Source organism: Dermacentor andersoni, chromosome 2 (assembly GCF_023375885.2).
Source record: "Dermacentor andersoni chromosome 2, qqDerAnde1_hic_scaffold, whole genome shotgun sequence".
In the NCBI taxonomy this organism is placed as follows: Eukaryota; Metazoa; Arthropoda; class Arachnida; order Ixodida; family Ixodidae; genus Dermacentor; species Dermacentor andersoni.
In genome coordinates this window covers 245,146,594-245,218,682 of record NC_092815.1, presented here as the reverse complement: position 1 = coordinate 245,218,682, position 72,089 = coordinate 245,146,594, and the positions used below count along the sequence as shown (strand labels likewise).

The following is a 72,089-nucleotide window of genomic DNA, read 5'->3' as shown; positions in this document are numbered from 1 at the left end:
CCCCGCCAGCACGATATTATGGAGGCTGAGGTAAAGAAAATGCTACAGCTCGGTGTTATTGAGGCGGGTGAGAGTGATTATACCTCCCCTTTGATTTTAGTTGAGGTACCGGGCAAGGAACCTCGTCCTTGCGTCGACTACCGCAGGCTTAATTCCATCACTAAGGATCAAATTTATCCGATCCCTAACATCGAGGAGCGCCTTGAGAAAGTTAGTAGCGCTCAGTTTATTTCCACCCTAGATCTTGTCAGGGGTTATTGGCAGGTTCCACTTACAGAAGAGGCTAGTAGGTATGCGGCGTTCATTTCACCAATGGGGACATTCCGTCCTAAAGTTTTGAGTTTTGGTTTGAAGAACGCGCCATACTGCTTTTCAAGCCTCATGGATAAAGTGTTGCGGGGACAGCAAGAATTCGCTTTACCGTATTTAGACGACGTAGCGATATTCTCCGCATCCTGGTCTGAGCATATGGCACACTTGCGGGCAGTGCTAACCCGTTTGCGCGAAGCGGGCTTGACAGTCAAGGCTCCCAAGTGCCAGTTAGCACAGGCCGAGGTTGTCTACCTCGGTCACGTGATTGGTCGGGGTCGTCGCCGCCCCTCTGAAATAAAGGTGGCCGCTGTGCGAGACTTCCCGCAACCGCGCACGAAGACCGATATTCGGTCGTTCTTAGGTGTCGCCGGCTACTATCAGAGGTACATCCCCAGGTACTCTGATATCGCGGCTCCCCTGACGGATGTTCTAAGAAAGACAGAGCCGCAAACAGTCGTCTGGGACGAGACAAAGGAAAGAGCTTTTAGCGCTCTAAAGAGCGCCCTAACAAGCCAGCCTGTGCTACGATCGCCCGACTACACAAAAGGGTTCGTTGTTCAGTGCCATGCTAGTGAGCGAGGCATGGGCGTTGTACTGTGCCAACGGGAAAATGGAGAAGTAGAACACCCCGTCCTGTATGCTAGTCGTAAGCTGACCAGTCGTGAGCAGGCGTACAGCGCCACCGAGAAAGAGTGTGCGTGTATCGTGTGGGCCGTTCAGAAATTGTCATGCTACCTAGCCGGCTCGAAGTTTATCATTGAGACGGATCACTGCCCTCTCCAATGGCTGCAGACCATCTCTCCCAAAAATGGCCGCCTCCTGCGCTGGAGCCTCGCTTTGCAACAATATTCCTTTGAGGTGCGTTACAAAAAGGGGAGTCTCAACGGTAACGCCGATGGCTTAAGTCGAAGCCCCTAACGTGGGAATCAGCCTCAAAATTGTTTGTTACTGATGTTTTTCTTCCTGAGGCAGGATTTTTAACATATTGCTTTTGTGTAGTGTTTCAAAGTGATGATGTGCTTTCTAGTGCAATTTTCCGATTTGTGGACGCGTTCTGAATGCTGCTAAACTACTGTAAGGAACTAGGCAGTAGTATAAAAGGGGAAAGAGCCTGGCAGGGCTTAGTGAGGGTTGTTTCGTGCTTGCTGACTGAGCGGTTGAGTTTCGGCGTAGTTCTAACGCTTGCCGGGAACGAGAACAAAAATGTCAACTCTCCCGAAGTCACTTTGCAGTGTCCTGTGTGAACCTGAACGAGAGAACGAGGCCTTCTCTGTGCGCTGCGCTCAAGAAACGCCGAAGGACGACCGACTTCGGTTATGAGCATCATCAAGCGACATCCCTCCGGACAGCGGATGCAGTCCCCTGACCATCGGGATCTCCTTCCCCCGGCGGGGCGGTCTGTTACGTTTCGCCTACGACGCGCGGTATAGCCGGCGCGGATGCAACGGACGCCGGGGCTTCGTTCAAAGCGGCGGACATTTTGGCCCGTTCGGAGCTGCCGCAAAGCCTCCCCGCCAAGCGCGTCCAGGCGTGTTTCAGTGCCACGTGTCTTCGTGTGTGCGTGTGTGTGTGTGTGCCCACGTTTGTCAAAGCGCGGCAGCCGGGGAGAGGAGCTCCCCAAGTGTGAAGCGAGGAGGTCTGACCGGCGCCGGCTTGGCGGATGCGTCACTACACTCGTCTCAACGTGTCTCTCAGCCTGTCCGTGCCCGCCGTCACGTGGTCTCGTCACGAGGCCTTCCTCTTGCCCTCAACTCCGAGAGTATAAGAGCAGCTGCCCGCGGACGCCAAGAGAGAGGCTCCGATTTCTTCCGTTGAGTTACGTGCTCTCCCGTCTCTCCACTTCGGTCGACCTGACCGCCCGCTCTTTTGCGATGTTAAAATAAACAAGTTGTTCTGTTACCAGTCGACTCGTGCTTTGCCGGGACCTTCGGATGCTTCTAGTTGTGCCCCAGGCCGCCAGGCCAACGCTACCCTTGGGGCTTGCGACCCATTTGCAACAACGGGCGTCAGCACTGAGGTTCCAACAGCATTTTCTCTCCATTAGAGCGCCGTTTCTAATGAGAAACTGAGCAAAGCACTGAAATAATTCGCCGTCATTTCCGCACGCAATCGTGCCCCGGGTGTGAGAGAATGGGCTGCTACACAAAACACTAAGCGATAGCCAGGTTTGTGTGCACCCAACACCCCAGTCGTTCGTAAAGCAACCGCAAGAGTCATCCTGGCGCGAGGAATGCCTGCACATCAGTGTGCGGTTGTGGGCTCCTCCCTGATCTGGCTGGAGCGCGGTTGTTGGAAGCGCGGATTTTGAAAGGGAGCTCTGCGCCGGAGAACGGGGTTCTGTGGCAGGTCTTCGGACTGCTTTGGATCTGTCATTGAAATTCAGCATAAGTCATATACAGCGTTACACAACAGGTGCAAGTCATTGGCGAACCGCAGGTTGCTTGGATATTGCTTGTAGATTATCACATTTAATCGTTCCGGACATAACATTTTGAATATTTTTCACGATACGCAGTGAAATGAAGTCCTAGTCTGAATATGCAAAGACACCTTTCCTCATATGCAGTTGAGATTTCCTTGTCTAGCACTGTTGCATTGCGGGAAATAAATCCTAGGATTAGGATGTATGGTATTTCCACTACTTCACTATGCAATGCCTATAGCTGTTAGTACATTTATAAATGGAAGACTTTTCGTAAACAATGAATCACATATACAGAGTTTTATTTCATTAAGCAGACATTTCTGTTAAATTATTTATTTTTCACAGAACTCATCATCTGTTCAACATCTCATTCTAGAATGCTCTCATGTAGCTAAGTGTTATATAGATTGTATTCATAATACCGATTCCATTCGAAGATCTATTTTCGATGTTGGCCTATTACTCATCATTTACTATAACGGCCACTTGAATTCATATATACAGTACTAGAAATTATAATTTATAAGTTTATAAGAACTGTCCCTTCAGTAAAAGCGGCAAAACTAAGTGAAAGAACATTCAACCTGGTACTTTTGAAAAATATTTTTGCACCTTCTAGTGGTCGCTTCAGAGCTCAACGGCAACATTGGGAGTGCCTAGAGCAGCAGAAACCACATTTATTGCAAGAATACGCTCACTCCTTTGTGTAAAATGACAACAAAAAATTGGAGGACGCTTAACCTTCGCCTTCAAGAGTGGAACGCGATAGCGTTATCGCACCCCGTTCGCACCGGCCACTCAAACGATCTACGCGAGCCAAACGTCGCGATCGGCACGGACAGCCAGACCGCGAGGCGCCACGAAGGCGGACGCGATCATGGGGCCAGTGGCGCGCCACGTGTCGGGGCAGCGCCGTACATTGCGAGGAGGGGGTCTTCTGTGTTTGCCGCAAGAAGGCTCTGCGTGTGCGTAGAGCGCCGAAGAACTTCGCTACTTGTGTAACAGACGTACAGACGTACTTCAGACGTACTTCGCTACTCGTGTAACTGCGACTTCTGTAATTTACATGCTCATAATTAACGATATGCACCGCAGTATAACTTTCTACGGCACGTTTCTAAGGCAACACCGCATTCACCAGAGGCGCTTTTGTCCCTCTTTGAACTATCGAAGTCGTGGCTGAGTGGTAGCGTCTCCGTCTCACACTCCGGAGACCCTGGTTCGATTCCAACCCAGCCCATCTTTCAAGTTGTTTTCTATTATTTATAGAGTGCCTTCCCAGATTTATCACTCACGGTCAACGCGCCGACGCCGACACCGACGAAACCGGCTTTTCTGCGACACGAGCTCCATAACGTTGTCGCGTTCAAATATAGCCGTTCACAAAGTTTCCGAAAAAATTGGAGGACGCTTAAGCTTCGTATTCAAGAGTGGAACGCGATAGCGTTATCGCATCCCCTTCGCACAACCCACTCATTCGCTCGGCATGCTCTTGAGTCACACAAAGACGAAACGTGCGTCTGTGCAAGCGGAACGAACTAAAGAACTCCGTGTCTTGGAGGGAGAAACGATCTACGCGAGCCAAACGTCGTGATTGGCCCGGACAGCCGGGCCTCGACGCTCCATGAAGGCGGACGCGATCATGGGGCTGACGCCTCGATGGGATCGGCCTCTATCTCGCTTAGGAGCCCCACGCAGACCATGGAGGAAGGAAACTGAGCAGAGGCCCTACCCCCTCCGCGCGTTAGGAGAAAATTGTGGAGGAAATGACGTTGTATGTTCTCCTTTGTTTTGCTGTTGTTTTTCTTTGCTGTAGTGGCCCCGCCTTTCGGGCCACAATGGCGGCTTTGTTATTATTCTGTGCGCTCACACGTGTTGCTCCGTAGGTTTCGCACCATGGCAAAGGCGCCATGCGGGCAGGTTTGCGTTGGTTTCCGTGTTTTGTTGCGCTGCGTTATCTGGACCGTGCTCTACCGAATGTTGCTGTGGCCAGTTGGGACAGGAGGAACTAAAGTTCGTGAAATGAACGTGCATGCAATGCTGTACGCAATGTACCGCGCCACGGCAATAGCAACGGACGAAGGAATATCCGCGGGAAATTCGGCCCTCTTTGGCGGAATCATGCTAACGTGGTAACGATTGTTTAGTATTGCTGCGGAGCGCGCGGGTCCGAGCAGCACGGTTGCGCGCAACGCGGCGTGGTTTCGCGAGAAATGTAAACAAGAGAGGAAAGCTGGCCCGATAGGCGGAGCAGCGCAATGAGCAACGCCAACTTCCGGTTTCAAGCTTCAATTTCGCTTCACAAAGAATGACGTCAGGGCCTCTCCTGAGTTTCCTTCCTCCGTGACGCAGACGCATGACTCCTCGCAAGCAGCACGGCCCACTTCGCAGCGGACGCTTTGCCACCAGACGCGCTACGGCGCAGCGGTCACGTCAGAGGCGCCCCGCATGCCCCGCATCGAACGCTGCACCATAGAATAAAGAACAACTTTAGAGAAGGGAAACTGTACCTTCCGCAGTGGTTCGAAAATAAGCAGCGGCAGCGCATGGAACTTACCTAGGTGGACGCCAGATGGCGGTGCTAAAACAGGAAGCGGAAATGCACATTTTTTTTAGAGAATTATTCAATATGGCCGCTTTTTGCCGGTCGTGTACGCTTGTATCCGCTCGTACGCGCCGTACGCGCCGTACTCGCCCCGCCGGCTGTGCAGCATGCGCGTAGCCGGTGCGTTCTAATTACCAGGAGACCAAAGAGCCTCTACTGACGCCCATACAAACAAGCCACAAGTGAGTGAACAGAACGTGCGACTTTATTGGCACAAGACAAGCAGTGTGTGTACATTCTCGTGCAATAGCAGAAATAAAATTTGTATGTCGAGATACACTGGAATCTTTGACGCGAGCTCGTAAACGGCTCGCACATGGCGGTCTAGTAACATGCAGATTGGACAGAGTGTCCCGCCTGTTTGCAGCGGCAGTCGCCGTTAAAGATGAGCAACTTGCATTGCGAAACAATCGGGTGACGCAGGCATCTGCTGCTGCAGCCTACACAGCGACATGGACTACCCGGCATTTTAGCGTTGACTCCTTTCCAACCTGCACATTTCTTTTCTTTCGGGGGCCGCTAATGTGTGGCTCACACTTGGTGTCCCACATTGTCTCCATATGGACAAGTCGCTTTCGCGGGCATCACCTTCATCAGCCACTTTTGCCGGCCTTTCCACCCAACTTCATACACGTCGGACCATGTAAGCACGTGTGCTAGTCTCCGTTCGTGCTTAATCACAGCCGGGAAAGGCCACAGGCACAATTTGTCCATGGCTGCAGCAGGAAAGGCTGAACGGGGAGCACGAATCACGGTGTGTGTAAATTGGGAGCCACTATCGCTGTGTGGACTGGAGGAGCAATTGCTTAGTTCAAGAGACTGCTTCCCAATGCAACTGACCTGGCCGGCATATTCGAAAAACATAACACGGCGACCTGAACCAAGTACGATAACAGCGAAATTAAACAGCAATCAATCAATGCATGAGGTTCAGAGAAAACATTATACATTGGCTACGAACCATATCGCAACAGTGAGCATTCACATACACGGGTCTCTTAGGATACATTCAGCCGCCTACTTACAGGCATAATGCTTGCCTTCATTGCATGTAGTGGTCTGGTAACGAGCGACAACCAGCAGTACAAACAGATGGAACAGAGCGTCGCACCGGTTTGAACCGACAGTTGCCGTTGAAGATGAGCAACTTCCATTGCGAAGCAATCAGGTGATGCAGGCATCTGCTGCCGCAACCAACACAGCAAAATGGACTATCCAGCATTTTAGCCTTAACTCCTTTCCAACCTGCATGTTTCTTTTCTGTCGAGGGCTGCTAATGTGTGGCTCAGATTTGGTGTCCCACTTTGTCTCAATATGGACAAGTCGCTTTCGTGGGCATCACTTTAGGCAGCCATTTCTGCGGGCCTTTCCACCCATGTGGCTATGAACTTCAAACATGTTGGACCATGTAAGCACGTATGCTGGTCTCCGTTCGTACTTAATCGCGACTGAGAAAGGCCGCAGGCACAATTTGCACATGGTTGCAGCAGGAAAGGCTGAACGGGATGCGCGAATCATGGTGTGTAAATTGGGAGTCTATGTCGCTGTGCGGACCACAGAAGCAAATGCTTACCTCGAGAGACTGTTTTCCAATGCAACTGACCAGGCCCCCACATCCGATAAGCATAATACGGCGACCGTAACCAAGTGAGATAACAGCAAAATAAACGGCAATAATTAACCACACAGTGTTCAGAGAATACATTATACATTGGCTACAAACCATATGGCAACAGTGAGCATTCACATACACGGGTCTCTTAGGATACATTCAGCCGCCTACTTACAGGCATAATGCTTGCCTTCGTCACATGTGGTGGTCTGGTAACGAGCGACAACCAGCAGTACAAACAGATTGGACAGAGCCTCGCACCTGTTTGCACCGATAGTTACCGTTGAAGATGAGCAACTTCCATTGCGAAGCAATCAGGTGGCGCAGGCATCTGCTGCCGCAACCAACACAGCGAAATGGACTATCCGGCATTTTAATGTTAAGTTCTTTCCAACCTACACGTTTCTTTTCTGTCGAGGGCCGCTAATGTGTGGCTCACATTTGGTGTCCCACTTTGTCTCAATATGGACAATTCATCTAAAAACTTTTTGTGCGCGAACAAACAGGGACGAAGAATAGGGGCAACACAAGGACGAGCGCATGGACAAGTCGCTTTTGTGGGCATCACCTTTGGCAGCCATTTTTGCGGGCATTTCCACCCATACAGCTATCAACTTCATACACTTCGAACCATGTAAGCACATATGCTGGTCTCAGTTTTGAGCAAATCATGGCTGAGGTAGGCCACAAGCACAATTTGCCCATGGCTGCAGCAGGAAAAAACGAACGGGGAGCACCAGTGAAGGTGTGTGTACACTGGGAGTCTATGTCGCTGTGCGGACTGCAGGAGCAAATGCTTACCTCGAGAGACTGCTTACCAATGCAACTGACCAGGCCCCCACATCCGAGAAATGTGACACGGCGACCACAACCAAGTGGGGCAACAAAACCAGATTCTGCAATCTATCATTCAGTGTAGCTTGCACAAAGACCCAGGCTATCGAGGAAGAAGAGCAATCATCAACGAGACTAGGAATATGGAAAATGAGAAAACTTGCATTCAAGAGAGAAGCCACTCTGCTCTGCAAGCATTGAAGGCCAAAAACATCAAAGAAAGTAAAATGGTGCATGGCAAACAGTGCGTAGGTTAATGCAAGACACATGTCGATGTTGCATCAGCTATTTCAGGAGAGGAATTGTGCATGACAACATGCACTAAAAGGTACTGCTACAGATATGTTATGCTACTAGACAGTGACTGGTATTAAGTATCAGCGAAGAATCGGTTGACCTTTATGTTTGGATGAGGATGAATGATCTCTAACAAGAATGGGAAATGAAAAAGCTTGCATTTATAGAAGAAAAATTACACTTGGCACAAATGGAATTGACATGGCTAGGAAGCTGATTAAGGGCAAACTGATGGAACTCGATCTTTTGGCCAGCGTCGTCCGTGCTTGGTCAGATGTTGCAGGTGCATCTGAAGACGAAGAATTTCTAGAAAGTCCTTTTTGAGTTACCTGGATGACTCAGCCAATTTGTCCGTGCTGGTGGAATGGTGGCTGAAGCTCTTTTCAGTCTTGACACAGTGCTCTGCAGACTTGATATCTCATGCAAATTCTTCTGCATGCGCATGGTGTAAAAGCCTTGCAAATTCAGCTCCAGCCCCTTTCTGTTGGTGTGGGTAGGAGCTCCTGTGATGACCAAGGTATGCTTGGCATGGAATCTGTTGGGGCAGAACGGTGACACATGACATACAGCACAGATTAGCCAAACTCATGTGTGTTTTCTTTTATGTTCGAACCAATTATACTGAACCATAAGCATGAACAAACATTCATTTCTGCTGCAAACAAATGACATGTATCTCAAGACTAGCAAGCCAATACAGCATATATCAGGCATATTTATTTCTGAACCACATGTTGTTTACCTTGTAGTAGCGGCCAATGTCCACACAATGGCCTTGGTGTAGCAGGCAGCAGCTTTTGTTTAGTGCGTGGAGTGTGTTGCTTTATAGTGGTGCCATCCTCATTACTGCATGTCTGGAACAGAAATTTTGACTGAATCGGAAATTGAAAAAGCACAATTTTGCAATATGAAATGCAAAATTGTGTGACATATATATTGTAATGGTTTGCGACTACAGAACACATGCAAATGTACCCTGTCTGTTCAAGGGCGCTTAAGCAGCACGTTAAATAAATATTGCTATTGTCCATAAATTTATGTCTGCCTAACTATACGATGCATGTAAACAGTTTAAGTATTATTAAGATCACAAATGAGAACATTTATGCGTTCATTTATACACTGGAAGAGATCACACTGCTGGTTCCACAAGCAAATGCATGAAAGTCATGAAGCTATTAGAACTGATGCATTATTTTTCTGCACGAACGTGATGTACTGCTGCACTGCTGCAAAAATAATTGCCCTACGGTAAACCAAACTGAACAGCAAGAACATCTGGAACCAACAAGTACGAAATATGAGTGAATTATCACGCTTGCAACTGTTTAATACATTAAATTCTGTACTTTCACATCATTTTACCAAAGGATTATTCGGTTTTGTGGACCAAAGTAGTTGCCGGCGGACTCGAAAAAAAAGTTTTATATGTATATTGTTAAGGCTACCCAGTCACCTATGGCCACGGCTACAATAAGATGAAAAATGAGGCGCGCGTTCCGATATCGCTCTTTCTTTCCCGATTGTGTGTGTATAGCGACAGCCTCGCAATAACGGTTTATTTAGGAAACAGCAACGGAGGATCCCGACTGCCATATGTTGTGCAGGATCTAGTTCGTTAACTTGTCTCCGCCTGTAAGTTAATGAGAGGAATATTATATAACGATTCAAGCAGCGGTGTTAAACGACTCACCTTTATTGCCGTTGTCAGCCGCACCAGAATCCAGCTCCCGTTTCGATGCATACGTGTTCCGAATGGTTCACGACCGATACCCAACTTTCGGGCTTACATGTCCGTTTGCAAACACGTCACTTCACCCCAGGTTAAATAACGCGAGACATCGAAGCGCCATAAACTAGTTTTAGCAAAAAAGAAGCAACCAGTCTGAGTGCACGAACGAATGAATCCGTGCCGCCAGCACTCGAAAATACCGGTAAAAATTTTAAATCTAGGCCAGAGGTCACGTGAAAGATCGATGATGCTGAATGCTATTTGCGTTTATAATGACAAAGAAACAATAAACTTACTTACAAAGAAAACAATATCAAATTAGCCATGATAATTTTGCCCTCTTTTTCATGTAATAAACGTGCTTCGGTAATTGTAGGAGAAAGTTTGCAAGAAAAAATTGCGCTTATTACGGCGCCTCCAGCGGAAAATGTCCAAACTAACGTAAGCATCCCGAAGTGATTCTACTCTGCTGGTTTTGTTAGCAGCAGCGCGCGGTCGATTTTTTCGCCCTCTGTGGCCATTTGTTGAACTTGAGAGTGTGTGGGGCCTGGCTGCACCTAGGAATCGCGCCGTGAGCGGAAAGTGGAGCCGCGTCGCGTGGGCGAGTGGTGCGCCACCTCTAGGGGCAGCACCGTACATTGCGAGGAGGGGGTCTTGCGTGTCGCCGCAAGATGGCTCTGCGTGCGCGGCAAGCGCAGAAGAAATATGGCGGAAACTTACTTCGCTACGCATTTAACTGCGATTTCTGTAATTTACATGCTCATAATTAGCGATATATCCCGCAGAATAACTTTCTACGGAACGTTTCTAAGGCAACACCGCATTCACTGGAGGCGCTTTTGTCCCACTTTGAAGCATCGAACTCTCATCATGCAAAGACAAAGCTATGTAACCTTTATTGCTTCATTTTCCATGTCACGCTCAATTCTTGTACTTATATAAATCTGCCGCTCTGATACCGCTGTCCACTGAGTGGTATTGGAAATTAGAGAACCAGCCAGCCGTCGATAACTAGCCACTCCGCTCTTAGCAGTCGCTCATAAAGTCCTGATGAGCATGCGCCTAGTATAACATACTCCTGGTAGATCGCGTAATATAGGCGCCAGTTCGGCGAAACTCTCCGTGTATAATAAAGGAGTCTGTTTTGTGTGTGTATGCGTGTGAAAAACCACGACGCATCGCATGTCGTAATGTCAGCTACGCATTGCAACAGTGCACAAAAGCGGTCAAGATGCACCATACAACATCTCGCAAAATAGCTTCGCCCGACCAACGTGCTAGAATATGTTTCTAACTTTTCTCTCGTTTTGCTTTAGCACATGGACAACAGGCGTGTGCTGCAGCCGAAGTAAGCAATTCGAGAATCTATGTTTAACGTTATTTTTGTAGGCGTTGTTACTGCAAATTAAATAAAGTCAGTTCGATGGCCTCCCTCTCTTGGGCAGCACGTTTTCAATTACCGCAATATTGTTCCCGCCTCTGTCGCGGTTGCCATGACGACCTGTTAGCGGGTGGCTGTGAGCACAGCAGGAAGCGACAGGCCATCCGCTCAAATTAAGTTGCCTCGGCGAAAACATATCGTTGCAGAGAGTGCGCTGATGCGCCTCGTGTAGTGTTGCGCACAACAGCACAACCTAGCCTGTGCTAGGCACGCGCTTTTCGTACGCCGGAGGTGTGGCTTCACTCTGTGCACGAGCAACTTGGGTTAGCGCTGCGCACGGCAGCCTCAGGAAAAAAGGAAAGATAACCAGAAAATCAGTGCCTTTCGACTCTGCGAAGAATGATGACTGGCGAAGCTGTATATGTGGACCCCTTAATAGCGAACTACACCACCGCCGCGGGTCGACCCAGCATTGCGCTATCTTTGGAACGGTCCTTGTAAGGAGAGTGTGTCTACACACGGACACGATCCTGTGGGAACTAGTCCTGAACAGCTTTGCTGCAAAATTGTTTACGTCTATGCGTTTCTGAATTATTAATTAAATTATTCATATAATTATTAATTAGCAATTTAACAATAATCTGATCTATTATTTACTTAATTAATAATTACTTCTTCGAAAGCTAATGTGTTATTTGATTAGTTATTGACTACGATTAACGCCGGAGCAATGGCACGAGCACGTTGCGTGGTAACGCCGAGAGACAGAAAACACTTCATTCTATTATAAAACAAATGCATCGATGCCCGCAGTCCAGGGCGTCGCTTTAGGCATGCTTCAGCGCTAGGTCGACAAAGCCCGCAAGGAATCACTGGTCGTGAAGGGTGGTTGCGGTGGTCAGGCACTCGGCGGAAGGGATTAGATGGCGAGGGGCGCCAATGAGTCAGCCGTGGAAGAAGACGACGACACCGGAGCCATCGTGGTGATGTTTTGGTTAACACACGGATACTATCCTGCGGAAAGTATCTATTAACAGCATCGCTGTCAAAATAATAATTCAGGGTACACTGCACTATTGTGTTATAAACGTTACTTAAGGAGGAATAAATTGCCTCAGGGGGACAGCGCTACGTTTCGATAGGATGACCTGTATATATGAAAGGCGTCCTTGTGATACAAAGCAGGTTAGCTTTAACTGCTTGATTGGGTGACGCCACGTGCGGTCGTTGTCGGCGGTGGCTGGCTTTAAAGGACGAGCCTGAAAGAAAATGAGAGCTGTCATTTCGTCGTTCTAAGGATCGTTTCGTGGATGACATGGTTGGAAGACGACGTGAAGAGAGCGACAAAATGGGGAGGCGAAAGAAAATAAGAAGCCAGAGAGAGCAGACCGAGGGGGGATGTTGGGGAGCGAGAGGATGGGAAGCCTTCGGAGAATTGTGACAGAAACCGTAGCTATAATAGGCGGCGTGCGTTTGTCGGTTTTGAAGAATGGTCCGGTGAACCGGCAAGCGAAGGGACAACAAAGGGACATGAGATGAAAGAATGACCTGAGTGGCCCAGCAGCAGTGCGCCGGGAAATTGTTGAAGGATTTAAGATGGCGCAACATGGGTTTTCTGAGGGAAAAACGAGAGTAGTTGGGACAGGAATGGACTGCTCTTGCAAGGAACGTCAACGTCGGTAGATAGGCGTAGGTGTCGCCACGGCGCTATACAGATGTGGCTCGACATTGTGTGATGGAGGCGCCGAAAAAGATTTGCTGACGTTTGGGACTTTGGGACATCTGGGGTGCGATTTTGTAGGAATTCTATTACTTTTTCCATGCCTTTTGCCGCCATCACTGAGCAGCCATTGGTCGAAAATGACCGGGCCGCGCCCATTTTGTCTGTCAATCACGCGACGTCAGGAACCCGCAAAAACTGTAATCGTCATCGTGACGTTGACGCACTCATTATGCGGAGCATAAGGCACGGATTTTTGGCACGGCCAGAGGCAGGGTCGTTTCCGAAGGCATGAAAAAAATGGCCGCCCCTCTGATCGCTATGGCCGTGGCTCTTCGCCGTCGCCGACGTGAACAGGGAGAGCCAGACGACGCGTTTGACATGCCGGATGACCATTTTCGACGGCGTTTTCGCCTCTCGAAGGGAACGGTGCGGTTGTTGTGCGAAGAACTGGCGGGGGAACTAGAAGCTGAGCGAGCGACGGGACTGTAGGTAGAGCGGAAAGTGTTGTGTGCGCTGCGCTTCTTTACTACCGGGAGCTTCCAAGCGTCCGTTGGGAGCGAGGAGACGATCCGTGTGTCGCAGTCGACGGTGAGCGAGTGCGTGCGACGTGTGGCAGAGGCTGTCGTGAACGCAGGGGCCCGCAACAAGTGGGTCCATTTTCCAAAGACAGCCGAGGAAAAGGCAGCCGTGAAGGAGGGTTTCCTTCGGCGCGGCGTTATTCCCGGCGTCATCGGATGCGTAGACGGCAGCCTCATAGCCATTATCGCACCCAAGGGTGAGCGCAAGGCTGTGTTCATGTGCCGCAAGGGATACTACGCCCTCAACTGCATGTTCGTAAGTAAAACTCACGTTTTCTGCGATCCTTTTTGAAAGTTACGTTGCTCTTGCCAACGGGCACTTTCTCTGGTTTACGTTTTACCTCAGATCTGCGACGCGGACATGAAAATCTTGGCCTTGGACCCTATGCGACCGGGGTCGGACCACGACGCTTTTGTCTGGCGGACGACATGGTTGCGCCGGCGGTTCCAAGCGGGGCGCATTGTGAATGCCGGGGAATACCTCCTCGGTGAGAAAAAAACATTTTTTTTGGCGCAGTCACGCTGCAGCAGCGCAGAACGCCGTGTCCGCTCCAACCCAAACCTTTAACCAAACCACAAGAACATGAGTAATTCCGGAGTAAAAACAGAAAATTAAGACATTGACTGCCACCATTGGCAATGTTCGAAGTGTTAAGTTACAAGCACATTATGTGTCTGCGAGGAGCGGACGAAAGCAACACGTATTAGTGCTTTCTGCACCCAGTGACTGCCAGAAGCAGAAGAAATGAACACACATTACTGCTGCTACTGTCATTGATAGCACCAACAAGTGTTGATTTCTTGTTTGTGGCAGGCACCGAGTAGTGCACTTGTAAATTGGTTAAGAGTTTGTGTCGGGTATGGACATGCTCAACTCATGCTTTTATTTGGGACTTGCAACCCTGAAGTCTACCTTTGTTGAATGATGCTGTAGCTTTCCTCAGTTGACAACTTGCCTCTCGTCAGCGGAGTACTCAATGTACTATTTCCATCTTTGTGCAGGTGACAGTGGCTACCCCTTGGAGCCGTGGCTCCTGACCCCGGTTCCTGGCCAGCCTCCAGTGCACACAGCCGAGGGGCAGTACAACACAGCACATGCCGCCATGCGTTCCGTAGTGGAGAGGTGCATTGGGCTCTTAAAGAGCCGTTTCCGCTGTCTTCAGCGATATCGCACCCTCCTCTACGAGCCGGAACGTGCAGCCAACATTGTCGCGGCATGTGCTGTGTTGCACAACCTTCGCCTTTCTGAAGGCGACGAGTCAGGCGATGACAGTGATGACGACAGCAGCAGCGGCAGTGAGCTTGACAATAACGGCGACCCCATGCCACACAGTCTGCCCCGTAACACGGGCTCTAGAATGCACTACTTGAGAGGGCGGGCTGTTCGCGACAATGTCATTGGCGTGTTTGGCACAACCCGTGCGCAGCACATGCGTTATTTGGGGAGCGTGCGGCGGCAGCTGCGACGTCAACAGCAGCGTCAGCATCGCTAGGTGCATGCACACAGTTTTAAGTAATTGCATTGTGCATTTCATGCTGTGAAATTGCAGTTGATGTCTGCGTAATGCAAAGAATTCATGATTTGTTGAGAAATGTAAGAGTTGTTAAATTATGGGGTTTTACGTGCCAAAACCACTTTCCGATTATGAGGCACGCCGTAGTGGAGGGCTCCGGAAATTTTGACCACCTAGGGTTCTTTGACGTGCACCTAAATCTAAGTACACGGGTGTTTTCGCATTTCTCCCCCATCGAAATGTGGCCGCCGTGGCCGGGATTCGATCCCTCGTGCTCAGCAGCCTAACACCATAGCCACTGAGCAACCACGGTGGGTACATAAAAGTTGAGTAGTGAAGGGTTATGTAAAGCCTGCACTTATAGTAAGTAAAACAGTATCGTTAGAGGTGACATACGAGATTGAAAGCAAGCTAAAAATAAGTGCATAATCAAAGTGTCTGCCACAATTTGCTTGTTGCTGCTGTCGTCATCTAGGTGCATGTAGCCTGATTCTTACTCGTATCCCCTTACGCATTGATGGACATAAGCGCCTGTCTCCTCACTTTCTACTAGCACAGAGAAGCTCACAGAAGCCAAGATGTACAGTGCACGTCACACCTTCCGCTCCATGGAACGTGCTGTTGCACGCGCAGCTTCTAGGTCCTCCACCATTTTGTCTCGCAGCAACGGCAAAGTTCCTTTCGAGTGACGAAAATGCCGTCCAACTGGTCATCCGACATGTCAAACGCTGTGGCTCCCGCGAAGTGTGTGCACGCACGAGCAGTTGATAGATTTCAACAAAGTGACCTCACTTGTATATAGCAGAACTCAGCAATGTTAAATAGTAATATTTGTACAGTGCAAGCTAGCACTAGAAATGTGGTTGCGATGTGTAAATAAAAGCACTAGAGGAAAACTGCACCTTTCTGTATTTCAGACTTCAACATACACTTGTTTATGCACACATCACATGCGACAGTCTCTACATTGAAGAAGTGTGAGAATCATGAGTACTCAGTAGTAGAGACATTATGCAACATATCACAGACACGTTGGAATAAATATTGGATCACATTGTTCTTGCATCATAATATATCACAGGTAACGGCATGCATCGTTTAAGAAAACTGTTGTACACTGCACAAGTACACAGTAATAACAACTGGCTTAAACTGCACCAGGAACAGAAATGAGCAGGTGCTTAAATCACATGCCAACCGAATATTTATCACAGCGAAATGTATAGGTACATCACTACATGTGAAAGGAACATGCTGTTGTGGCGTTCTGAAATTGAAAGAGCCATAGCGCCATATTATGATATTCAGTAAGACAAACTGCATAAATATTACACACAAATTGCACCACAAGGGCTAAAATACAATGTATCACAACCTGAAAGATTACTGAATGACAACAAAATGTTTGATAATGAGACAGATGTGCAAGAAAAGAGACATTCCAGCTCAGTAGGTGGTGACACAAACAAATATGCAACAAACAAAAAATAAACATTACAAATGAAAAGAAGGAGCATAGGCAAGGAATTTTCATAACTTTTTTCTTTTTTGCTGTGTATATTGACAGGTTGCTTTCGACATTATAGTAAGGCCTGAAAATTTCACCATTCGATGACAAGGATTAAATTGTAGAACACTTGCAGTGTGGCGTCGTGCTTAAATTGACATGACAATAACTAGGCACCTCAAAATTGCAGCGCCACAGTCGGAATGCCCGCACACACCAGGCCTACAGGCACTTTTGCAGGTGAGCCTGATGGTGTGCACGCTCTTATGGCTGAAGTAAACCTTGAAGAAAAAAATTCATGCTGCAACGGCTATGCTACTTATGGTTGCATTAAAGGGTGACTTCAGCAATTATTTATTTGCAACCTAGCAATATTTGCCCTTCATATCATTAATACATCAGCAAATTTTAAGATAAGTTACAAATTCCTTGCCTATGCTACCTTTGCATCCTTTAATTATGTGGGGCCTGAGAGGGGGGAGGGGCTTGGCTGCCACCATGCCCCAGTGCAACCAGCAGCAGCTGAAGCAGGCGCTCGTTGGTCTCGTGCGGCCGACGCGCCACTTCGAGGCGTTGCCGCTGCACTTCGAGGCGCTGCGACTGCACTTCCCGCATTCCCGCCACCTCCTCCCCGAGGTGCCGCAGGCTCTCCATGTGGGCCTCGTGGTGCTGCCGCAGGCTCTGCAGGTGGGCCTCGTGGTGCTGTTAGCGAAGATGTGTAATTAGTTTAATTACAGAAGCTCAGTAACAAGGCCTTCGTGTGTTGCATTCATCCCCATTTGCAGGCTATTGTCTTGTCATTGTATATTCAAACACTGGAAATATCTTTCTGGCCCATCAAACTTGTGCCGTCGCATTCCATTAAGATGTGTTACATTGCTATACCTGCTTCCTTGAATTCAACGCCACTTTCTTCTTTTTGCCACATAATTGCGTAGATATTTACACGTTATATCACGCGAATGTGTACAAGATATCACCACAGGACTACACGTATACGTTATGCTTGTTCACTGATTAATATAATGTTTAGAGAGGTCATATGCTCATCAATTTCATACGCAGAAAAATATACATCTGTGGCCTTACACATACCTGCCGGTTTTGCTCCAGCAGTTGTTGGCGGAAGCGGGTGTCCTCTTGAACTCTGGCTTCCTCCAACTGGCTCTGGCGAACGTATGCGGCAGTAGCCGTCATCACAGCACCATCAAGTTCCTGCTGCCTGGGCTGTCTACGGGGTGCCCGTGGCTCTCGAAGGGTAGGCTGCAGCACCTGGGGGGTAGGCTGCGCCACCTGCGGGGTAGGCTGCGGCACCTGCGGGGTTGGCTGCAGCACCTGGGGGGTAGGCTGCGCCACCTGCGGGGTAGGCTGCGGCACCTGCGGGGTTGGCCGCGGCACCTGCGGGGTTGGCTGCGGCACCTGCGGGGTTGGCTGAGGCACCTGGGTGGTAGGCGGTGGCTCTTCATGCAAGGCAAAAGCAAAGACTGCTCATTCACTGTTATCCGACCTACACAGATTGATTGTCCTAACCAGTCACTTTGAAATGTCATTATAGCTGCATAGCTACAATAATGATACAAAAAACAGGTAGTTAGAGCAAAAGATGCCACAGAAAGTTGCTGGTAGCAGCAACCCTTAAGAAGCACAAGGAATCTCTATTACAACATCATGTCATTTGTAGTCTTGCATTTCTCCTCCATGAATAAGAGCTGGATGTTGGACACAAAGGTAATAACAGCACAGTGACGTACTTTACTTTGTAGCAAGATCATACAGCAACTGCAAACAACAATGCTACTACAAAAGCTAGGTCACTGCCTTACGTGTAAGGCCACTTGGCCCAGCAACAGCTGCAGGGCCCGACACCACGAAAGCAGTTGTCGCTGGTGGATGTCTGCGGGAACCGCTGGGCCCTGCAGCTTCCTCTGAACTTGCCTCGTCCTGCAATCAGAGTAGTGTTCAGACATTGCGAGCAGTGTGTGCAATGCGCATCATGTACACAAGTTGCTGCTCAGAGTACATAACCTATATTGTCATTTGCACAAAAATAAGGCTTAAAAATTTTGCAATATTGTGTTACAATGTAATGCTGAAAATTTGTGAGGTCACAGCAGGTCACACAAACAACATTTTTTTAAATCCAATGTACGCACCTCGCTATCGGGGAAGTACTCAGGGGGGGAAACAAGGACCCCTCCTTCCTCATAAGGACGTCGAGGACGCGGCCGTCCACGCCACCAATATGCCACCTCCAGTAGCCCTGCAAACACGGCAACAACGACAACGTGAAACTACGTTACTGTCAGCATCATTAGAAGCTCACCTCTTCTCGCTCGCGGCCCTGGCCGCTTCTTTTTTCGCTTTATGGGCCATCTTGGCGCAATGGTTGCGCCAACGGCTGGTGGCCTTTACGGCTGGCCCCTGTGCGTTAAGCACCGCCGCCACCTCCTCCCACAGTTCGTTTTTTCGAGCAGCAGTCATACGTGGCGAGAACTCTGTAGAACCTCTCGCCAGGTATGGGTGCTGCTCGATGAACTGCACGAGAATAGCCGCCGGCTCTTTCGACACCCGCGGCCCTTTTGCTGCCATTTTCTCTTTGTCAACTTGGGAATTTCAGCCGGCCCGCAGCACAGTAAGAAATTTAGAGGCAAACATTCTGTGCAAGCTAAGCGCCTGCATAAAGTGCTCACTACGACTTATTTCTGCCTTTTTATACCATTAATGTAAAAAAAGGTGAAGTCACTACTCACATTTAATGTTGTAGCAGCTTTTTTCTCGCAGCGTATCAGTGCAGGAAGTATTACCGATGCAGCGATAACATTGACGAAGCTATCGTTATGTCATGGCGGTGCCCTATGGAAAATGCCTTGACAGTTCTCGATCCACTATGTTGGAAAGTTTCACCTCGGGGGCTACGGATAATTCTTCTTGGCCCTTCCTAAAGGAGAAATTATCACACGTCAGACATGCAGCGAAAACCACACGACAATGCAAGCACTACACGAGCAATAGTTACTCACCTCAATCGGTATCTGACGGGGGCGGGGCGCAATTACGGGCACGCAAGCGGCTGTCAGCTGTTCAGACAGACACGCTAGGGGCTGTCAGCTGTTCACAGGTAAACAAAGGCTGCCATTTTGCGAGCGCTCAACGGCATGGATTGGATGCACATCCGACTACTATGTGGCTACGACTTCAAAAATAGAGCACTTGCGTTTGCATTTCTTTGGACTGCGGCAGCTTTTGCGTTGTAATGTAACAAAATGAATTTGCTTTACGCAGCATGGAAGTCCGCTTTTATTAAGTGCCGTTTTACAAAACAATTTTACTATACAGTCCCGGAAAAAGAGAAGAGAATACGAAAGAAACATCCGGCCAATGAAGGGAGCTTCTGATTGGACGATCCAAGAAAACGTCGTGCCTACGTATACACAATTTCCAAAATCGGTGACGTCACGCGACAAGGCATTGGCATGAAAAAAGTCATTTCTACAAAATCGCACCCCTGGGTAACGGGTGGATATGTGGGTGGAACTGGTGCTGGTTTCAAATAAAACGCAAAAAGGAAAATGAGAAGACAAGGAAAAACAAAACATAAGGAGCGCAAGGGGGCAGATGTACATGGAAAAAGTCTCGTAAAGCTCATATATGCGGAAAAACGTGAAAGAAAACATTGAATTGAGTGGTAGGGGAAGAGTAGGAAACTGCTGGTAACGGTGAAATAGGCGAGCTTAAGAATCGAGGTTACCTGGTGGAATAACAAGTCTTTGTGCTGTGTTATTGATACGAAACTTTCAGGAGTTAAGTTACAGCTTTTAGTGATTCTAAGTGGCCAAGAGCCTGATTGATTGCCGTAAGGAGTGCACGCATTTTAACCTATGTATGATATTCGATTTCGTTTATTTGCTCTACAGTGGTGAATGTAAATTTGTTTGCGGAGTGTAGAGCCTTTCTTCCTTGAACATATGACTGTGTTTGTTGAAGTGGCTCGCTACTCCTTTAGGTGAACTGTGTATGAGCACCAGACCACCATGACTGCTGCATGCTCTCTCGTACCTGCAAATGATGACAGGGAGTCCCTTACCGAACTAATACGGCAGATTGTTCGAGAAGAACGGCGGGTCTTATGCATTGGCTCCGGTACCTCCGATTGCCGTTGCCCTTACGGACGTCATTCGGGAGGAGATCGGCAAAGTGGCTCATCCCTCGCCACCAACGGGAGCTGATTACTCGGTTATGAGTGCGTCACTGGCCATTCGGCTATGCAAGGTGCTGACACCGTGGGATGGCCCACATATGATTACGGTTGGAGGACACCTCGTGTCACCCATTGGACGATACACCGCCAAACTTACAATTTCTACTCCGACTTTCGTAGCGTCTTTCCTTGTGCTGCCAAAGTGTTCTCCTCTAGTTATGCTGGGCATGGATTTTCTCCAGGAATATGGGGCGATCATTAACCTGCGTGACTTGTTCGTGACTTTTTCTCAGTAAGTTTCTTCGGATTCGGGTGTGTAGGATGAACATCACCGCACGGCTTTACGCGTGGTCGATGACTGCGTGACGTTACCGCCTCGAAGTAGCATCTTCGTCCTCATTGAATGCCCCCAAGACCAACTAGGAATTGGCATCCCCGAAGGTAACCATTTGCTTACCATTTTGCTAGATCGAGAAGTCGGCGTTGTTACGTTTCGCCTACGACGCGCGGTATAGCCGGCGCGGATGCAACGGACGCCGGGGCTTCGTTCAAAGCGGCGGACATTTTGGCCCGTTCAGCGCCGCCGATACGCCTCCCCGCCAAGCGCGTCCAGGTATGTTTCAATGCCACGTGTCTTCAAGTGTGCGTGTGTGTGTGTGTGCATGTTGGTGCCCACGCTTGTCAAAGCGCGGCAGCCGTGGAGGGGAGCTCCCCAAGTGTGAAGCGAGGAGGTCTGACCTGCGCCGGCCCGGCGGATGCGTCACTACACTCGTCCCAACGTGTCTCTCAGCGTGTCCGTGCCCCGCAGTCACGTGGCCTCATTCCGAGACGTTCCTTCTTGCCCTCAACTCCGAGAGTATAAGAGCAGCTGCCCCCGGACGCCAAGGGATAGGCTCCGATTTCTTCCGTTGAGTTACGTGCTCTCCCGTCTCTCCACTTCGGTCGACCTGACCGTCCGCTCTTTTGCGATGCTAGAATAAACAAGTTGTTCTGTTACCAGTCGACTCATGCTTTGCCGGGACCTTCGGATGCTTCCAGTTGTGCCCCAGGCCGCCAGGCCAACGCTACCGTTGGGGCTTGCGACCCATTTGCAACAACGGGTGTCAGCGCTGAGGTTCCAACAGCGTCACACGAGGTCTCGTAGAGCTCCAAAATAGGGAAACCACGATCCTAGTTACCAACTTCAGTAGAGAATACAAGCCCTTTGCGAGGCATACCACCCTGGCCTACTTTGAAATAGTCCAGCGACTGTACTTCGTTAACGACAATCTCGATTCTGGAACCCAGCGATGTGGATTTGACCAGTCACATCAACGTCAACCCACAGCTAGACCAACCCGAAAAGGAGAGGCGCCTCACTATGCTATCGTCATTTAGCGACTTTTTCGCTACCATGTCTAAGGTCAAACAGACTCCTTTAACAAAACACAGAATCATCACTGAACCGACCATCCAACCTGTTCGCCAACACGCTTATCTCGTGTTATTCGTCATCAAGTTAAGCGCTAGACGATGATGTCATTCAACCATGGTTAAATCCGTGGGCTTTACCTGTTTTGTTAGTTAAGAATAAAGATGGTTCACCACTATTCTGTGTCGATTATCGCAAGCTGAACAAGATCACGAAAAAAGACGTTTACCCACATCCTCGGATTGACGACTCTTTGGATCGCCTGTGACATGCCCGTTACTGTTCTTCAATGAATCTGCGTAGTGGGTACTGGCAGATTGAAGTTGACGAGCGAGACCAGGAAAAACGGCGTTTATAACAACGACCGTCTCTAACAATTTGAGATCTTCCCTTTTGGATTGTGTTCCGCTCCGGCCACATTTCAACGTATGATAGACACAGTTTTATATCGTCAAGTGGCACTCGTGTTTAGTCTACTTAGACGATGTAGTTGTTTTTCCTGCCACGTTTGAACAACAAATCGAACGGCTTGAGGCGGTTCTTCAAGCCATCCGCAACGTCGGCCTGTGTTTGAAGCCCGAAAAATGTCACTGGCTACGAGGAGCTTCAATTTCTACGTCATATTGTCAGCCGCACCGCTGTGCGCCCTGAACCTGACAAAGCCATGGAACTTGCTCTGTTCCCGATACCCAAGACAATTAAAGCACGATATCCGCCGATTTTTAGGGCTTTGTGCGTATTACCGTCGTTTCGTGCCACATTTTTTGTGAGATTGCTGCACCTTTGCAACGACTCACCAAGAACGACGTCACATTTGTTTGAGACCCGGCACAATCCGACGCCTTCCATGATCTTCAGCGACATCTACACGCAGCACCCATTCTTTGTCACATTGACCCCGATGCCGACACAGTTGTTCATACTGATGCTAGTAATGGTGGTCTCGGAGCGACACTCGTACAGTTTCAAGCTGGTGGTGAACGCGTTATTGCGTATGCCAGCCGAACATTGTCTGCTGCTTAAAAAAAAACTACTCAGCAACTGAAAAGAAATGTTTGGCCGTCGTATGGGCTATCCAGAAGCTCCTGCCATACTTGTACGGACGCCCCTTCCGTGTCATCAGCGACCACCACTCTCTCTGCTGGCTGGCGAATCTCAAGGATCCTTCAGGCGGTCTCGCAAAGATACAGTCTTCGGTTGCAGCAATTTGATGTGACAATCGTCTGTAAGCCAACCGAACCCGAACCACTTGATACTGAAGACGACACTGGTTTTCTTTGTACTCTTCCGTCTTTAAATCTAACTCAACAGCAACGCCAAAATTCCAAGCTCCAGCCCTTCATTGAATACCTTGAAGGAAGCCGCCGGCAACTGCCGCGGCAGTTCGCGCGTGACTTGTCCTCTTTCCGCATACGCGGTGACATCCTATACAATCGAAACTTTCACCCTACGGCAACCGTTTTCCTGCTCGTTGTTCCCGCTCCTCTACGGGACGACATTCTACGTGCATGCCACGACGAACCAACGTCCGGGCATCTTGGTTTCACGCGTACTCTGGCAAGGATCAAGCAGAAGAACTACTGGCGAAAACTCACAAAAACCGTCAGGCAGTACGTCAGAAGTTGTCGAGATCGTCGCAAAGTTCCACCACTGAAACCAGCCGGTCTGCTTCAGCCTGTACGACCTCCTTGCTCACCTTTTGAACAAGCCGGGATGGATTTACTTGGCCCGTTTCCCAAGCTTTCGGCTGATAACCACTGGATCGTTGTAGCCACCGATCACCTCACTCGATACTGCGAAACACCAGCCGTTCAGCGAGCTACCGCTTCAGATGTTGCCTACTTCTGTGTCAAAAATATCGTCCTTCGACATGGTGCTCCTGCTGTCGTCATCACAGACCGTGGTACGGCCTTTACCACCCAGGTGGTGCGAGATATTCTGCAGCTGAGTGGAACAATGCACCGTAGGGCAGCTGCGTATCACCCACAGACTAACGGGTTAACTGAGCGTCTCAACAAAATGATTGCGGATATGCTTTCTATGGTTGTGGCCACGGATCATAAAAATAGGGACGAACTGCCCCGGTATGTGACATTCGGGTTAACACTGCGCTTCAAGAAACCGTCGGGTTTCCTCCTTTTCGTCTGGTGTACGGACGCGACGTCACCTCTATGCTCGACGTGATGCTCTTACCAACTTCGTCTCAACCTACCACACTAGATACAGACGTCTTTGTTCAGCGTGCCGAAGAAGTGCGGCACCTTGCACAGCAACCAATTCTATTCCGACAAGGTCAAGGTGCTCGTCGATACAACATGCGCCATCGAGACGTCGCATACAACCCAGAAGGTCTCATATGGGTTTGGACCCCTATACGTCAAAGAGGCCGCTCATAGAAATTATTGCGCCGATACTTTGGATCTTATATAGTTTTGCATCGTCGGAGCCCTGTCAACTACGAAGTTATTCCACGCGAAACTTTGCACCACTCCCGTCGACCACGTTCCTCTGAGATTGTGGACGTTACAAGGATGAAGTCCTACCACTCGCGCTGACTCTCACCCACAAACTTAGTGGGCGGCCCTGGTGCTCACGTCCGTTGTCTTTCTCATTTCTTGTATTTTCTCCTTGTGGCATATAACATCTCCCCAACTTTTTTTTTTTGAGAGGGGCGGTGGGCTAACATTCGTCTAGTCGCTTGGAGAAGTAGGCTTTCTTTTTTTTTTTTTGGAGGGAGGGGTTAATGGCGCGTGCTAGTTACGCTAAAAGCCGAGGATGAAAAAGTGGGCGTGGTAGCAGCTGCCGGAACGAACAGTAAACGGTCGTTCGCTTGGAACTGACCGCTTTCCTTTTCCTCTCGCGACAATATGTCGTCGTGTTCAGAAAGTTTATGGCACTTAGTTGAAGATTCAGATGTGAATTTTGTTGTTGCGTGAAATGAATTTAGGAACGTTACAAATTCATGTACACTGTTGTGAACATGACCCTATATTATAGATATGTTATCTATATATCGTAGGTATGCCTGATATTTGTCTGTACAGCGAGATAGAAAGTCTGTTTCTAGAGTCCCGATGAACATATTTACGTAGGTTGGTGTAAACAGTGTAGCCATACTTGTCCCGATGTATTTGTAGGTAGTACATGTCCTCTATTTCGGGGTGATTATATATAACAGTTGATTCAAGAAGAGATAAACGGACTTCAATAGAATTTTTTCCATCGTAATTATATATAGTTTATTTTATTGAAGATGAACCATCAGGAATTGGAACATTGTTGTATCAGTCTGTGATGCCTAGTGTTGCAAGAATTATGTCTCGCGCAGCGTGCCTTCAGTATTTATGTCCTCCATAATTCTCAGTAGCTGATGGGTATATTGTTCAAATAAAGGAAGTATTTTAGGTATATTACAAAGGAAGTAGTGAAGAAATGCGGAGAGGTTATCATTCGGGGCGCTGCTTTTCGATACTACCGGACGCCCTGGGATATTAACGATGTAATTCAGTGGGTGCACTTTAGTGATTTTCGGAAAGGAGAAAGAAGCGTCCAGTAGTTTGATGTTCGGTTTGAGTAACTGGAATTCGGATGGTGTTATCAATTCATCAGCAAAAACGAATTTCAAGCCTGTTGGTAATTGTCAGCATGTATGGTAATCTGGAATTGTTGTGTAGCGTACGGTAGTATTCAGGGTTGGTGGTAGTCTTTAAACCTCATGCTTGTGCTTATCTACTAGCCAAATTAGTGCACTTGTGCTGTATAGTATATAAATGAACGCATAAATAAATAAAAATACATGAATAAAAAAATTGTCTCCACTCAACGCCGTGAAGGTGGTTCAACAGCGAAGCTGTAAGTGACAACTAGCACGATTGAAATTATTTATTGAAATTATTATTTAGGTTGAAGTTATTTATGTGGCGACATTCACTTCGCCTAATGATTAGCCTAAGAAATTTCCACGGCCTGCGAGTTGATTTGCGGCGCTACTTCGTGTGCCTAAATAGAGTGGACCAGAGAGGAGAGAAATTTCCCGCTCCTGGTATGCACGCTGCTCTTCAGTAGTCCTCACTACACTCGGTCTTCCCATAAAACAGTACAAACTGAAATCATTTGCTAGGCGGGTTCTTCTTTTACGTATGAAAGTGTAGTTGCGTCGCTACCTGCTTCGTATGCTACAATTAGGCTGGTATCGACGCGGCAGTTTGCGCAACAATTATCTTTACCTGGAAGCGCATGCAGGGAGCGTGACGGGCTTGGAGTTGCACGTAGGCGCCGGAGCGCCCTATCATCGATTATGTGGTTCGGATGCATTTTTTAAGCTTGTTATTTATTGAAACGTAGGCTGTTCTGTATGTTCTACGTGCAATTCCAAAGAATGTATGCACTGTTAGCTTCACTTTGCGGAGTGCTTGTAGTATCTGCCTTAGACGGGCATGAGCCATTGATGCCGATAGTATCCTGTCGATGTTACGCCACTAAGAAATCCCGGGATCCAAGTCGTACACAGCTTCGTTGTAATAAATAAATAAATATCGCGCTACTTTGTTCCCTTTGATATTTGTCTTCCTTCGTTGTGTGTTTGCTGCAGTTTCATAACGTGTACTTCTACCCTTATCCGCTTCTTTAATGACAACGTCGCTCCGGGAACAAAGGATCTGAGACAATATGACACTCTGAGACATTTATGTTTTTCTGTGGCTAGCTGCCTTGGAGTGGCTTATAATTTCTTTAGTGACAGTTTTACGACATAGGTCGACTTCAATTGCTCGTTCAGGTTTAGCAATCCATGTATATTTTGTTCTGAGACCTACCAAGGTTGGCAAGGCCGTCTTCGAAAAACATAGGTCCCCTATCGAAACGTAGGTCAGCCTTTCTGAGGAACATTATCCTTCTTTATGTAGCCGTTATACAAAGGTGTGCTACATCATCTGTCGGTCCCTCGCTTGATTTTTGTCTATTAGAGATATTCAATGTATACAATACGTCACTTTCATGGGTAGCAGCCGCGGAATTTCCCACAGATATAACCTACGAGAAAAATGGTGCCGATTTTTGTGTTCAGGGAAGATCCTTATCAGCAGCAACTTTACAAATTTGGATATTTGCCTCCGAACTTCGTTTTTCAAAAAAATACGATGTTGTACTTCCATATTATCGCGTAACATGCTAAAGCTATACGCTGCCCCTTTAGGAAATAGCAGACCTGGTTAGCCGGCACACATGCAGTTGCCGGCTAGCATTGTCGTCGCCGCCATTGTGCTGTCCTTCTACTGACAGCGCATTTTGCGTGTGCCGTGCGTGTAGGAGTAAACGACCTCCAGAGGCTAGCCGTGCTCTTGGTTACAAACACAATGAATGCAAGTGTACGCACGGTGACGCTCCAATCGTTCATCTCTGCCGGAGACGTGGCCGCGTTCTTGGACGACAATGGTTCGGGTTGCCACTGCTGGCATGAATTCGTAATTTTTTTTTTTTTGTTGCTGACGGACACAAAAATCTCGATCAAGTAGAGGCTAACTGCTTCGCTATAAAACAGTACTCACGAGAGTCGGTCCAGTTTATAAGTTTTGTAGCGCGTAGAACAATAAGTAACTTCTATTCACCCCGCAACCTCTACCGCGAAACAGGCACGTACCCAGGGAGGAGGGCAGGGGGGGCTGCCCCCACCCGTCATCAATAAACATAGCCCCCCCCCCCCCCGCCCACCTACGCCACCACTCCTCACACATTCCTAAAGTGCCGCCAAGTCAATGTTGTGACTTGACATTTATTCAGCGGTCAACATTTCGTGCCTTTATCACTGCTTTTGAATGGCGGTAGTTATCGGCATCTTTTTCATTTATTTATTTATTTATTTACTTATTTATTTGTTTATTTATTTAATATTACCCACAGGGCCAAAAGCATCGAAGAGGGGACTGGGTTACAGCAAATCAGAAAAGAAATAAATATAAGTAGTTAGAACGTTTAAGTAAAAAGGCTTCTGGTTATACAGTTTAGCTATGGTTAAGAACGTCATGACAAATTGGTAGCACTCTACGATCGTAAAGCCGTAAATACAAAACTACTTTAGTTACAACCTTACAGTAACCAACAACAAAAAATGCTTCAATTGCACAATGTTAGCTAGAACTGCTAGAAATTTTTGGTTATCGTAAATGGATACGACTTGACCAGAAAGATGGTTCCATTCTGTGGATGACCGCAGAAAAAGATGAGTGCAAACATTTTTAGTGTGACATGGTTCAAGACCAACTTTTTAACGGTGGGCGATTCGAGGCGATAAGTATTGTGGCTGAAAAATGAAATCATTCCGGAGTGTTGAGTGATGGTATAATTTATCAAAAAGGACTAAACGTGAGATTTTACGACGAGAAGAAAGGGGGGGGGGGGAGTGCAAGGTTGGTTTTCATGGCAGACACACTTGGAGTTCTGTTGTAATTACGTAAGATGAAATGAACTGATTTCTTTTCCACGAGTTCTAATGAATTAATTTGTTTCTCATTGATAGGATCCCAAACAGCGCATGTATATTCAAGTTTCGCATATATAAAGGTAGTATAAAGAAGTAGGTTTAGAGATAAAGGGACGGTTTGAAAGTTACGGCGTAGGTAGCCAAGCATGGGGTTAGCATTCTAAATTCCGTAGTTGGCATGAGCATTCCAAGATAATTTATCTGAGATGTGGACATCTAGGTATATATAAGAGCGAACTAAAGCGAAGGGAACATTGTTTAGGTAATATTTAGGCATGATGTTAGTTACTCGGGACACCCGCATCATATTACATTTGCCAACATTTAGCTCCATTAGCCAATGTTTGCACCAGTTTGCTACCACTAATTAGATCAGACTAAAGGTGGTTAGCATCCTTTGCATTAGTTATTTCACGAAAGATAACACAACCAGCAAATAAGTGAATGTTAGATGATTGTCACGAAGAGAGGTCGTTAATATAAATGAGAAACAAATGAGACCCGAGTACTGTCCCTTGAGGTACGCCGGAAGTTACGCTCTTACGCCTTGTATGGTGTGAAGGCGACGTTTATCATAGATTTAGTGCCCGCGCAATTAACTCGAGATGCATTAGGTGTCACCATCTATTCAACGGTCACGCGCATCACTGTTGCTTCGTTAGTTCTACCTTCTTTGTTTAGATTGGTCCAGGGACCCGGAAAGGGATTCAGTTCGTAGTCAGCTGGTCTGTATGCTCGTGGAATGAGTTTCGGCCGGAGAAAACGCCAATTGCGTTCAACTCTTCCTTTTGCTTCATTATGTCCTCGAGTGACGGCTCGCCGCGACGCTCGCAGGTCCCCGGAACCGTTTATCCGCTTGAGTTATCCGCTTTGAGTTAGATCAGGTGCTAACTAAAATAATGTGAAACACCGTCCATGATGAAACTCTGCAATAACCCTTAAACGCATAAGGAATATGACTGTCACCGGTTACGTCACCTGGTTTTCATGTAATTGTACAACTTTTCGCGCGAAATTGGCAACTGGAAACAGGACTTGCTAGGAGTTGAGAAATTAGGTGATCTACTAAGGGAGATCTACTAAGGGAGAGAGCAAAGGCAAGAGCTCAACAGGAAAGAAAAGCGAAAATTAACCAATTAAACCGTTGTTTCTGACATTACTTATGGATCAACATCTGTTTATTTAAAAATGAAGTAGAGAAAACGCCGCCGGAAGTGGAGAACAATTTTGCGTATGTTGAATGACGCTTCTACAGTTATCAATCGAACCGTCTGACGTAGCCACTTCCCTGCTGTGCTTATGTGGCTGTTTTTCTAACCTGTCGCGGTGGGCACAGACGTCTGCAAGCGCTGTGTCCTGCGCTCTGCGTGGTTTTACGGGAATGGCTGCCGCACATAGTTACGCAACTTTCCAAATAACAAGAGAAGTCGGTTTTAGCAAATATATATTTCTCTATAATTCTTCCAGAGCTAATTCAAGAAACGCTACTATAATCGGATACAACTTAAATCTGAAGTGAAGCCCCGCCCACGCCTTCACAGCCGCCAGCCACCATTCCTGCGCTAAGCTGGAAACAATTTGAACTTCAAACTTATCTTTTTACCCAAATAAGGCGGCAACCATAAGCAATAAAATTATTAGCGCGTAATTTTATACGTTTTCCCTCGCCTATTATAGGTGAATGGCGAAAGCCTAACTCTTTATTGAACTGAAATGAGATGATTGGTTCTTTGCAACTATATATTGTGATGTGTGAGGAAGCGTAAAAGCAGTAAAGAAGAAACTAGGAATAGGCAAGAATTAGATGTACGCGTTAAGAGACAAACCCGGCAATATCTTTACTAATTGGAAGAGATAGTTCAAGTGGCTGAGGAGTTCTATAGAGATTTATACAGTACCAGTGGCACTCACGACGATAATGGAAGAGAGAATAGTCTAGAGGAATTTGAAATCCCACAAGTAAGGCCGGAAGAAGTAAAGAAAGCGTTGGGAGCTATGCAAAGGGGGAAGGCAGCTGGGGAGGATCAGATAACAGCAGATTTGTTGAAGGATGGTGGGCAGATTGTTCTAGAAAAACTGGCCACCCTGTATACGCTATGCCTCATGACTTCGAGCGTACCAGAATCTTCCAAGAACGAAAACATAATCCTAATCCATAAGAAAGGGGACGCCAAAGATTTGAAAAACTATCGACCGATCAGCCTACTGTCCGTTGCCTACAAAGTATTTAATAAGGTAATAGCAAATAGAATCAGGAACACCTTAGACTTCTGTCAAGCAAAGGACCAGGCAGGATTCCGTAAAGGCTACTCAACAATAGACCATATTCACACTATCAATCAGGTGATAGATAAATGTGCGGAATATAACCAACCCTTATATATAGCTTTCATTGATTACGACAAGCGTTTGATTCTGTCGAAACCTCAGCAGTCATGGAGGCATTACGGGATCAGGGTGTAGACGAGCCGTATGTAAAAACACTGAAAGATATCTATAGGGGCTCCACAGCCACCGTAGTCCTCCACAAAGAAAGCAACAAAATCCCAATAAAGAAAGGCGTCAGGCAGGGAGATACGATCTCTCCAATGCTATTCACGGCGTGTTTACAGCAGGTATTCAGAGACCTAGATTGGGAAGAATTGGGGATAAAGTTGATGGAGAATACCTTAGCAACTTGCGATTCGCTGATGATATTGCCTTGCTTAGTAACTCAGGAGACCAATTGCAATGCATGCTCACTGACCTGGAGAGGCAAAGCAGAAGGGTGGGTCTGAAAATTAATCTACAGAAAACTAAAGTAATGTTTAACAGTCTCGGAAGAGAACAGCAGTTTACGATAGGTAGCGAGGCACTGGAAGTGATAAGGGAATACATCTACTTAGGGCAGGTAGTGACCGCGGATCCGGATCGTGAGACCGAAATAATCAGAAGAATAATAATAGGCTAGGGTGCGTTTGGCAGGCATTCTCAGATCATGAACAGCAGGTTGCCATTATTCCTCAAGAGAAAAGTGTATAATAGCTGTGTCTTACCAGTACTCACCTACAGGGCAGAAACCTGGAGGCTTACGAAAAGGGTTCTACTTAAATTTAGGACGACGCAATGAGCTATGGAAAGAAGACTAATGGGTGTAACGTTAAGGGATAAGAAAAGAGCAGATTAGGTGAGGGAACTAACGCGAATTAATAACGTCTTAGTTGAAATCAAGAAAAAGAAATGGGCATGGGCACGACATGTAATAAGGAGGGAAGATAACCGATCGTCATTAAGGGTTACGGACTGCATTCCAAGAGAAGGGAAGTGTAGCAGGGGGCGGCAGAAAGTTGGGAGGGCGGATGAGATTAAGAAGTTTGCAAGAACATGGCCACAATTAGTACAGGACCGGAATAGCTGGGAGAGGCCTTTGACCTGCAGTGGGCGTAATCAGGCTGATGATGATTGTGATGTTTCATTTCAGTTGGCACTGAAGTTTGGTGAGTAAAACGGGTTCAGCACTGAAAGGAACAATACCGTACTTTTGAAGAGTGAAATGTTCAAACTCTATACACTTTGTTCATGTCTGTTGCACTTTTGATTGCTTCCGCCGATGAAAAGACTGTTCAAGAACAGCAGACGCCCCGGAGGTATGAAGTACGACGCCATATTGATAAGGCCGCATTACCATGGTTTTGTTTGCTTTTGTGAGTGGCTGGCGGGGTAACACAACCATGCGCGGTTTGTGTGCCTTGGTTGCCAACGGCGGTTTTTTAAGTTGTATTCTACTGCAGTAACCACTTTCGCTTGTTTACTTGTCACTGGCAGTGTTATCCCTGCGTTACCCCGCGTGAATTCATTTTACGTGGTTCCTTGTTTGCCAAGTAAAGGATAGGTGTATCTCACAGGCGTATTTGCGAGATACACCTTATTTGATTACTCTTTTGCGGGTTTACTCGTCTTTATGAAGGATTACCGCTATTCACATTTGTAGTAGTAAAGGTGCCTTCCTTTCTCATTTACATAGAAAATAAAAAAAAGTTTTCCTGGGTACCTGCCTGCCAGGAAAACATTGCTGTGGAGACACAACAAACACGACGCGCGCTTTGCTGCAATTACTTGTAATCGCAGAGAATGCGGGGTGGGTGAAAAGCAATTATAGACAAAAGGATAGGCGTGGGACCTCACTGGAGCGCCCTACATACTATGTGGAGTCCCTATTCTAGGATTCCATTGGTGAAGCCGCCGTCCTGCCACCCTACACCAAACCCTGCTGGATCTGAAGGTGTGAGCAGCTTCGTAGGGCCACCTCCCTGTTCTCTCGGGTACGGTTTGGGTGTGGGATGACTGTTGTATTATTCTGACAGAACCACACCATATGGTGGGTGTCCGCCACCTCTTCACGGTGCTAGCACCGTCCTGTGACCGTAGGGTCGAAATGTTTCATTATTGCATCGCATTGGTTTGAAGCCTTAGTAGGATGCGGTCATCTCCTTTCCTCAACTCCCTTGCAGGGAAAAGGTAGCGGCGATGATTATCCTTATATTATTCCAGAATTTCCATATGCCGGAGGAGGAGGTGACACCCCCCCCCCCGTCTTTGTCCATTGGGATTGAGGTAGAAAACCCGGAAATGGGCGCTCGGAGAGCTGACTCTGCAACCTCATTTCCCCGCAACTCCTGATGTCCAATATGTTCATACATGTCCATATATGCTTCGAGTGAGGGTACGTGTTTCTCAGGCAGTTGCGCAGTGTTCTGTAAGCTAGAGGTGAGATGGACCCTGCTTGGTAGTTACGGCACGCTCGCTGCAAATCCGTAATGATGTGCTTGGAATTACTGTGAGAGGCGGCAACTGTGGGCGCTATAGAAGACGAAATGCTTCTCTTGTGGAACACATCTCGCCCGTCTCTCTGCTTTTCTGGACTTCTCACTGCACTTGTGGGGTCTACCGCTCCCTACATCGCAGTGATGGATGTACAGCACCCCGAGGACCCTAACTGTGCGACACTCGCGGGGATCGGTTCGAGGAAGCGAGGAAATACATCGAGTGATAGCGAAGACACGGAGCTCTACTCCGCCTCAGGTGACGAGTCCTCGGAAGACAACTTGCGACTTGTCCAGTACCGCAAGGCCAAACGAAGAATTCTCAACGCATCTTCAGCGTCCAGCTCGAACACCGTCAAAACTGCGCCTCAACAACGACCTCACTCCATCCTGTTTGTGCGACAGAACGCTACTGACAACCTACGCGTCCTCAACAGGCAAGTACTCTTCGTATATCTAGAAAACACCGTGCCGAACGAGATCAAACATGTCAGGATAAACACTGGGCGAAGCATCTTGGCAATCGATGTGATAAACCCGAGCACACTGAACATACTACAACATGTAACGCAGCTGGGTAACATCAAGGTGCGTTACATCGTGCCAGTGAATGGTGCCCCAATAACGGGAGTCATCCATGACATTGACAATGAAATACCTAACGCAGACCTCCCAGTTCTCATAAAACCAGCAAGTGAACGTAACATCATTGTTCATGTTGGTCGTCTTGGTAACACGCGTTGTGTGAGGATAACTTTCAAACGTGACTGCCTTCTATCCTATGTGAAGGTTGGCCACTTTCACCACCAGATTCGACCATTTATTCCAAGACCAATGCAATGCTTCAATAGTCAGAGGATTGGCCATGTGAAGGATGTTTGCAGGAATTCCGCCGTGTGCCCTCGAGGCGCAGAACCCCACTCAGAAGACAACTGCATCGCAACCACGTTGAAGTGTCCTAACTGTCAGGGTGATCACTGTGGCTCTTCCAAAGACTGTCCCTAGATCAAAAAAGTGATCACCATTCTTAAATAAATGGTGAGAGACAACTCTACCCACAAAGAAGCCGCTGTGAATGTGCGGCGAAGACGACGTCGCCGCCGAAGGACTTCACGACGGAAAAGAAACCATTTATGAAAAGTCAGCTCGTCAAACTGCACCATCAGCGGAAGTTTCGAGCACTCCAAACAACGATGTTCGAAGAGAGGAGACTGCCAGATCTCTCTCTACAAAGGAACATGACCGGCAGAAGAGCCTCAGAAGAAGTCGCGGAAAACAGATGAGCAAGAGCTAGCTCTTATTAGGCCTTTAATGAATGCCACTCACGTCTTGCTAAACAACATGCAGATACCGTCTGCCAGAAGCGCGCTTCAAGTAGTGGACGCTCTGAATCCGGTACTGGCAACCCTTGAGTAGATCATGGTTCCTAAGCCACTGTCCTTTAGGGATGAGGTCCAACGAGCAGCTATCTTTCAGTAGAATGCCCGCAGACTCAGAGCGCGTATGTCGGATTTCCGTCGCTTCGTGTATGCCAACACTTTTCCCACTATCGTCATTTGCGAGCCTGACTTATCGAACATGATCAGGCTTTCTGAATATGAATCGTTTATGTTGTGAACTGTTGGTGAAAACAGTAAGGTTTTGATGTTTATTCGCCTTGATCTCGCTTACATTCATCAGCCCGTGCCACCTAATGACGATAATCAATATACATGCCTAACAGTAAGGAAAAAGAATTTACCTTTACTTTCGTGGGCGCCTATATCTCCGTCAAGTCGATTTGGTCATAAAGGACTACGAGACATCCTTTGCTCAACTCCCGATCCATTGGTCATTATTGGAGATTTCAACGCAAATCATACACTCTGGCAAAGTTCGTAAATCAACGCGAGAAGCAGAGTTCTCGTGTCCTCCGACTCCAGTAATGAACTTTTGCCGCTGAATGGTTTAAGTCATACATTTCTACGCGGCTCCACATACAGCAGCTCTCTTGGCATGACCTTTGTCTCACGGAGCCTAGTCAGACGTACTGGGTGGCTTGTGGACATAGAGACGCACGGAAGCGAACATATCCCCACGTACGTCAAGATCAGAGGATTGTCCTCTTCAAAAATACGGAATACGATCCAAAGAGTGGACTGATCTAAATTTCAGACTATCATGGAAGAACACTGCGACGCCAATCCGTCTTTCGACTTTGAAGAGGCAATCAAGAGCGCGGTGCAAGGCACTCTGCGCACTCTCACATGCTCTTCGAAACTGACGTAATTTGATGTGGAACTAGAATGACTTCAAGCAATCCGACGACGTGTTCAACGAAGATACCGACGTATGAAGACAATGAACGATTTACGGACCACCAGGCGCACGCAAAAGAAGATGCAGCACCAGGTAGACAAGCTCGAATCACAACGATGAACTGCCTTCTGTAAGTGGCTATACCCACGCAAGCCTTTATCAGAACTATGGAGGACGGTGCGCGGTCTCCGGGCACTCCCTGCAGCGGTTCCCATTTAAGGCTCTTGCCCTCTCTCAATAGAAATCGGAGATTGACGTGGCAGAGGATTTATGTGCCACATTATCTGGCCAACTCACAGCTCAAAACATTCCATCGACTTCGAGTAGCTGTCCGACACCACGTGATCACACCATAGATCTACCATTCTCAATCATCGAATCTAAGGCAGCACTAGGTTTGTGTGGCCGTACATCAGCGCCGGGACCCGATGCACCTACCGCGATCTCTGTCACCTGGAGGAGTGAGCGAGAGGTGTTCTCGTTGAGCTGTGCAATGAATGTTGGAGAGATGGCAGGCTAACAAGCTGGAAGACCACTCGCCTTGTTCCACTGCTGAAGCCTGGCAAGTCGTCGTTGGAACTCTCATCATATCGCCCGATCGCTTTGGCAAAGAAGAAGAAGTATTTTAATGACTGGAAAATGTAGAGAGGTCGGCCGGATAATGGAGCATCTGGCCTGCTGCTCTACGTAAGGGAAGGGGAAGAAAGGAAGAAATGTTCACAATGGTGGATGATAATGGGAGGAACGAGGTGAAGGACACATTACGCAACTGGTATCACAGGCGTGAGTCCAGGCCCGTGTCACCTAGGAAACGTGAAAGAGCACGCATTGTCTCTGTCGTCTGCCAACTCTGTGGCCATGCGCCTAGCAAGAGGTCCTCCGACAGTGGTCCATTGTGTAAATGTCTCAAGGTATCTGCCATTGTCTCTCTTTCGCGAGCATACTCAGGGCACACCACGAGCACATGTTCTATAGTCTCTACAGCGCCGCACACTGAACAGTCCGGGGAGTCTATACATCCAATAATGTGCAAGTATTTGCGAGTGAAAGCGACGCCTAATCGCAGTCTGTGTATCAGGCATGTATGAGGGCGAGGAATTCCAAGTAGAATAGCAAATTTTATATCGGGATCCAGCCTTTTAAGGCGGACGTGACGAGCGTCTGGCTGGGCCCAGTATCTTCTCGTCGCACTCCTCATTAATTCCGACAGGAGGCATGTGATGTCCGGTCTGGAGAATGGCACTACAGTTCGCAGGCCATTGCTGAGGGCGCGCCTTGCTGCCGCATCGGCCATCTCATTACCAAGTTGTTTGGGCAAAGTAATGGAGAGGGTGGTGGGTGGTCCTAGGACGCCTGGAGTGGTACTTGTAGTACCACGACACCTACCCAGATGCGATGGCGGGCTTTGGACGTGGTCCACCATCGGTCGATCACGTCGTCGACCTGGTCACCTACATTCAGCATGAGAAATGCTGTAAACGTCTAAGCGTCTCTGCGCTTCTGTCTTCCTCGACGTCAAATGGGCGTATGACAACGTTTTTATTTATTTTTATTTATTTATTTATCATACCCTCAAGGTACGGTTGTACATTGCAGAGGGGAGGGGCAAGTAAGTAAATACAGAGGCAAATCACAAAATAAGGAAGGAAGGCAAACAACATGGCAAAAAACATCGTATACAAAATAAGAATGGTAAATAGAAACTTGTAAGCGTGGCAAAAATACATGGCGTAACAAATAAAGAAAGGAAGGAACATACGATATAGAAATACAAGCCAAAATGTAAAACAATGACATAAAAGCAGTTATTATACAGAACAAGCAAACGCAACATTAATTTATAACATGAAGCTTTGAAGTGTGCTTTTAAAGTTATTGGTGTCAATAATGCTTGTAAGTAATGCGGGTAAGTTATTCCAATCTTTGCTCGTTTGGGGAAGAAATGAATATGAAAAGCCGACGGTGTTGCAGTTCGGAATGTTTACCTTTTGGCGGTGGTCTATGCGAGATGAAATGTATGGTGGTGGTTGGACAAAGATAGAACGTAAATATGTGTTATGGTAGTATATTTTATGGAAAAGACATATGCGAGATAGTTTTCTACGGGTTGATAACAGCGGGAGGTGAAGGAGAGCTTTCATGTTAGTGACACTCGCAGTTCTTTGGTAGTTGGTGAGAATGAAACGGGCTGATCGATTCTGTATTGCCTCTAGAGACTGTATGAGGGTGTCATGACCAGGGTCCCATACTGATGACGCGTACTCTAGTTGTGGGCGAATGTAAGTTGTGTACAATAAGAGTTTTAGTGATGATGGTGCTTGAGAAAATTTTCGACGAAAGTATCCCAGTGTGCGAGTGGCCTTAGGTGTTATGTGATCAATGTGAGTTTTCCAGGATAGATTGCTGGCAATGTGAACCCTCAAGTATCGATATGACGTTACACATTCTAGTGGGATGTTATTTAGCGTATAGGTGGGGCAGATGACGTTAGTACGAGAAATCCTCATAGTCATACACTTTCTAATGTTTAATTCCATGCGCCACGTACGACACCACTCATTTATGTTATTGAGATCCTCCTGAATTAGTAGAATATTTGAAGAATTAGTTATTTTACGATACAAGACGCAGTCATCCGCAAAAAGACAAATGTTCGAGGAAACGTGAGTGGGCAAGTCATTAATAAATATTAGGAATAATAAAGGACCGAGCACAGACCCTTGCGGGACGCCGGAGTCAACTGGGGCTAAAGGTGAGTTAGCCTCATTAGTGCTTACAAATTGAACACGTGATGTCAGAAACGCGCGAATCCAATTAAATACGGAGGGGTCTATGTTTAGAACGCCTAATTTATGAAGAAGGAATGCATGGTTCACTTTGTCAAATGCTTTAGAGAAGTCGAGAAATATACAATCTGTTAAAAAACCAGAATCTAAATTGGCATGTAGGGCATTAGTGAAGAGGATAAGCTGAGTGTCACAGTAGAAGTTTTTACGGAATCCATGCTGCATAACTGTGAAGAAGTTGTTCTTTTCAAGAAAATTAACCAGATGCGTGTATATTATATGCTCCATAACTTTGCATGGTACAGATGTAAGTGAAATAGGTCTATAGTTGTGTGGTTCATGGGTTGGTCCGGTTTTGTGAATGGGGATTACTTTGCCAATTTTCCAATCATAGGGTAAGGTGCCAGAGTTGTAAGATTGTGAGTAAATGCATTCTAGTAGGATTGAACAGTATTCCGCTGTGTTTTGTAAGAATATAGTGTTAATTTCATCTAACCCACATGATGCTTTAGGTTTTAAGTTTTGTACTATGGCTTTGATACCAGTTGAGTCGAAAACGATGGGATCCATGAAATGGTAGTTAGTTTATTTTATCTCGGGCATCGGATCAGGGGTCTGAGGTGATGAGAATGACTGAGTAAAGGTATTGTTAAGCACAGTAGAACACAATGGGTCAGGTACTGGGTCCCCAGAATTTGTTAGCAATGATATTCCAGTTTTATGGTTGTTTCCTCGTATGGCTTCCCAGAAGCGTTTTGGATTAGTCTTCAATAAATTTGGAAGTGTACAATTAAGGAATGAAAATTTGGCTGACCTTAGGGCTTTAATATATGAAATTGCTGCGTGTTTATATGCTAACCAATGTGTCTGTTTTGAGGAATGTTTCGCTGTACGGAATAAACGTTTTTTCCTGTTCGATAACCGATTAACATATGTGCTGTACGACGGTGCTTTATTGTTAGCATAGACGGATCGACGGGGTACGTGTTTGGTGATAAGCTCACTTATTTTATTTTTGAAGATAGACCAGTTAGTTTCTACGGAGCGTTGCAGATAAAGTGGTAGGAAAGTGTCTAAAAATATGCATAGTTCTCTGTTGATGGCTTGATAGTTAGCTTTTTTATAATCTCGGAACTTTTTCCGCTGTCGGTATGTTTTTTGTTGTGTTGTTGTAAGTGTAAAATGCAAGATGTCATGATCGCTCAGTCCGGGCATGTGTGTCACCGCAGAAAAGGTATCGGGGGATGACGTTAGAATGAGGTCCAGGAGTGAAGATGTGTTTTGTGCTACACGTGTTGGAAGTCTGACGATCTGCGATAAGCCGAAGTCAGAGAAAATGGAAATGAACCGATTGGCCTCGGCCGACGAAGGATTAGAAAAGGGATTGACATGTGACCAGACAATGTTAGGAAAATTAAAATCGCCTAAGAGTATAATTTCAGTTCCGGGGAAGCGCATGGTAATCTTATTTAAACAATCATATAAGTCATCGCAAAAGGATGAGTCGCTTGATGGGGATCGGTAGCACACACCTAGTATTATTTTTTTAAAACTAATAGTTATACAGCACCAAATTAGCTCTAAATTGGTATCGATGGTCACAAAAAACAATTAATACATTATTTACCGGCGAGCAGAACGCCACCACCAATTCTACCAGTTCGGTCACTTCGGTAAACAACGTATTGGTTCTCGCACTCAAACAGTTCGGGGTTTGTTATTTTACTATTTAACCATGTTTCTGTGAGCACAATGATGTCAGCATTACAGTCGTTAATAACAGCACATAATTCGTCTTTCTTAGGAAAAAAACTACGAATGTTAGTAAAAAGAACTGAACACCCGCAATTCTTTAAGGCACCTCCCCTCGGATGGCCCTAACTTGGCTGTAGCTTACGGCCAGAACGAAGAGTTGTACCAGGTGTATGCGTTCTGCGCATTTCATAAATACTTTCACTGGCTTCGTCATATGCGTAGCATTTCCCATCCAACATTAGTGTTTTATATCTTAGTTTGAAAAGCGTGTTTTTCGAATTGCCATATTCTATTAATTTTTTCCTTATGTTACGAGTAGCTTGGCAGAAATCTTCACTCATTGCTGTGTCTGTGTTTTTTAACAAACCTCGCTTTGAAGAGACTAGCTCCCTGGTTTTATAGGTTTCAAATTTAGTTATTAATGGTCGAGTTTTCGCTGAATCAAAACGACCAATTCTGTGCGCCCGGCATATGTCAGAACCCGTTATGTTAACCTTCAATGTATTAGTCAGCAGGTTTAGTATCTTATTTTCCGATTCTGATGAAGTTTCGTCTGCGGTGTCCGGGATACTATAAAAGATCAGATTATTTCTGCGAGATCGATCTTCTGCGTCATCAAGGCGTGAGTGAAACGCACTCATGTCTTTTTTGAGGCGCTCTACCGTGGCATGCAATTCTTTCATATCTTTTTGGCACTGCTCGAAAACAGAAGTTTGGGTTTCGACTTTCGCTAGTCTGTCCTTTATTTCGGACATTGCTTCTGAAACAGACTGCTGCTGTTGCTTTACTTCAGCTACTGTTTCCAATATTGTTTTTTGCGCTGATTCAATTCTCTTTGTGCGCTCATTCAAGTCCTTCATCGTTTTCAGGACTTCTGCAAGATTATCGGGGCCAGGGTTGCTTTCAACATCCCCACAAAGAAGCAGCAGCAAGGAGCAAAAAGGCAATAGGACGGCTTCGGGGCACAGAAGCACGATAGCGAATGGATCATCTGATCTGAAGCTACGACAAGGTAATTTAGAAAGGCAACTAACCTGCAGGACGAAAAAAGAGGTGTGTAAGCCTTTGGTTCTTCCGCTCATCGTGCCTCCGTGCCCACTGGAGAGATACTGTTCGATGCTTGGTCTTATCCTTTCCAGACGTGATGACGTTGACGTCGCAGCTGCGCACTGGCGGAATTGCAGGTGGCGCCCGATGCGCACTGTCAGGTCCACGTGAGCTGTTGCCAGCAGGTGTGGGTCCGGAGCAGAGGCGGCATCACAAATTCCGTCCAAGGGTGGAAGGTTATCCCGAAGGCCAACCACCGATGCGCCAGCCGCGAAGACAACGACGAACTGCAGGACGAAAAAAGAGGTGTGTAAGCCTTTGGTTCTTCCGCTCATCGTGCCTCCGTGCCCACTGGAGAGATACTGTTCCTTACGTTACGCATGAAGCCATCCTCATTGCTCTCGCAGAGCAGTGGGTGGTCGGATGTTTCAATGGATACGGAGGTATCTCTCCATGCGATCCTTTTTTGTACGCATTGAGGAAGGCAATACTTCTCTACCTTATAACTACCGCGGCGTCCCACAGGGGGTGTAGTTAGCCCTTTGTTATTTAATATAACCCTAATTTCTCTCCTTCAGCACGTGCCAAGCACAGTCAGGCAATGTACGCAGATGACATCTGCATATGGACGTCTGCGGTAAGACGCCTACAGTTGCGAGCGAGAATTCAGAGAACCGCAACCCAAACTGCTATCTACCTCCGTAATCGAGGTCTGGAAATTTCCTCCTAGAAATGCGCACTAGTTCCATTTATGCGCAAACCCATGACAAACTGCGGCGTAATGATAAATGGCCAAATAATACCACGTGTTTGGTGGTACAAGTTTCTAGGTGTCACAATCGACAGGGTCTTGTCATGGAGCCCTCACGTATCATACGTGAGAAAACGGTTGACAGGCATCTGCCACCTGTTCAAGTTTTGCACTGGCAAGACTTGGGGAATGTCGACAAGTGCCGTGTTAGAATTGTACAGGGTCATGTCATAAGAAGCCAACAAACAGTGACACCAAGGGCAACATAGGGGAAATTACTTGTGCTTGTAGAACCCTGGGAGTGTTAGCCAGCGCCACCAATCACAGACCATGGCGGCGGACATGGAACGTTCTTTGGCCGCAGGCGTCACGAGAACGTGATCTTTTTTGGAGCAGGGTGTAACAGTACAGGGTGCTCTTTATAGGCTTTCTGCGATACAGCTTGTGAGCAATAGCCAACACAGGCAAAACGAATCTACGCACAATACAAAGTGGTCAGGCTCAAGCGTTCAGGATCGGTCTAGGCCTGTCTGAGAGTGCTTCAACAGAGGTTACGCTGTAAAAAATTTCCGTCATTGTACGGAGGATTTCCGTCATTATACGGAGAACTGCGGGTAAAAATACGGAAAGTATGTCATATTTCCAAAGTACGGCAAAATCTGCCGTTAATACACGGAAACTGCTCTCCGTTTTAAGCTTTACGGACATTTCACTGTAATCATATAGCAGCTATACACTGTTTTGGACGAAACAGAGAGAATTCCGTATTTTTGTTATGCGAATATCCGTATTATCGTGAGAAAATTTAGGCTGTCTGAATGAGCGCCCGTACTCACAAAGTTTCAGCTAACAATATTTTATTGAACACGCAAACTGTACGCATTATGAAGATACGTACAAAACCTGAGAGCTAGCCTTCTACCAAAAGCTGCAATAACAGATCGTATAAATACACATACGCATCTTCTATTCCGGTCGCAGTTTGCCGCGCATATGGGCCTTGTAACGCTGATCATATGCGCAAATATATGCGTGTTCTCGCAATGTTTTCAAATTAAGCGCTTTGAAGTTAATAATACAGCATATGTGTTTAAGTGAACGAAGAGCCGTGGGCATACGTGCATACGTAAACAAGCTTGCGGCACTCAGGTGCTGGTGCACTGGGAATGACATTGGTGCTCTATACGCCAAAAATTGTGCGCACTATAAATCAGTACCGAAACGCAGGGAGTGGTATAATGACCGTAACTGCGTTTATATTTAGCAACAAATGCTCTCGAAGGGGACTGGCGGCCTATAGATCCAAGTACAGCGGTCGTATGAAATTTTCGAATGCGGCAAGCAATTAACCCAAGTGTCAAAGGGCATTGCTGAACTGCAATGTAGTTGGTTTAACTCATTCCCATAATATTTACAATATCTCGTCTCTGACAATAACCGCACATTCATTGAGACAAATCGATTACGCATAATCTTCACTGTTCATGTGTTAATTCTTGCGGTAACATGTAATCGCAAACATTTGGCACTTCATCTTGAAACAAGACCCGTAAGCGCGCTCGTTCTTGTACGGCAGAATAACGAACGCGAACATGCACCGACATGTGTGCAAACTACTGGAAGGTGGCTGAAGATGAAGGACCTATTACCGGGCTAGTACTGTGTGTACTGTCAAAAAGAAGAAAAAAAAGACGGAATGAAAGAATGCCCAGTGCCGAGATATACCGATTAAAGCTTTATTTCTTTTTGACCTAGAATGCAACATCATTAGTTCCATGTGCTTTATACATGGGTAAATATTATGACACAACTCATTTACCCATTCATTACATGCACCAAACAGCCGAAATTATCACTATACTAGAGCTTATGGACGCATCGCAGTGCACTGCTTTGCACGTCATTGCAGCACAGGGGTTTGCTATCCCCAGTAGCGAACGGTTTGGTTGACCTCCCTGCCTTTCTGCCATTTGTACAAAACGCACTAACTTGTGGGAGAGAAAGCGTTCTCCTCTTTTAGAATGCAATTAATTGTCAAGCAATTATTTTGCAATTCCAGCAACTAGAACACAATTGCGAAAACGAAACCGATTCTGTTCTGTTCCCCGCGCTCACAGAGTGCGGCACCAGGGGGCAGCGCGCGCTGCGCTTCCGTTAGAAGTGGCAGACCAACGTTACTAGTGGCAGACGTAGCTGCACATGTGTAGTCAGCTGGCATTTATCGTGTCGTGTTGCAAAAGTGGTTAATTTGCGGTAAATATCTCTTGATTTGTACTCAAGAGTGGAACAAGACCCCTAGGAAGAGAGACTGACGCATCGGGAGCGAAGAACAGAAACGATGGGTGGTTACGCTGCTTGAATCTCGGCACGTTCGAATTGGCAAAGTTCCGAATTTGCCGCTGTGTGGTGTACGCTTGTGCTCTCATCATTTGCCGTCATCGCGCGGGGATATTTGCGCTGGATGTCTTTCACTTCGTCTACAAAACTCTGCACGCTGCGGCATTGAAGAAGTTGTCCTTTGTTTGGGTGCACGTATGCGCTTGGACACGGATAACCTGCTTGCTCTCAACGGGTGTTCAAGTCTACGCGCGCTCGTAACTTGCTCATGAGGTAAGCCCATTTTAATCTTATTTGGTTTCCATAACGTAGTTGTTAAAATTATGTATGGTAAGCCAGTGTCGCGAACAGAAATACTGTTTCAATAGACCACTATGGAACGTCTTAGGGCAAAAACGACGCATGAATGGGGAAAGGGATCACCCTATCTTTTCAGACCGATTCCAGTGGTAGCGCAATCGACTCGATCGCAATTTTCGTGTGGTACTTCTAACCTTTTGCTCACTCGCGTTAAAAGCGTAGAATAAAACTGCGTTCAGTTGCGCACTTGTATTGACGCTTGTATTGGCTTGAGAGCATACTGTATCCGATACAAGAACTTCTGTTAGAATATGGAAATAAACGTTCGAGGCAATAGCACTGGCTCACTACCTGTGATCGTCACTTTCTTGCTTGGATGCACGTTTTAATTGTGACCAGATAAAATAATCCTGCGCTCTGGCTGCTGTGCTGTGTTTCCTTGGTGCAACTTTTTGCGGTGCAGCAAGACGTGTTGCTTCGAATGATGTCTGGGCAGTTAAGGCATTCGTGTTAGTAAGCAAGCAGTAAACGGTGTATCAGTGCGAAAAAATTTGGACATACAAGAGAAGCGAATGGTATCATCAGATACTCTATTTTACGAATAATTCAGTTGTGTTACTGAAGCGGAGAGTGAATATGCATGAAAGTCAGATTGTATTGATACTCAGCAAAAACAAGGTAAATTGTCAATATTAATTAATCCTTTTCTTTTACTGAAATGCAAGTTGCTGTTCTGCTGGAGCTGAGAAGAGGTCTACAGCCTGCAGTGGGTCCATCTCTCTCAAGTTATCACAGTATTGTAGCTCTCAAAGTGAGTGGATTTTTTTTTTTTTCTTGGCTATTGGCTACGTGAATCATGACCGTCTACTTAGCTGTGTAGGTGATCACTGTTAGTGACATTGGAGTGCTGGTGGACAAGCACTCCTTTATGATTGCAACGTATATGAAAGAGTGCAGCTGTGGCAGTATGCGAAGGTGTTAATCTATAAGCCAAATTAGGTTCTTTGAGGTAATATGTTAATATATTGATGTCATTGGATTGTGGTCTGGCAGGCAAAAATGCTAAACAAGGAGAAGTAATCTTAATTTGCACTTGGTAAGATATGCAAGCAATTGAGGCTGTTATACATGAAATGGGACATTTGTAGATGTCTTCTACAGTGCTGCAGTCCTGAATAGCTTCAGAGTTAAGTGATACCACTATAATTTCTCTGTAAAGCATGCAGCACAGTTTAGAATTGGGGGAGGCTGGTATCAACAGGGGTGTACTTACTGTGAATTTCAAGTGAGTTGTTACTGTTCGAGTGACTATAAATAATTTATGCTTTAATTCTAATCTGGTATGAGGCAGACATAGTTTAACCAATTGGTTAAACAATAGTGATGTAATATCTATGTATCAGTATTGCCCATTCATTTCTGCCATTTGGACAATCGCAGAAATGCATGGGTAATACTTGTACACATAGACATTACATCACTATTGTTTAACCAAGTGGTGCCCCTGCATGCTAAAATTTACACGCCTATTAGTATTTCAACTTTTGTTGTAACATTAAGGCACCTTTTATATTATTACAGATTACCACCATTGTGTACCATCATGGCGTGATATTTGCACTAAATGTATTTGACTAATATAAAGCCCTGCACAGTGGTGCATCATGAATTTTTTTTTATAGTTTCTGGCCTCAGAAAGCACTTCACGTTATATTCCTGTTTGCAACAAGACTATAATGCAGTTTTCTCTCCTTATATTTTGTGGCACTTCAAACTGCGGCGAGCTAAACCACTGGGCAGCAATACTGGAATCGCTACTGCGTGTGGAGCTGTCTTCAAACACGCACAAGGAATACATAATTACTTTTTTTAGCGCAAAACAACGGACACAAGAAAGACGACAGAATAAGGCGCAACTCTCAACGGACATCACTTTATTGCGTCACTCCTTGATAGACAGCACAATCTAGAAGGACATGCGCTGTGAACACCATGTGCAGGAACCACCAACATCCGATCACTGGAGCACACACACGCGACAGAATAAAAAAAAAGAAACATTGAGCATTGTAGAAGGTTAAGGAAGGCACACAAATGCACTGTGACCCTAATGACTGTATGAAGAAAGCTTCCGATAACTCTCGGGTGGTGGTATCACAGCTCTTTTTTAAAATCGTAGTATCACGAAACATTGCGAACACGAGTGATCCATACCAACAGGCACAGGTTCCCATTTGGCTCAACATTGTAAAATATGGAAGTGCAAATCCATGTTTTGTGAAACTACGATATTGAAAAAGTGCTGTGATACCACCGCCCGAGAGTTATCGGAAGCTTTCTTCATACAGTCATTGGGGTTACAGTGCATTAGTGTGCCTTCTTTAATCTTGTCCAGTGCTCAATATGGTTTTTTGGATTCCGTCGCATCAGTGCGCTTTTGTGATCAGATGTTGGCGGTTCCTGCACATGGTGCTCACTGCGCATCTTCTTCTAGATTCTGCTATCTATAAAGGAGTGACGCAATAAAGTGATGTCTGTTGAGAGTAGCGCCTTGTGCCCGAAGGGGGGGGGTCGTCTTTCTTGTGTCCATTGTTTTGCGCTAAACAAAGTATGTAGGAATTCACACCAACTAGCTCGCCAACGCATTGTGTTGAACGCAAGCAAATGCGGCTTTTCCTTGCTTGACTGAGTTGCGGGCAATTCTGAAGTACTGTCTGTCCAATAACCTTGGTGGCATGGAAGTCGCGTCCACTTCTATGCGTTGCTTTCTGTTTCATTGTGGCATCACATCTCATTATAATCATAACGTGTATGTACTTTTTCTAAGAGACCCATATTCCTATCCTTGTGTTATATTTGCTGTCGCATTATTTATGTGCAAATGACCAGTGCTCCAAGTTCCATTTTATCAGAAAGTAAACTACTTGTACCTAAACGGTTCTGTATATCAGAAAACCAAAGCCGAACTACCGATCAGTACCAAGCAGCAGCCTTAGTGCAGTGTCAAGTAGTCAGATTTTATTGATCATGCAGAGGCGCACTGCGTACCTCTTTATTACTTGCTGAACAATTAAGCTGTGTGAAAACTGAGTATTTATGTAGCTTCAACCACATGCTATGGGCTATTGCTCCTGCCCTCAGCAAATGTGGAAGATTATCACGGCATTTCTTTTTCTAACTCTTTTTCCTTATTACAGTGGGATTACTGCATGCGTAAGTACTAAACGGATCACATAGGCAATCAAAAGCCAACAATGTGTAAACTTGGAACATTGATTGTACAGTTTGATGACCCAGAATAAGTAGAAATACACCATAAATGATTGACAATTACCTTTTACTTGACACAGGGCTAGAGCATACAGTAAGCATACTGTATGCTCATACGGTGTCACATCAATTTAAATTTTAGTGTAGCTTTACAATGTATGCTTCTATTGTTGCATTCTGTCAGAGGGATGGTAATGTTTCGCGTGTCTAGCAACTAGACTGTCTATATAAAGTCGTAAAAATGTGCGAACTGTATTTTTTAATGATTTGATAGAATGTGTAGAAGAATAAAGCCATACAATCAACGCACAGTGATGTGACTTTCTCTGCAGATGTTGCAGGTTCAAAAAAGTATGGTGGAAGCTGTTGCCAAGGTTCCGACCAGAAAAGAACGCCAGTATAGAAGTGTCCACACCACTGGTCTGTACTACAGGGGATGGACAGCACATAGAGCGCCCTCGACTGAAGCCAACCTTGTCCCGGAACTTGGTGCTTCACAACTTTGCAGCAGCACTTCGTTTGCACGGGTGTGTGGCATTTCTTCCCCTAATATGCCTGCCTGATGTGCCATAAGCTACCCAAGCAGTGTTTCGAGGTGTCCAGAATTTTTCCATTGCAGTGTCCACAGTGTGGCTAACATAAGTGGCGTGCAATGGAAACACTGGTAAATGAGCAAAAACTTGGTGTATGAGAACACTATCGTATACGGGTTCAGGTTGTCATAAAAACGCTTACCAGACATGTAGAGACCTCCTAAAATGTGAAAAACCTCTAAGAAAATTTTTTCGGCAGCAATATTATCGGATCGCACGCACTAGTTATTCCACCATACGCCCTGCTTCCAGTACAAGCGACTGCATGACACCGCATTTCCATGCATCCTTCACCTGCATCCGGTGCGGTGTGCTGCATCCAGCAAAACATATTAGAAGTGGTGCACGTGTTTTCTGTCCCCTTTCTCGACGCCTACTGAACACATGGTAAACTTTCCAAAGCAGAAAAACAGAGAGAAATGGCTCTGAACACATTGCATTTTAAAGTAACTGGTACTGGGTAACGCAAGTACTATGGCATAGTAGGTTTGCACCAGGCAGCCTAGTAGGCCAAAAAAACTGCTGGTTTCTTGCAAGTGGCAAACGTATTGTGAGCATGTTGAAGTTCTTTTTTTTATTCTCATCGCTTATTTAGCTAGTGGAGACAGCTTTCACAACTGGAGAAGAAGCCTTGGAAGCATGAAACACTTCACAAAACCAGCTCAATATATCATGTGTCTGCATCACATAATTTCATGGCTGCATGACAGAACCATCTGGTTAACATGTAAGAGTGTTCATGATGTTTGCCATGCATTATCCACTTTATCTACAGGTCAACCCTATCTTGAGATTTAAGCTGATGTTGCGTTTAGAGAAATTATGGCCGAGAACCAGCTTTCGAGAATGCAGATTGAGCTCGACAGATTAAACGCCAGAACAAGTCGTTGAGGATTTCAAATCAAGAATCTTCAAAGGCCAGTTCATTTAGTGGTGTTAATATTCTGCTCAAAGTTCTTGATTGTTACGTTGATATGGTGCCCAAGCATTGCGGTAACAACTTCATTTGGAGTACATAGCAAGGGTGTACTCTGCGTAAGCTGGTGGCTTTTTTCAGTGTTTTCAAAAACTGGTTTCTTGTTCAGTTGAGATGTTCAAATTTCGCATTGTTTATTAGGTGTTGTGTCCGGTTTCCTTTTCCTGCACCTTCTTATCTAAACATCAGAATAGTGAACACAACTTGACCTTTTACTTGATTTTCTAGATTACACGCCCTCGATGCAAAACAATTTTACTTCAAAACTGCTTGTACCGTACTGAAAGAATAACATGAAGCAGCCATAGCCACCAATAACACGCAAGAGATGATTATGAAAAGTGTAATATTGTCACGTGTAGCTGGATCCCAATACTACATACAATTGATTTACAGGGAAGCTAACGGAAGGCCAAAATGGCGACGCTATATCAAACGGGCCCACGTCGTCTTCTTCCTCCTCAGTGCAGCCTCATTGTGGCGGCTGTTTCGTAGCATCACCCCCGGCAGTAGAAGCACCGTCCCGGTGCTTAATCTACACATCCGCGGTGAAAGGTGTCTGGTAAGGCTTTAGTCTCGCCACGTGAACGATGTCACTTGCAGCCGACGATGACGCTGACAGGTCGGCGGGGATGACTTCATACGTGACATTGGTCACTTGTCGCACCACGCGGTATGGGCCAGTGTAGCGCGACAGCAGCTTTTCGGAAAGGCCCATACGTCGAATGGGTGACCAGAGAAGCACCAGAGAACCCGGAGTAAAGTGCACGTCGCGATGGTGGCAATCATAGAAAGAGGCGTCTCTGATGCTCCTGTGAGGCATCGAGACGGGTGCGGGCAAGCTGGCACGCGTGGTCCACGTGTGCGATCGCGTCGCGGGCGTATTCAGTGGTTGAAGGTGTGGCCCAGGGCAACAAAGTGTCCAAGGGCAACGCGAGTTCTCGGTTCTCGGTCATATGGAGGTAGAATGGTGAATAGCTGGCGGTGTCGTGACGCGATGAATTATTCGCGAATGTCACATATGGTAAGTGAAGATCCCAGTCGTGGTGGTCAGTTGCAACGTACTTTGAAACATGTCCGCGATGGTCCGGTTGAGGCGCTCCGTGAGGCCGTTGGTCTATGGGTGGTAGGACGTGCTTAACTTGTGCTTTGTCGAGCAGGAGCGGAGGATGTCCTCGACGACTGCCGACAGAAAGCTGCGGCCACGATCAGTGAGTAATTGGCGCGGAGCACCGTGCACTAAAATGATGTCAAAGAGCAGAAAGTCAGCAACGTCAGTAGCACAACTTGTCGGAAGGGCTCTGGTGATTGCGTACCGCGTAGCATAATCAGTAGCGACGGCGACCCATTTATTTGCGGAGCCCGAGAGAGGAAACGGTCCAAGAAGGTCTGGACCAACACGGAAAAAGGGTTCCGGTGGGATGTCGATCGGCTGGAGGCATCCAGCTGGAGGTGTGGAGGGCTTCGTCCGGCGCTGACAGGGCTCACAAGCGGCAACGTAGCGCCGCACAGAGCGGGCGAGATCCGGCCAAAAGAATCGACGGCGTACACCGTCGTATGTGCGCGAGACGCCCAAGTGTCCAGCCAAGGGAGCGTCGTGAAGTTGTTGGTGGACAGTCGAACGCATGTGTGATGGAATTACAAGCAGAAGGTCAAGGCCGCATGGATCGAGATTGCGGCGGTATAATGGTCCCCTCCTTAAGGAGAAACATCCGGAGAGAGGCGTCGCCAGGCGTTGACTCCAGATAGTCGATGAGGGCTCGTAATGAAGGATCGCGGCGTTGCTCGTTGCCGATTTCAAGCAACTGGGACACAGAGAAAACGCAAGCAATGACGTCCGCATCAGCCGGTTCGTCGACGGGTTAGCGGCACAAACAATCGGCATCCTGGTGCAAGCGTCCCGTCATATATACCACGAAGGTATATTCCTGCAGGCGTAACACCCATCGAGCAAGTCGTCCCGTGGGGTCCTTGAGCGAGGATAGCCAGCAGAGGGCGTGGTGATCAGTGATGACATAGAAGGGGCGTCCGTACACGTATGGACGAAACTTCGCAACAGCCCACACAAGAGCGAGGCACTCGCGCTCTGGGATTGAATAATTGCGCTCAGCGGGGGATAGAAGTCGGCTGGCATAAGCTATAACGTGATCATGTCCACGCTGGCGTTGTGCTAACACTGCTCCTATGACGTGACCACGGCATCAGTTCGAACTTCCAATGAGGCAGACGGGTCAAAGTGGGCCAGAATTGGAGGCGTGGTAAGGAGAGCAGTGAGCTGCGAAAAAGATGCGGCATGGTCAGGTCCCCAAGAAAATGGGGCGTTTTTTTTTTAAGAGGTCGGTAAGAGGACGTGCGATGGTCGCAAAATCCTTCACAAAGCGTCGGAAATAAGACCACAGCCCTGCGGAACTACGAACGTCCTTGGTAGACTTCGGAACAGGGAAGTTCGTAACGGCGCGAATTTTGTCCGGATCAGGTCGCACGCCTCTGGCGTCCAGGAGGTGTCTAAGGACAGTGATTTGGTGGTGAGCGAAGTGACATTTTGACGAATTCAACTGGAGACCGGCGCGGCGGAACACGTCAAGAGTCGCTGAAAGACGGTCTAGATGCGTGTCAAATGTGGGCGAATAAACGATGACGTCGTCCAGATAGCACAGACAGGTGGACCACTTGAATCCCTGAAGCAGAGTGCATCATTCGTTCGAAGGTGGCGGGCGCGTTACAGAGATCGAAAGGCATCACCTTGAACTGATAAAGGCCGTCAGGGGTAATAAATGCAGTCTTCTCTCGGTCCATGTCGTCGACGGATATCTGCCAGTAGCCGGACCGTAAGTCGATAGAAGAAAAATAGGTGGCACCGGACAAGTAGTCCAGAGCGTCATCAATACGTGGCAAAGGGTAGGCGTCCCTTTTGTGATTTTGTTCAGGTGGCGATAATCTACACAAGAACGCCACGTTCCATCCTTCTTTTTGACAAGTACGACGGGAGAAGCCCAGGGACTACAGGAAGGCTCGATAATGTCCTTTGCAAGCATCTTTTTGACTTCCTGTTGGATAACAGCTCATTCGGACGCAGAAACACGATATGGACGATGGTGAATAGGGTTCGCATCGCCAGTGTTTATGCGATGGGTCAGGACGGACGTTTGACCTAAGGGTCGATTGTCAAAGTCAAAAATGTCGCGATAGCCGTCAAGAACGCAACAAAGGGTTTCAGCTTGAACAGGTGTAAGGTCAGAGGAAACCATCTTCTCAGTGTCGATGTCAGTAGCATGCGATGACGTCACGGTATGCGCTGAGCTGTGACGATCTTCCACTGTGAATGGCTCGATCTCATCATCCTGCAAAGCGCTAATTATAGCCAATGTAATCCCCTGAGGCAGAACTTGCGCGGTTAGCGCGAAATTGACAAGGAGAAGGCAGGTGCGGTTTCCAGTAATTGTCAGCACAGTGTGCGGCACGGTAACACCATGTGTAAGTATAACTGCCGCAATTGGTGCGACCACGTAATTACCGTCAGGTACAGCTGGTGAGGACAACCAGTCGATGTGCGTCACAGATTGAGGTGGTAGGCGAATAAAATCCATGCAGCTCAAACGGCTTCGAGGCGGTTCCACAGGGTCGGCAAGAAGAGGCAAGTCAAGGCGAAGTGAGCCGGCCGAACAGTCAGTGAGCGCCGAATAATTGGCAAGGAAATCCAGACCGAGAATGAGTTCGTGAGGGCAATGCTCGATGACGGTGAAGCACTCATAATGGACACATGCGCCCCGGTGTCAATCAACGCGCACGCAGGATCATTGTCGACGAGAACGTCCAAAATATTCTTGTTCGTGGGTAAGGTGAAGCGAGGATTTTGACCCAATGTCGTCTTTGCAGCTTCACCTCCAGAAGCTGCACTGTCTAGTTTTCCGGTCGGGGGTGCGGTGAGTAGGTCGGAGAAGGAGCACGGCGTGACGGGGGTGAACGAGATTGACGACGGGAGGGAGAAGGCGAGCGGGTGTAGCGGGGTCGTGTCAAAGGTTTCGTAGGGTCAGTTGATGGAGCGGCGGGCATAGAAGGGGCGAAGGAAAAGGACGCGCTAGAGGGGCGAGGGTGGTAATCAGGAGAATAGCGTATCGGAGAAGTCCAGCGGCTGCGGCAGTGGCGAGCGACATGTCCATTGCGTCGGCACTTAAAACAGATTGGCTTGTCGTCCACGGTTCGCCATTCGGAGGGGTTGCGCTGTCCGTAAGAGGAGTAAGAAGAACGCGGTGGGGACGTGCGTGGGGAAAGAGGTTCCGAGCGTATGGAACGAATGGATTGCAGGCCGACGTTGGACAACTCTTGACGGACGACGGCCTGGATCAAGGAGACTGTCACCGGAGAATGATCAGGTGACGGGAATGAAGGGACCGCCGGCTGTGCCGCTTCGACCTCACGACGAATGATGCGGGTCAAGTTGTCACATCGTGACGGCTGGTGGAAGAGGTCGTCACAGGATGACGTAGCAGCTGTGTTGGCCAGTCGCGTGATGTGCTGGGATACCCGGCGGCTTTTAGCATGCTCGAGACGGCGGCACTCCTTGAGGATCGCATCGATGCTGGTGACGTTCGTAAATACCAGTAAATTGAAGGCGTCGTCAGCAATGCCTTTGAGGACGTGATTAACCTTATCGTCCTCAGAGAGGGTCGGGTAAGCCTTGGCACAAAGGGCCAAGACGTCGAGAATGTACGACACGTAGGACTCGGTGGTCGTCTGTACACGTGTGGCAAGGGTTTTCTTCGCATTGACTTGGCGACCGAACGCACTGCGAAAAAGGTCACGGAGCTTCTCTTTGAAGAGATCCCAGGTCGAGGTCTCCTCTTCGTGAGTCTGGAACCTTGCAGGTGGGGCTCCGTCGAGGTAGAAAAGAACGTTCGCAAGCATAATAGTCGGATCCCACCTGTGACTGGTGCTGACACGTTCGTATAAGCGGAGCCAGTCGTCAACATCAGGACTGCCGACTCCGTCGAAAACACCAGGATCCCGAGGTGTTGAGACGGCGACGTAGGTCGGGGCTGCAGGCGGAGACGGTTGCGTAGATGAAGTGCCGCCAGCCGGGGCCGAAGTTGCACTGTCGGCGTTGCGACCGCTACGAAGCTCCATGACGGGTACGGGGAACGTCCACCCCCACCAAATTAATGTTGCGTGTAGCTGGAGCCCGATACTATATACAACATATTTAAGGGAAGCTAACGGAAGACCAAAATGGCGACGCTATATCAAGTGGGCCCACGTCGTCTTCGTCCTTAGTGCAGCCTCACTGTGGCGGCTGTTCCGTAGCAATTTTGTTTTTTGATCTACAGGGTGTCCTAACTATCGTGCACCAAGATTTTAAAAATATGTAAATGCGATGTAACTAGACAGAATGGGGGTAATGTTTGCCATCGCTTGCAGATACTCGGATTATTTTTTGCATTCTGCCTAATTACATAATTCTTAATTAATAAATATCTCAAATAATTAAATGAAAAGTGTCAATGAAAAGTTGTAGAGCAATATGAAAGCCTCGCGATACACTTTTATGTTACACATTGTGTGCTACATAAAAGTGTTTTTCCAATGAATAAGCCTGTGAATACACGTAAAGTGTCTTGAGTAGCCAGTCGCGTGGCAATTTTGTGGTGCAAAGCCACGAATACAACTTAAATGGGTTCTTTTAAGAAAAAGACTTAGCTCAGGTAATTATCCTTCTTTATGCAGCCTGTGGAGACAAGGTTTCTTAGACATGGCCATGGCCCTCAAGGAAGATGCCCAGGCCACAGGCAATTCCTTCAGTGACCGTGAAAAGGTCCCCTGGGTCCCAAGCCTAATTGGCAACCCCACCTTTCTTCTGCAGATTTTCTGTCTACTTAGCTAACCAGGTGGGTCAAAGATGGCAAAGGGAAAAAAGAATCAACAGCTTCAAACATAGAACTTGCTCAAGCTGAAAGCATTTTTGGTGTGAAATTTTTCCCTTATCATTTATCAAAAAACGTGTACTAAGTATATGATATGGTCTTGATACGGACACCTCTTTCCCAAAGAATTAGCAGTAAAAGAAGCAGCTTATGAAGGCTTGAATATTAGCTAGGATGATGTGGCATAGATATGATAATAATTATGAATGTTTCTGGTGAAGGTAGTGGTAGTAGAGTGAATAATCAGAGTTTATACATAGATTAAAATACATTTCGTTCCAATGCCAAAATTTTAAATCATCCCAAATAATTCTTGCGTTTGGTAGTCTATGCACATTGAGCGACAGTGCTTCTTGCTGACATCATTCTTATGCTGCATAATTCACCTGTTTAACTTCCCTATCTCCCGTTCAAGCAACTTTACATTCATCATAAGAAACCTTGTAGATGAGTTCCAGAAACTTGCTGATGAGATTAGAGGGCGGCGTGCACCCCAGGCTTAGATATGCATCCAGGATCCTCATATCTTGCAAATGTTAGAAATACTCCTGCTAATTAAGTTCTTGGTGTCATACAAAGTTATTTGCGAATACGAATTTGCCTAAATTGGGAAAACAGTCAATCTAAAACATGTCAAGCGATATCGCTGACAATGCACACACATTCCAACTGCACTAAATACAAATAAATATAGCACCAAATGCAAGAATTATTGGCATGATGCCATTCTTTCAGTGGAATAAAATCTGTCCTGCGTTGTAAATCAATAATCCAGACTACTAAATACCTCATGAGGGTTCTGACGTGAAATATACATGTATTTATTCCTCATTTTTTTTTTACTTTAAGACCCGATAATGCTTAAACAGCAGTGAAAGAACTGAGATCACAGTACTTAATACTTTATATTGCTCCAGAAATCCATTTCTCTGCCCATCGCAGCTTTCGACACTAACAATTTTTCACAGAAAATGTGAGACAGAAGGCACATAACACTTTGGGTGGTGCTATTCACTTTGATTGTTTGGGAACGAAACGCATAATGTACATGTTGTGGCCCTACGTGTCATTATCTTTGAAAAACAAAAAGGTAGGGGGTTTGCGTTTTGCAAAACTGCATGGAGGTTTTTACTGTGTGCAATTAAAATTAGAAACCTTCACAGGTGATACTAGTGTTGGTCTAATGTTGGTCTACTTACCTGTTTTTCTAACAAAAGTTACTGCTTTGTTGTGCGCTGTGATTATACTTTTCTGCCGCTTTCTTTAGGATGGATATTCATGAATGCTATTTTGTTTCTCCTAACAGCAGCAAGTTTATCCTTGCAAGCGTTTGGGGTCAAGAACAACTTTCACCAGGAAAAAGTGCAAGATGAGTGATTGAAGAAAATAAAGTTGCTTCTGTGATCTAAGAACTTGAGGACTGAAATGTTGCACCTTTTTGTATATATGCTATGCAGTGCATTCATATCACAAAGTGCAATGTGTTTAATCTCTGCAGCCATGTCAGTTTGTTGGCAAGAGAATTTTCTCAATGGTGACCTGCTGCTTCGGCTATGAGCTGTCTTCATGACATTTGCATTAAAGGAGATGTACTATCGTGGACAAAAGTACCCTGGAAGTGCGAGCATTGGACCAAATTGCATTTCTGTTCAAGACCGCTGAAAACAGTGGGTTACATATGCACATTCCGAACGCAGATTTAGCACGGCTGATCCCAGCAAATAATGCACCAATAAAATTCGGTCGACTCTCACACGTCCTGGGCAATTTTGTCCCCGATGGCACATTCTCCGAACAATGGATATGCTCTGCAAGAGGAAATACGGGAAGCACTTGTACTTCAACGGATATAGTACAGATTCAGCATACGGAGTCTTTCTTTTCTGAATACGGCAAGCACCTGTATTTTAACGGTTATAGTACAAATTCAGCATACAGTGTGTTCCGTTTTCTGAATACGAGAAGCACCGTACTTTAACGGGGATAGTACAGTTTCAGAATGCAGTCTTCCGTTTTCTAGATGCAGAAGCACTGGTATCTTGTGTTACGGTCTCGCTTTTACTGTAGTCCGTTCTACGGAAAGGATCGTTCTTAATTTACGGAAGAGTGTTCGGTCACAAATTACCAGCAGATTTTCTGTAAAGTAAGGCAATTTTTTTAGTGTACGATAGCAATCGCTATCGTCAAGACCCACGATGAAATTGAAGTGCTCAGGACCCAAATAAAGCATCTAGCCAGGACTCCTTCTTACCACTTAGCCTCTCTACCAGCGGACAGACCACGCACATCTTCAGCCAAACGATAACCGTACATGATGAAACATTGCCAACTTGTTTCACTCTGGCTGCGAGACCTTCGAGTGCTTCATGGTGCCTCACTCAGCCAAAAGTCAACCTCGAAATAACTGGCAACAGGATAAAAGCTGGTCTATCAACACCCGCCTTTAAACAGCTCACGCTATTATTCTTGTACGAGAACTACCGTGATTCTACGCATATCTACACCGATTGATCTGTCCTGACAAACAGCTCCGCGGCGGCAGTCGTGATACCAGCAAATGTTATAACAATCAAATTTAAGACGACTCACGTGGCAACATCGACGGCAGCAGAGCTCGCAACGCTCTTGACTGCCCTACAGTACATTGGTGATGAACCGCCACTTTTGTGGCGATTCATCGCTTATTTGCATATCCTGCGATTCAAAGGCAGCAATGCACTCTCTACTGTCACCTTTACGACGCGGACTGTACGAACAGCTAATATTTCACATTACAGAGACGTTACAACATATAAGTGATGCAGGCCATAGAATAAATTTCCAGTAGCTTCCAAGTCACTGCGGGATTATCGAAAATGGCCGATCAAGCTGCCAGTTCAGCCCATAATGAGGAGCACCACGTACCAATTCCACTTTCTAGAACTGACGCAGCACGGAAGCTCCGCCTGCTTGCTCGGCCGTGCACAACGTCGCAATGGAATGAGCCACATTTAAAAAATTCTCGACTGCACTCGCTTGATCCCACATTTGAGACTGAGCGCCATCACAGCTTTGCCGTGGAGACGCCATGGTTTTGTACCGACTGGTTGGGCGTTGCCTGCACCAAAGCCTATGCGTTTCGCATAGAGATGACCGACACCGCAACCTGTGATAACTGCGGCCATGAAGCATGGTTTGACCACATTTTGTGCGCCTGCTTTCAGGATTGGGGGCTCAATACCACCGTTCGCAACCAGTTGTCACGATTGGAGGCGGCCATGAATTAATAGGTAGCTGGCCCATGCCGTCGTCCAACTTATCCACGCTGGGGACGTTGTTGAAGGGAAGGGCTGTTTCTCATCGAGAACGAGGAATATGGGTTTATTTACAGTATCTACACCAGGATGTTGCATTTCATCAGTCTAGCATGACTGCCAGAGAAAGTGCACTGAGGAGCCGCACAACAGCGGTTTATAAACACTCCGTCCTCCCTCAATCCCAAGGTAAGGGAAACGTTCGACCCACAGAGGAGCCGCCTCTTCGCGAGGGATTACACACACACACAAGTGTGTGTGTGTACACAAGTGTGTGTGTGTCACGGCTAGCATAGAGGATAGGATGCTCTTCGTTATCGTCGCCGAACTAAGTACCACGCCCATACCTCTGTCGCTTGCGTCGCATTGAACTATGAACTCCTTTGTGTAGTCTGGCGCGCGAAGCACAGGACGAAAACCCAATAGCGTTTTCGAACTTTGGAAAGCGTTTTCTTTGTCCTTATCCCAGTGTACGCTACTCTGTGCTCCCTTTCGGAGGGCGTCCGTTAATGGACTTGCCATTTGCGAATAATTCGGAATGTACGGTTCATAGTACTCGACAAGTCCCAAAAATGAACGATGGTCCGTTTTCGTGCGCGGCTGAGAAAATTCTCCAATTGTAGCTATTTTCAGCTCGGCCGGCCGTCTCGTGCCCTCGCCGACAACATGGCCCACATAAGTAACCTGTGAACAACCAAATCTACACTTTTCCGCTTTCATCGTTAAGCAGGCTTCCCTCAACCGCTGTCCGAAAAAATTGCTCCATCATCAAGATATGGCAAGGCGAACTCCTCCAAGTCATTTAGGAAAATATCCACAAACTTAGATAAGCTAAACCGCACGTTCTTCAGCCCGAAGCTGAGTGCGAGAGGGCGAAAAGTGCCTACAGGTGAGATAAATTCGGCATAGCGGCTGGCACTTTCTGAAAGGGGTACTTGCCAGTATCCCCGCTCGAGATCTATAGTTGAAATGTATGTAGCAGCACTAACTCTTTCAATTCGTTCCTCAATGTTGGGTATCGGGTACAGCTGATCCCTAGTGATGGCATTTAACTTCCTGTAGTCAACACATGGACGAGGGTCCTTGTTAGGGGTTTCTACCAGTATTAGCGGTGACGTGTAGTCACTCTCAGCGGGCTCAATAACTCCCAACTCAAGCATGCGCTGTATCTCTGCCTCCATAATCTCTCTCTGTCTTGGCGACACCCTGTAAGGCTTTGATCTTACGGGTTCGGTCGATGTCAACTCTATTTCGTGCGTTATTATGTCGGTTCTACCCGGCCGATCGCTGAATCTGTCGAGATATTCCCCTAACACCCCTTTTAGCTCATTTAGCTGCTCGGGTCTAAGAGCGTGCGAGCTTACCGAATGGTTTGCTACTTCTTCTAGGCCGATTTCAGAGTTGGAGGTCGCCCTATACTCCTTAATCTTGGTGATAGTGCCATCCTGCTCTTTGATGGTATAGTCAATGACTCCGCTCCGCTCTATATACGGCTTCATCAAATTGCAGTGATATATATCCTCACCTAGTTCCTGCGACGGGGCATTTTCAGAGCATAGTTAGCATCTGAAAGTTTGTGCAACGCTTTAACGGGCCCGTCCCTGTGAACTTCAAGCTTATTCTTTCTTGAAGGTTTGAGGCTCATTACCTGGTCTCCGGCGTTAAATGTACGAAGCCTCGCGTTCTTGTCGTAATAGAATTCGGCGTTCTTTTGAGCTACTCCCATGTTCTTTACGACTAGTTCTTGGGTTGCGCTTAGCCGTTGCAGGAGATTTAGCACGTATTCAACCACTGTTGGACTCTCTCTTTCCTCCCACATCTCTCTTACCATTCTTAGTGGAGAACGGAGTGTCCTCCCATATACTAGTTCTGCTGGCGAGAACCATGTAGCCTCATGTGGAACCGTTCGCAAAGCAAACAAAGTTGCCGGCAGACAGTTCTCCCAGTCCTCCTTGTGCTCGTAACAGAGTGCACGCAAAACTCGCTTAAGCACTGAATGCCACCTCTCTACACTGTTTGACTGAGGGTGATAGACGGAACTGAGTATTAACTTTACCCCGCACTTTTGCAAGAATGTGGAAGTAAGTGCGCTGGTGAATACTGACCCTTGATCTGCCTGAATTTCGGCTGGCAACCCAACTCGTGCAAGCACTGTCAAAAGCGCGTCTACTACTTCGGTGGAGCTGAGCTCTTTCAGAGGGATTGCTTGTGGAAACTTTGTAGCCGGACACAGCACGGTAAACAAGTACCTGTAACCCGATTTTGTTTTTGGTAGAGGCCCTACTGTGTCTATCACAAGTCGTCTGAAAAGTTCTGTTAATAAGGGCACTACCTTTAGTGGAGCTTTCCATGTCTCTCCTGGTTTACCCGAGTGCTGGCAGGCGTCGCATGACCTTACAAAGTTTTCTACGTCTTTCAAACAGCCGGGCCAATAGTATTCCATAAGCAATCTTTCCTTTGATTTGTTTATGCCTAGGCGGCCGGACCACCCATTTCCCTGACAGAGACTCGAAAGGTCCTCCCTCTACTTAGTAGGTACGACTAAGTGATATAAAATCCTACCCTTTCGATCTCTGTAGTGCCGATACAACAATCCTCCTCTCTCGTGTATCGTAACGTTGCGTCTAGCAATGCCTTCTTTAGCTGTGTGATGTAATTTAGCTAAGCTCTCATCATTCGTTTGCTCGGCTGCCAGTGACTCTCTATCCATACGTAAGAGCTGATCAAAGTTCTTTGAGGCCGGTGATAATAGCGACCCTGTCTCGCTTGCGATTGCGTCAGCTTGCTCTTCCTGCAGGCTTCAACGTTGACACTCTAGTGATACGCTCTCATTGAGCTTGTGAGCTGGCATGCTCTCCTCAACTGTTTTTTGTCCCTCGGGCCTAGCTCGGATTTGCGTATTGAAGTTGTCCCTTTTTCTGCTTTCGCTGGAGCCGCTTGCGCATTTTCAGCCGAAAGCGACGCGATTTTACGAGCTTGGCCTCGGGTCAATGCCTGTACTATGCCTTGTCCCAGTTTAAGCCCTTTTACACGCAGTAACCGATTTGAACGATTCAAAAAAATGTGAGGGTACTGCAGTGACAAAAATTTGGAAATTGCAGCCTCGGTCACTAGCTCTCCGAATGGTCCACTGATTTTGACTTTTGCCATGGGCAGACACACGCTGTGTTCTTCTACAACTTGTTTGATCCATGTTACTTCTCCGGTGAAGTAATCTACCGTCACGTAAGATGGATGGACAATGTCCATTGTGGCGGCACTGTCTCTTAGCACCCGGCATGGTTTGCTATTAACTTACAAGTCATGAAGATATGGGCTTAAAAGTTCCATATTCTCGTCTTTTTCATCCACGTAGAAGAAAACTACGCTACGCGTCGCGCAGTTCATAGCTATATGTCCCAGTTTGTGGCATTTATAACAGCGGATTGGTCTGAAAGATTCGAATTTTCTTTTCTGCCCTTTTGGTAATGTTTCCCCGTTTGATGTGTCCTCGTTCTTCTCTGAGGGCTTTCCCTCCACGTTTACAGGCACCGGTCGCCTAGTATGCGAACCCTTTTTGAACGGAAATGGTTTCCGCGGTCCATTGCTACAATCCGAATTTCCGTCCTCGGCGTTCAACTTTCTACGCGTTGCGTACTCTTCGGCTAATTCAGCCACCCTTTCCACAGTGTTTACATTCCCTCTATCTTGCACCCACAGTTTCACAGCTTGGGGGATGCTTTCGTAAAACTACTCTAGACACATGCATTCAATGATCATGTCTCTGCTGTCGCACGCTTCCGCGCTTTTCAGCCACTCGACTAGGTTGGCCTTTAAACCGTATGCAAACTCCGGATACCCCTTGCTATCTTTCTTGCCGGTGCTCCTAAACCTTTGCCGAAAAGCTTTGCTGAAAGTCGGTATTTCTTCAGGATACTGGCCCTAACTTTCGCATAATCATATGCATCCTGTGCACTGAGTCTGGCGATTACTTCCGTCGCCTCACGTGGCAACATAGACCGCAACCGCTGTGGCCATGTACTCTGGTCCAAGTTCATCTTCTCGCAAGACCTTTCAAAATTGCTTAGGAACAAGCCTTTGTTGGTCCCGACCTCAAATGGCTTTAATAGCCTGTCCATGCGGTATGATTCTGCCTGACTTGATCGTCCCGAGCCCCTTCACTTCCTTGAGACAACTCCAAACGTTTGCTTTCAAGTTCAAGTTGCATTTTTCCTAACTCGCGTTCCTCTCTCTCTCTGTCCCGTTGTTCTCTCTCTTTATCCCGTTTCTTTCTTCTTTTTAAGAAGTTCCAACCCCATTTCAATTTCTTCCTCACTGGCCTGTTCGTAAATTAGCTGCAATAATCCCGATTTTAGCATTTCCTTGCGCACATCTAGGCCCAGTTCCTCACCAACAATCAACTATTCGTCTGTCAGCAGTCTCTTTAACTCCATGATTGCTGCTTTACTGCCTTGGTCCTGCTCGCTAAATCTACCTAAGAAAATACAACCTAGCTAACGATCAACAATCTAGCTTCCCCACAGTTCTAAACAGAACAACAAGAAAATGAAGCCTAGAGAGTCAAAGCAAGAACAAAGCACTCACCGCAGACACAGCACCACGTCGCAAAGTCCATCTCACCGCTGTCAGCCAGTTGTCAGGATTGGGGGCTCAATCCCACCGTTCGCAACCAGTTGTAAAGATTGGAGTCGGGAATGAATGAGAAGGTAGCTGGCCCATGCCGTCGTCCAATTTATCCACGCTGAGGACGTTGTTGAAGGGAAGGACTGCTTCTCATCGAGAACGAGGAATATGGGTTCATTTACAGTATCTACATCAGAATGTTGCATTTTATCAGTGCAGCATGACTGCCAGAGAAAGTGCACTGAGGAGGCCTCTGCGGCCTCTGCGGCCTCTGCATGCGGCCTCTGCGTGCAGCGTCGACCGTCGTATCAACGAAAAAAATTCCGGACCATGCCAACCCAAGCACGCATATTCAACCACGCAGACCCTTCGTCTAACGCAAAGAACTTACTGAACTAATCGAAATTCTGAAAGTAAAATACGTCAGAAAAATTGCAAAGCACAACTTACATTCAGCCCACACAGACGATAGTGTATGAGTATAATTTAAATATAGGAGGAATCATAATTAATTTACTCGGAAACTCAAACACGAACCCTTTTCCAGTGTATCTGCTCTCCATCAACTGGCCACGGCGTCCAAGATTTGCACGCGCTGGCGCGCGCAAATCTTGGACGCCACAGAGCGGCGCGCCCGGTTTCTTGCGACACCTCCACTTGGCGCTCGCCTCTGCCGCATCGCGGCCCACGTAAGAGGCAGCGTTTCAAGGAGAAAGCTCGTCTTCGTGCATAGCGTTCATTGCCAGCGTTTCCAGATAAACATTGCGGTTACATAAGCTGCAGTTGTCGGGAAGCGTACGAAGCAGTCAGGGATCTTTCAATGCTATTGCATTTCACTCTTAAAGGCGACGCTTAAGGGTCCTCAAATACTTCTTCCGTAATTAGTGGAAACTAGTGGCAGCAATAAACTTTCAAACGCGAAACGAGAACAGTTAGTGTTTTCTAATAAAACGTTGTTTATAGGTACGAATGGTATCTGACAATTTATTATGTTAAAATAGACATAATAGACATAAATGAAATGACTTCCTAATAGCTAAAATGTTATATTTCCTAAGTGATGCAAGAACATTAGAAAGGCGAGGACTGAACGTAATGATACGGATAGCCTGGTTCTGGTTCTGTTGCGCCGATGAATCGTAGGATTGATATGTGTTCCTCCAGGCAACTGTACCGTACGTAGTTTATATGACTGCAGTGAGGATCAAGGAAAATGGAGAGATAACAATGCGTTAGTCGAAAAATTTGGCAGAGCTTGAGATATTCCTCGAATACAAAAACATTTTTGACGTCGCTCATATGCTAATGAAAATTCAGAGTAGCGTCAAAACACACTCCAAGAAATAAAACAGAGTTACAAGCCGAGATAATTTCAGTACCTTGTGCCAGAACTAGCGCAATAAATATCAGATCTTGAAACGACCTGTAGATGATTCATTTAGTTTTAGAAGGGCATAGAGTTAGATAAAAAATTTGCCACCACTTAGCTTAATTCAGTACAGAGTTTAGTCATAATTTTAGAGAAAGAGTCGCTTTATCTACAACACACCGTATTGTCGCGAGCATTTAACACGCACTGTCTGGAACTTAAAACGTCAGGGGCACATTTATATAAATGATGAAGGGTAGGAAACGTAGTAAACTTAGTGTTTGAGTGAGACCAACGCGAAAAGAACTAGTTTTGCGGGTAAGCAGGTAACTCTTGATTAAATTTAAGGCGGGATCGATTATACCATTAAAATCAAGCTTGTTGAGCAGAACAGGGTGATTGACCGTGTCAAAGACTAGCGAGATCGAGAAATGCTAAACTTGAGAAATTACCACTATCTACTGAGTGTTTGACGAAGTCAGTCAGAAAAGTGGAGTATGGCCAGTGGAGCTTCCTTTGTGAAAAGCAAACTGGCAAGTCCTTATACTATTGATTTTTGTTATGTAAGTATTAAGGCACGTAACAAGCAAATATCCAGTGATAAGTGCTGTTAACTTTTTGTGCGCTGTGTTTTCGCCACTTAGTTCGCGTTGAAGCGAGATGCATTACGAAGGTTCATTCGCTTGCTGCTGCTGCCGCGCTTCAACATTGCAGCGTTTTGACAGGGAGTTTTCTTGGTCATTAAGTGTGATGTCTTCATGTTTGCATGTGCATGCGTCACACCATGCTTGTTAATTTACTTAATAAGTTAAGGTTTACAAGTTTATACGGCTGATAAAGATACCATCCTTACTTCGTATAGCTGTCTACTAATTTGCTATCGTAATCAATGCTTCGGCTCTCGAGCGAAGCTGCGACTTTCTTTGTACGTGATTACAATGACACATGTTCACAAATCGCGAGGAACATCTACTTCTATATATAATTATATAATTATACAGGGGCCGTATTCTGTAACTGTTCCCTTTGGAACTGGTTTGTTCTTCCGAGCACCATTAATTGCTGCTTCATTGTCTTGATTCTCTGTAGACGCAACTGCAGACTTCGCTCTGGCCACACAGGTTGCCAATGAGCTGCAAAGCAAACACGTCGTCGGCTAAAGGGCGGAACCACGGAGCAATGGTTCGCTCGAGGGTCATGCGCGGTCGCAAGCACAATCGCGTGGGGTGCTAAGGCGACCCTCGGTGCCAGCCAGTCTCATGCTGGCCGGCGCGACGAGACAGACTCCGAAAGCAGCTCCTTTGGTCGCGTTACTGGCGGGCACTGGCGAAAGACAGCGATATCACCACGCGTTCGAAATGGGCTAGCGAGAGTTGCACAGGTAATTTAGGCTCTCGAAACATAAGGTGGGATGGCTTTACGACGAGCTTGAAGAATATTTCGGACCATGTGATTTAGTAGCGCTGCCGAAAGTGCCATGCGCGCTGTGTTTTTTCCGACATCTTTTTGTTGTTGTTGTTGTTGGCAACAAGCCCATAAAAAGCGAGCAACACGCTGGAATATTCCAAAGAAGTCACAGCGAGGCACACAAAGAACGCAGAAAACACAGGAAGCTCTCAAACAAACCGCGAGCACGAACTCCAGGAATGCGCCGAAGCGTCAACAGCGCAAACGCGCAATTATACAAGTACGCGCATACGAATACACGCTTATATCATCATGAATTGTAATATTTAGTCACAAATTTTGTGATATAATGTTATTCCTTAACAATTTCTGCGATTTACAAGTGTATGAAAGGTTTCTGCTCGGCTTCTTTGAAGAACTACTTTCGTTATTCCAGTAACGCAGTGCACCGGCCGGAGCTAATGGAGTGCGCGGGAAATGGCGGAAAAATGAAACGTCGCAAACGCCGCGCAATGTGTGCGAGCACTGTTTTCATTATTTGGATAAAAAAAAAAAAGTAATGCGTGCCGCAACCACGCGAACTGGACTATTGACCAGAAAATTATAGAATTGTCAGTGTTTCTGCTTGTTAGTTCTACATCGTTGCAATCACCAGACGACCTGTCGTCCCATTCTTTAAACATTTGCGCGTGTGCTTCTGCGCTATACTATTTCTCACCGGAAAAGTAGAGCAGTGTAGACTGTGCTTGGCGGCCAAGTAGATTCCCAGCACATTGGCCAGCACCCCGTTTGTGCCACAGGAAAGACCTTGGCCTCCATGTAAACTATGCCCACCATGTTGTACATATCGGCCAAGCTTTTAGTTTCGTTCTATTGCGTGCTAAGGGGTAACATCTGAGCGAAACGCACTCTATAAGAACGATGGTTACTACTTTATCCACCGCACCAGCCTTGGTGGCGTAGTGGCTGAGGCGTTGCGCTACTAACCCGAGTGCGCGAGATCTAATGCCGGCCGCGGCGGCTGCATCTCGTTTGGGGTGAAATGCAAAAACGCCCTGTGTACTGTGCCTTCGATAAATGTTAAAGCCCAGGTGGCCAAATAAATGCAGAGTCCCTTACCGCGGCATGGGTCATAATCAAAGCGTGGTATTCGCACGTAAAATCAGAGACTTGAATTATGTTAACTTCCTCCGCCATCTTGCCCCTATTTAACATGGAGTCAATGCCGTTTCCTAACACAAAGCCACGACACTGGCCACTTAGAATGGACGCCGATGGCAATGCAGTATGCGTCCAATCATCGGTTGTTGGTCACTGATTGTAGGGACGTTTATTTGCCTTCTCAAACTGCGCGCACACACACACACACACACACACACACACACACACACACATATATACATATATATATATAAATATATATATATATATATATATATATATATATATATATATATATATATATATATATATATATATAACATTTCTGCCTAAAGTTAGGTGAAACACCTTGTGTAGATATATATGCACATGGTGTTTCTGCTAACTGCAGACAGCGTTAAAAAGTATGCTGATGCATTCTATGAGGACACGACCAAATGCATGTTGCTCACTTTTGTATGTAGTGTGTCGCACTATTTTTGTATTTTGCTTGATTCGATAATTATTCAAGATTAATTAACCAACTTCTGAAGCAACGAATCCAGGAAAGAAATTCCAATACGAAAGTTGCAGAGCGGTTGGCAAAACGTCCGAATAAACAGTTTCTGTCTTTCTATCTGTTAAGTATGTGTTCTTCAGCTTACTGCGGATGCCCGCGAAATACAAACAAAAACACCACGTGACATGCCCCCTTGTGAGTCGTGACTGCACTGTTCTCAACCCTTCGGCGCACAAACGAATATAGCATTTAGCCGGTCTGAACACCCGTCTGCTTATCGCTATGATGAACCGCCGCGAGAGAAGCACATCGCTGACGTAAATAGCACAGCCAACGCCTTCGTCACGGCCCTGTTGCCTTTTAAGCGGCAGCACACCCTGCTAGGTGCTATGTTCATTTGGGAGCGCTGCAATCCCGGCGAGCAATAATTTTTTTTTTATTTCGCCGGCATCCGCAGTAAGCTCAAAAACAGAAACACTTAACACATAGGAAGTTAGAAATTGCCTAATCGGGAGGTAAACGAAGTGCTCTACAACTTTCTAATTTGAATTTTTTTGCCTAACTTTGTTGCTTCAGAAGTTAGTAAATAATCTTGACTAATGATCTAATTACGCAAAATACAAATATAGCAAATATAAACATGTCTGTGCAACGCGATGTTTCAAGGTCTTTTGCGATGACTTCGCTCATTCCTCGACTGTTATCGAGGACCTTGTAGATCATGTGTAACTAGCAGCTGGCAAACAGACGCTTCAGATTGTATTCTGAATAACCCCCGTGGTGTCTTAGTGCCTACGGCGCTGCGGTGCTAATCAGAAGGGTATGGGAGAAAACTGGCTCTTCCTGTTCAGTACAGTCCTACACTACCACATGCGTTATAACCATATTGCGATTCTGGCACGCGAAATATCTGGAGTGTCTTAGTTTAATTTTCTGTGATTATGTCGTTATTTTCGCAGAACAGCATCGCACCTGCGAACTCTTGGTTAAAGGCGGATACTCCAACAATTCTCAGTCATCCCGATGCTGCGATCAGCTGTATAGGGCCTCGTGAGAAAACTGTGCTAATATTGTATGATCCTCAAACATGCGCTGCCTTGGAAAGAAATAAAACAAAGGTGAAGAAAATCGAAGGAAAACCCAAATAACGTCGCGAACCAGCAGCTGGGAGCACAGGGCACGTCCTTTTTATTAAAGACCTATTCTTTTCAGCTTCTGCTGCAGATCTTCATCGTTCTCTGGTACGCGCCGAAGATGGGATGCCGCCCCATTTAGCGGGTAGCTGGTTACTCTAAAATATCTCAATCGCCTCAAATTTGAGATGCCATCAAAAATACACCTGCGAAATAATTGTTCTTGAGAAGTTTGCATTATAGCGAATTTCACCTTTACAAAGCCTTATACGTCTCCAAGACTTATATGCTGGTGCGGCAAAAGAAAAATGAATATGCAATTATTTCACAGGTATGGCGTTTTATATGATTACAATTAATACAAGTGTGAGCGTACACCGAATGAAATCGTTATTACTGGTTTGCGGTACCGCTGTTCTCGCCAGTGCACTAGAAAAACTAGCTAATTATAACGATGTACAAGTTATACAGGTTACCCGCCGTGGTTGCTCACTGGCTATGGTGTTGGGCTGCTGAGCACGATGTCGCGGGATCGAATCCCGGCCGCGGCGGCCGCATTTCGATGAGGGCGAAATGCGAAAGCATTCGTGTACTTAGATTAGGTGCACGTTAAAGAACCCCAGGTGGTAGAAATTTCCGGAGTCCTCCACTACGGCGTGCCTCATAATCAGAAAATGGTTTTGGCACGTTAAAAGCCATAATTTAATATTATACAGGTTAGGACGTCGGCCCCCTAAATGAATAACATTAGCATAATATGCTCAGCAGCCACCTGCACTTTTCTTGCATGACCCCAGAAATATAGGCGGTTCATTAGGACGTCAAGGAGCTTATTCACCGGAAGCACCAAGCCCAGTCGCGTAAGGTCCAGCGCAAAGCAGTAGTGGGAGCAAGGACCTACCGAGGCACCACCGGCCGGCAGCACCCGAATGATGTGCAAAGTTGGATCTCATGCAAGAGCGGGGCGTCCGCTTGAGCGCGGCGGTGTCCTCCGTTTTTCATCGTACTGCCACGTATATTTGGCTGGTTGTAGTAGTTTTACGCATGGGCGCTTGTTGTTTGGTTCCATTTTACGCTTTCGTGCCCTGTATAAGACTACAGCTGTTTTCCGTGCCGATGTGCGTCTGAGATTGGTGTACGCGCTAATTCCATAAGGAACATACGCACAACGAGGGGTTGGCCAGGAATCGGGCGGCCCAATTGCACATGCCAGCAACAATCGGTTAAGACGTGGGTGGTAGTACATATAGTGGCGACCGCAACTAGCACTTTGAGAAGATTAACACGTGTCGATGATGATTATGATTTCCATATAATCACGCATACCCACAAGCGGGACTGCCCAGGAGATGGCAAAACATTTAAAATAAAGAAGAAATTAAAAAACGCAAGGTCAATAAGATTTGTACCACTGCGTAGCATGGACAGGCGACAGCACTTGCGCTCACCAGTTGCATTTACGCCAGAGGCGGAGGAATTGAAAGAGGAAATTTACACTACTTCAATAAGTGCTCTGCGAAAGCTTCACTTCACATAAATTCTAACATACGCGTTGGAGCTGCATAATTATTTTGACGATCTTGGCGAGAATGCGCGTTTGCGCGCATTCTCGCCAAGATCTCGCCAAATGATTGTCGTCTTTGGCCGTCCACCTCCAGAAATGGCCCCTTCGTTATCTACTTAACTTGATGCGGCCATTGTGCACGTTCACTTATGTACTTAAGTTATGGACCTAAATGCACGTTCCAGCTTAAGTCTTATTGCCCGTTCAACTCAAAGCCTTAAATCATAACCGGAACCTATATTATGCCTGGGAGTGCTACTATAATTTGATCATTTCTGGTATACAACAGTATAACCTAAGCGTATTAAGAAAACTAGTTATAGAAGCCCCTGGATAACTAGAGAAATTATGAACGTATACAGGGGTTCCAGCAAGTGCGGACGCAAGCACAAGTAAGAAGAAACGGACAGGTCTACGCTGACTTACGACGGAAGTTAATTGGACATTCCACAAATCTCCGCCACGCATGCGTATACACCCAAGAACAATAGCAAGGTTTATAGTCAAATATCACCAAAAGGTACACACGTACACAAAGGCCAAGTCCCACCCCTTCCCGGCAAGGGCAGCAACACTTGAATTAACGTAATAAATCTAAAAATTGGTGTTATTTATCATATGGAGCGAAGGTTTACTCACACATGTATGCGCGCCCATTTTTTGATGTGGAAGGCTTCACTTATTTCTCTTTCCGGTTTACAGCGCCCTTCTATAGTCTTCCCATTCTATAGACTTCAGTCTACAAAAACAAAACTATACATTCCTACACACTTTTTTCTATGACTTTATGCAGACATTTGTTAACAAACATGAATTTTCATTAATCTATAGACAGTCTATAGACACAGACATATTATAGACAATTCTACAAACAGTGTATAAGGCCATAAGTTCATAGCTATGTACTATCTACAAGTTAGTTTAGATTTTTATTTACATGTGGTAGCAAAAAATTTTAGATGTATTTACTCATGTGCACCTGTTGCTTTTCATCTGCACTTATGCATTAACGTTAATAGATTAATAATGCTCCTGAACCAGCTGTACTCTCATATATGTTGCATAAACAGAAAGAATTGAGGCAGAACTGATAGTTGGGCGAGTTGATATGAATTCGTGGTAAAATATTTATCGCGCACAATTGACAAGGACACAGTGAAGGGGGATACACGAGCGCTTACTCAGAACTATTTTGTTAGTAAGCGCAAAATAGTTGTGAGTAAGCGCTTGTGTGTCCCCCTTCAGTGTGTCCTTGTCAATTGTGCGCGCTAAATATTTTACTATAACAAAAAATTGAAGTGCTGAATCATGCAGTGCGAAAAAGAAAACAAATGCATCTGCAATGAATTGACTGTTTTTATTGCACGATATAATAGATGAGTTTCTTAAAATACATGTCTTATGCTATTATGGAAAGAGACTAAATATTTACACTACTTCCCCTTGGCAAGCATGGTCGCCAGGCTGGCCTTCACCTTTGGGTCATTAGACCCAAAGGTGATGCAGGTGTATGCTGCAAATAAGTAGATGCAGCAATATGAGGCAAAAATAACTGTGTATTCTTTGCACGTTCATTAAGCAGCTTAATATATTTGCTCAA

The 72,089-nt window shown here is 46.4% G+C and overlaps 1 protein-coding gene and 1 long non-coding RNA gene across 2 annotated transcripts; one reads left to right on the top strand and one right to left on the bottom strand.

Moving 5' to 3' along the window:
- Nucleotides 1-15,904: 15,904 nt before the first annotated feature.
- LOC129387092 (uncharacterized) lies at nucleotides 15,905-17,759 on the bottom strand. Its single transcript, XM_055075811.2, has 2 exons — nucleotides 17,616-17,759; nucleotides 15,905-17,222 (listed from the first exon to the last, which is right to left on the bottom strand). Exons 1-2 carry the CDS (start codon nucleotides 17,715-17,717, stop codon nucleotides 16,974-16,976), a joined length of 351 nt encoding a protein of 116 aa, XP_054931786.2. The 5' UTR covers nucleotides 17,718-17,759; the 3' UTR covers nucleotides 15,905-16,973.
- A 27,225-nt stretch (nucleotides 17,760-44,984) lies between these two features.
- LOC129387093 (uncharacterized) lies at nucleotides 44,985-55,365 on the top strand. The gene is made up of 3 exons (XR_011892673.1): nucleotides 44,985-45,494; nucleotides 48,295-48,480; nucleotides 55,244-55,365. It is a non-coding gene; the product is annotated as an uncharacterized lncRNA (long non-coding RNA).
- The last annotated feature ends 16,724 nt before the right edge of the window (nucleotides 55,366-72,089 follow it).

Excerpts from the sequence above, each read along its gene's own strand:
- LOC129387092 (XM_055075811.2), bottom strand. The coding sequence starts at position 17,717 with ATGACGGCTACTGCCGCATACGTTCGCCAGAGCCAGTTGGAGGAAGCC. Across the intron at positions 17,223-17,615 it reads TGCTGGAGCAAAACCGGCAG|CACCACGAGGCCCACCTGCA; the intron begins GTATGTGTAAGG and ends CTTCGCTAACAG.